Below are 72,089 nucleotides of genomic sequence, written 5' to 3' on the forward strand. Positions count from 1 at the left end.
GCTGGCACTGCCACTCTCTTTGGGCCAGTGACACCTCCCCGGCTGAGACTTACTACTGCCATGGGATGATTGGTTTGTATTCCATCAATGTTTGTTACCTGGTATGTGGCACCAGGTAAAAGTTGCTTAGAGGGGACTATACAGTCAGCCACCATGGTGATGCTAGCCCCTGTGTCTCTAAAGGCTTCAACTTTCAAACCATTGATGAGGGATTCTTGTCTATATTTGCTCAAGGTATTTGGGCAATCAGAGAAATTGGCAAACCCCATGCCAGTCTCATAAACAATATCATTTGGGGATGGGGACCTGGATAGGCCAGGGTCCGCCTGTGCTCCAAAAGTAAACCCACCCAGATTCCTGGGTGTGCTCCCACTTCCTGGGGGATTACTGCTGACAGTAACAGGAGGTGTTGGAGCTGGCTTTGGAGGTATATTTTCTTTATTGCCATTCTTTGGACAACAGCTGTCTGATTTCCAATGGCCAGTCTGTTTACAGACATGACAGTATGGCTTTTTCTGGGTAGATGAAGTGTCTTGGGACCCACCCCCATCTTTGGAGTTTTGGGGCCCTGGGGAAGTCTTTTCTTTACTTTTACCGCCACCTTTATCTTGAGGCTTGGTAGACTCCTTCTTCTGGTCATTGCCCCGATTCTTAGGCCGAATCCTGGTTCTGACCCATTTATCTGCCCTCTTTCCCAATTCTTGGGGAGAGGTCAAATCTGAGACCACCAGGTGCTGGTGTAAGAGCTGGTTCTGACAATTACTTAGGATCTGCTCCCTCATAATCAAATTATACAATCCTGTAAAGTCATGTACTTTGCTGCCATGTAGCCAACCCTCCAGAGCCTTAGTAGCACAATTTACAAAAGCAGTCCAGTCCTGAGTCTGTGTCTTCTGGGTGTCTCTGAACCTTAACCTGTATTGTTCAGTGGTTAAGCCAAACCCATCTATTAGAGCACTCTTCGGACTTTGTAGTTTTTAGCATCCTCATGTCTGACAGGGAGCTTATCTCTCCCTTTCTCAGAAAAGGAGTACCATAAGATTGCTGCCCACTGTTCTTCAGGAACCTGCTGTACCATGCAGGCTCTCTCAAGAGCAGTTATCCACTTGTGGATGTCATCCCCTTCCTTGTAGGGGGGCACAATCTTTTTCAGGTTTCTACTATCATGGGACCTGTCTTTCTCTCTAGGAATATTGCTGCCACCAGTGGCATCTAAGCCACACAATTTTTGTTCTCTTGCTAAAGCAAGTTTAGCTTGAGCCAAGGCTACCTCTTCCCTCTCTATCTGGAGTTGGACAGCCCTCATTCTGGCCCTATGCTCTTTTCTCTGGGGGGAAGTCATTCCCCTTTGAGATTCCCTTGAGGCACTAGAAATATGGGAGTCCCTTGAGGGAGATCTCAACCTTCTATTACCTGAGGGAACTATGTTATAGGATCTGGGGAGGTGCTGGCCCTCTCCATTCCCATGTAGGTCCAAGTTGGCTCGGCTAAGCCTCCCCACTGGTACCTGGTTACCCCTCTGATTCTGATAAGACTCATCTACTTCTGAGCCTTCCTCCTCTTCTTCTTCTTCCTCATCCACCACTGGGGTGTCCTCATTCTCAGGGGGGGTTACTCCATTTCCTGCATCTAAGGGAACTGCATTCTCCTTATCTAAGTCATCCTTTTCCAGGATGGCTATCAGGGAAGGAATGGTGGGGTTGTGACCCCTTTTTAGCCCTCTTGCAATGCATAAGGAACTCAAGTCTTTATGGCTAAGTTTGTCATAGCTGGAAGTTGCCTTGGTAAGGTCAACTGTCACAGGTGCAGAGCCTGAAGCTCCTCCTGTGCCAGACATGACTGCTAGTGAGGTGCAAGAGGTGCACTTACCTACACTAAGTGTTTTCCTACTGTACCTTGCTAGTGAGTTGTAGGCAGGGTGTGCTAATCCCTTTGATCTACAACTACTAAGTTCAGTAGAACTTAAATATGCTAAGCTTTTGTTTATATGTACCTAAGGTACTTGATGTGATCTTTCAATTTGATAAAAAGATTGCAATGGTAAAACAACAGCAAGCTCAAATCCGCACCGCTGCACACCAATGTGAGAAGTTGGCCTGATATATGCTGTTTCCAATTCTGGAACCACCTTGTATCAGTCCAAACAATCCCTTATGGTGTCTGGTTGTACGTCAACCTTATTAGACAAGTATCCTAATGGTAGCATGGACTAAGCAGCCTTAAAGGCTTAACTCAGGAGGTCGTGTTAAGCGAGCTGTTTTACCAATCACAATCCTGTAATATCAAATGGAAGGACACCACACAAGTATATATTATAAAAATATATGTATTTATTACTAGAATAATCCCCAGTACTCTTTATGAGCAAAGGGGCACAAGCGTTTAAACAAAAGCACAGTATAACATATGAAAGTTGCACAATTATGGATGAGGGCGGGTGGCCACTCAAACCATATATTAAGAAAGTGGTATAAGAGATACCAATCGAACAGTAGTTGGGCCTAGGGCCTAGGGAATCGCTGGGAGCAGTCGGGACTAGCAATGCTGAAGTCGGGAAAAGCCCGCGGGATTCGGGTGCAGCGCTTAAAGCACACGCATGCACCAATGCAAAGTCAATGGTGCGTAAAAGTTACAAAGTTATAGTTTAAGGATACTTCCGCTCAACCTAGAAGGATACAACTTTAGACACAGACCCTAGAGGTATGTAGCAGTGTGGGAACACCGGCATTGCTGAGTTACCTCACCCACAGGAAGTGGGTGCATAGGGTCGAAGTAGTGTCGGGTTTCGTCACGCAGGTTGATGGTGCTTGAAGCTGAAGAGGCTGCAGGCGCTGTGAAGGAGAAGTGTCCGGTATGATCCAAGGGTGGATCGGAGTTGTAGAGTACCTGAAAGCAGAGGGGACAGAATCTGGGTCCCTCAGCAGTGACCAGGGTGGAACCAGGACGGAACCAGGCAATGTCGGGCGCAATCAGGTGGTTGTTGAAGAGCTTCTCTCCGCTGCCACGTGGGCTCTAGGGTATCTGCGATGTTCAGGAGTGGCTCACAAGCTGTCCCACTAAGGCTCTCGCCGTCGGCGCAGTCGGCTTCAGGATTGGAGCCAACAATACTTGGCAAGAGCAATCCAGGCAGGGCTGGAGGATTGCTTCTCACTCGGACCAGGAGGGTCAGAGCGGGTGCTTCTTTTTAGAGGAGCGGGTGCAAGTCTGAAGCAACCAGAATCACAAGTTAGATTTCGTAGTTCATCAGCACAGGGGCCACAAGCCAACGGGCAAGTGACCGGGCCAACGCGTTGAGCCAAAAGAAGCAGAAGGGCCCCACGCAGCACTCGGTGAGTGTAGAGAGGTGAGCTTCAATGAAAAAGTGGCTCAGGGCTGGGGCTTCTCAAAACCCCGATGTACAGCTTCGAGGGTCACTTGTGGGCTGCACGGTCAGCGTCTCGTGGTCTTTCCAAGATGGTGGGCCCCACGCTTCCGGTCGCCTCCACGGGTCTCAGCTATGCAGAGACTGTGGATCGGGCTGTTAGAAGGCAGGCAAGCTTGATCTTGTTGAACTCTGTTGCTCGAGTTCCGGCAGGAACTGCAACAAAGCAAATGTCGAGGTGCTGTATGGTGCCTGTTTGCACAGGGTGGTCACTCCTTGACCACAAGGGAGATTCTTCAGTCTTCTACGTCAAGTAGGATGTCAAAGGGTCCAGAGTTTTGTTTCTTATGTTTCATCAGGATAATCTGAGTGTTTTGGCACTGCTCCCATTCTTATACCAATCTAGGGGGCTGGATTACCTGCTAGGTCCCCTCCTATGGGTAGGACCCAGGAAGGGGGTGGATACACCCCTTTCCCTTTGTCCAGGGTTGCGCTGGAGCTGGGGCTGGTGTGCCCCAGAACCGGTTTGACCGGATTATGCAAGAGGAAGCCTTGTGCTCCCCAGGCAGTGTCTGGTTTCTTTCAAACCTCCCTGCTACAATCCACTATCTCCTGTCTGGGGTGGTGTGACACCTCCCTGCGACAGGAAAGCCTTTGTCCAGGCCTCCTCTGCTGAGTTTTGGTCAGCAGCAGGAGGTCAGACTCGTGTCTGTGGCAGAAGCATCCATTTTGTGGATCTGAGGCTCTTTTAAAATCAACCGCATTTTAGCAAAGTAGCATGTCGTCTCCCTCTAGAGGGGTGGAATGCTATCCCCGTCGACAGGACTGTCGAGGGAATAGTATTCCAAATCGTATGACACCTTACACGACATGTTTTGATAAAGCCAAACCAAAGTTAACATATAACCGCGAGGATTATAATGCACTTAATAGTATATAGTATGGCATTATCCCGGAACAGCTTAGGGAATTGATCCCGACAGCTGCAGACAGGCTCAGCTCATGCTAGGGCACCATCTCACATAAAACCAAGCACTCTGCCTCCAGGATTGTTAAGGCCTGCCATAGGAGTGGCTGATAGGTATATATGTGTCTAGATAGGTTTAGATTTAGGCATACTATATCTAAGCAAGGGGTGATTACACCACCTTGCCCCAGCTGAGTGATCAGCCAGTTGTGTCAATTTTAGATAGCCAGCCAGGGGTGGCAAAAGATATGCTGCAGCCCCTGGTAGGCCTTGGATGCACATATGCCCTGGGCACCTATAGTGCTCTGTACAGGGGCTGATAAGGTGACCCAAGCCAATCTAGTTATGCACCTAGGGTGCATGGAATCCATTTTACAGAGAGAGCAGATAGCCTGGGGCCCTGATTAGCAGGGGACCAGGCCAACTAAGTCGAAAACCAGCTAAACACAAGGCAAAAAATCTGGGGTAACCATAGTCAGGTATCCACCTTCCTACAATTATGTTCTATAAAATCTCAATTAAAAAAATGTAACAAAAAAAATGCTCAAACATTCCAATAACAGTCTTAGTCAATACATACAATTTAGTTTGAGAATCAAAATTTCAACTTCAGGGTCATCTCAGCAATCTACAAGGCCTACTGGGGAAAATATAAGCGTTATTCAATCTTCTTAACCTCCAACTATGAGCCAACCAGCAATTCTCGCTCAGTAAATGCACAATGCATCACCCGACAAAACTTGCAAGACAGCCAGAGCGGCAAAAACATGGAGGCAGATCTTTGGGAGCCAGGATCATAGGATGTGAATACTGGGAGAAGAATCAAACTACTTGCAGTTTAGAAAACCTTTAACCCCTTCCCTGCACATGACGGAACCATGCCATCATGAGCTACGGGCGACATGTGCTCATGACGGTGTGGTTTTGTCATGCGGCGGCCGCTCCGCCCACGCGGCACTGATTCCCCGCCTGTGCGGGCGAATTAGTGAGTTCGCAGAGTCGTGACGGAACCACGTCATCATGAGCACAGCTCGCTATGACTCATGATGGCATGGTTCTGTCACGAGCATGGCGACGCCGCACTCCCCCCCACCCCCTCAGCGCCGCGGCGGAATTAGCGCTGCGGCCAAGGGGTTAACAATTAAGGTTCTCATTTATGGGGAATCGGTGTTGGAGAGTGCCACAAATCTTCTTGCTGAGCAGCCCTACCCAATGTGAAAGGGCAGGAATGCACCGTGTTTATGAAATATAGTGCATCCCTGACCTTTCTCCCTGTGCTGGTGCATTATTTGCTGCTTAGCACCAACGCAGACATCCTTGCACCATCGTGCAAGGGTTCTTGCGTTACAGGCAGGATTGTTTTTGTGTAGGAAGGGGCACCTTCCTGAACAAAAACAATTCACAGAGGCGTTTTCCTCTTTCTGTGTGCTACGGAATGCAGCACACCTAGAAGAGGAAGAAATGAGGAGAAATAAACATATTTCCCTTTTTTTACGCCTGCTCTGGAGAGGCGTAAGGTTTTGGGACTGCCCCATGTTTAAGTTATTAAGTAAATCTGGTGCAGCGTCAAAATCTATGGGTGTTGTGTGGGAAAACCGACTGCAACGTCCATGGTACGCCTCCCTGGCACAGAGTTCGGCAATGCAGCGCCTTGAGCACCCTTGCCTTACTCCGTATGTCTGAGGCCATGCAAAGCCACACAAAGTAGCTTTGAGTGGCCCCATAGATATGGTTGACAGGTTTGCGCCGCCAGAGCATCAAAAAAAAAAATGACGCTCCAGCGACGAAAGCCTCTCATAAATAAGCCCCTAAGCCTTTCATACCTGCCTAAAACTGATCTCTACCCTTAAAACAGGTCACAACAGAGGAACGGCGCACAAGGTCGGTTGCATGTCACAGTATCGAATACCAAACTAGCGCCTTGCAATAGTATAGAATTGCACAATATCGACTGTCGCACTATCATCAAGGAAAACATACTTACCGAGGTAGAGATTTACTTTTATATCTCCACATCTACTTACCTTGAGGTACTGCGGTTGATAATTAAAAGTCGATATTGTGTTACCACACCACAAGGTTGTGCTTCTCCACTCGCAAGGCCACTCTTCCAAACAACCAAAGCAGAATTTCTTTTCAAGACTTCAGCCCTATGAAGTAATCAAAAAGAGACATGTAGCACTATAGCGAACACTACATGAACAAAGTAAATAAATAAATAAAAGGAATAAATAAAAATACATACATATACACATAAATGAATACATGAATCAATCGTTTGACTGTGCTGACACTAAAGGCGGGATAGTTAAACAGCTGAATGTGAACTGAGGAAAAAATACTTTTTGACGAAACTTGTACAGACACACTCACTCCTAGAATAATTAGTTTGTGTGGTTTGGTAACAAAAACAATAGCCATATGCGCATGCCCAAGTTAAAGGTTACAGAACATACTGGGAACAGAAAATGACAGTTCTCGGTTAGCTGAGGTTAAAAAATAAATAAACTGCCTTTGAAAGTGTGGCAGCCTGCCCTTATCTGAAGAAAATGCCCACAGGCCACACAACCAAACAGAGTCCATTCTGTTCACATGATGCATGAGCCCCAGCCATGTACGGCTGATTACATTACTTTGTACCAAACAATGGCCGCCTCTGCTTCTTGTCAACTTCAAACGACCTGAACAGCAATGGTTTGTTTCAGCGCCGAGGCCCAAATTCATCTTTATCACAACCTTGCTCCTATCTTTAGCAGAAAAGGGAACAGAGGTGTGTGGGCCGCTCTTTCTTCTGCTGTGTGCTTCACGGGTGATTAGATTTCAGTACACGCTAAAGTGACCACGGGTTTAGCATCGAAAAACACCCACATTTAGGACAACAATTTCTAAGCCAATTCTAGTTACTTTTTTTTCGAACCACAAACTCATCATGCAATGGGGCGTCCGTTGATGAATCATTACAGGGTGAAATATAGCCACGTGTTCATATTAGTGCATGGTCATGGGACGTGTGGTTAGAAGGGGGTAGGAAGGGGGGGAGCTAATGGCCTGATCTGGGGTACCACATTCGAGTCCCTAAACTACATGTGACTCGTGTAAAATAGTTTAATCTTCCTGTGCCTAAAAATGAATCTGACCTGGTGTAACATAATTTGGTTCTCTAGTATAGCGCTTCGGTTCGAGTTCGCGCTGTATAACAAACCGGCAAAGAATAATGGACTGTTTTTCCCCCATCTTTATCCAGTTTGATGTGGGCTACCTCGGCCCCCTTAGTTTTGTTTCTGCATTCCTGATAACAATTTTGAGTGAGTTTACAGGGAGACTGGCTGCTATAAGCAAGATGTCATCAGACAAGCAAACATTGAAGTTAGCCTAGCCTTGCGGCTGGTTAGATAATCCCAAGGTAGTTAAAACGAGGTCACTCTCCCTGTCGAACAACTGGCTTCTCTTAATTTCTTCGCAGATTCATTTGGCAATACTTTTTAATTACTAAACGAGTTTTTTAAACCCATGCTTATCTTAGTAACTCATGATCTAATAACGTTCTTCAACGTTTTGTGATTTTTTTTCTCGTGAATTTTCTCTCTCCTGTTCGGTACTATTAACACCTGCTTTATTCGATTTAGGTTCGAATTTTCCAGAGGGAGCTGGGCGGGTTCCGTGCACCACGTCTTGTCAGTACAACATGCAACTTTTACAGCCCTTTGCTACTGATCATGTTAAGAGCTGCAGACAAGTGGCAGCTCCTCTGCTAAGGCGGAGGAGCGTCGCCTCACTACTTTTCAGCAGGCGAAAGAAGGAAAAATAAATGAAAACAACACGATGTTATAATTTTATTTTTCTGTGCTGAGTCTTTTCTTTTACCTCCTGTCCCCCAGCAGGATTGTCACAGAGATCACTTTTACTGAGTCCTCTGACTTTGCAGGCAGAGAAATGAATGTGCACAGCAGCTCCCAAGAAGCATCAATGTTTCAGACGTCATAGCCTGACATGTGACCTTTGTCTCTGAGCAGGCAGCAAATGTAACAAGAAGTTAAACACAAAATGTAAAGGCATCTTCATTGCTCATTCACCTTCTGAACTCCAGCATGACTGTTTCTGGGGGTGCTGCAGCACCCCCCTCCTGCACCCTGCTTCCAGTGCTATTGTCTCTGGCTGTGCTACCAGCAGCGGCCGGTGTAGGTAAGCGCGGTGGGGAGGGGCGTTGCGGGAGTATGGGGTATGTTGACAGACGCTGGATAGGAGTTATTTATTTATCTAATTTGCCCTATTCCATTGACTGTCGACATCCCCCTCGCCCTGCCCCAGCCGCGGCCGGCAGTAGGAGTACCTGCAGGGCTGTGACGTGGGGAGGGGGAGGGGCAGGGTGGGGGGTAGTAATGTATGGATTACAGAGCTTCCCAGGTAAGTAAACATTATATAAATAAAACAAATTTCGTTGAGTGCACTGCATCACCAAATGCGATGCAGTGCGCGCAACGAAAATTCGTTACCTGTAAAACTCCGTAATTCATACATTACTACCCCCCACCCTGCCCCTCCCCCTCCACACGTCACCGCCCTGCAGGTACTCCCACTGCCGGCCGCGGCTGCTCTGCCCCACCGCGCTTACCTGCACTGGCTGCTGCTGTGTGCTACAGTGTTTGTGGGCGAGCTTCTGAGCCTATAAGGGAGCCATGCATGAGGTGAATGTGTGGCATTGGACTGCAGCATGCACTTTACTACTGCGCACAGTAGCCCAAGCGCAGGCTGTTTCTGCTCCGTTCTTCCTGACGGAGCTGTTGCTGTTTAGCGGGAGCTGTAGTTTGAGGTGTGTGATGGCGCCAGGGCCGGCTTTAGGGCAGTGCGACTGGTGCGGCCGCACTGGGGGGTGACCTGTGGAGGGGAGGTGCTGACCTCAGGGAGTCTGCTGTGTTTAGCAATAACTTATGATCCGAGAGATCAGGGGCACTTTTTGTCAGTGGTAGTGAGAGAATCTGAGGAGGTGGTCATGGGGGTGGGGGTGCCAAAAAGGATTGTCGCACTGGGTGCCACCAACGCTAAAGCCGGCCCTGGAAGGCGCAATGTGCGCAGTGATGCCACCACTTGGGGCGTCTCATGAGGGGCTGCGCTTGCTCAGTGCAGAGCTGAGCACCGGTTTTCTGTGCCTGTAGTGCGTAAAGACAATTTAGTTAACCCATTATTTCTCTGAGTTAGTGCATTATTTGGACAGAGCTTGGAAACTAAAACAATTCAGAAAAGGGGGTGGTGATGGACAGAGTATCTGAATTAAGCAGAACACTCCTACCCAGTCAACAGATCAGGGCTTGATCCATCACCGTTTTTTAGCTCACTGCACCATCCCAGCTCAGAACCTGGCTACATGCAAATTAGTCTGTCCCTGGCCCAGTGCATCGTGGGAACAGGGCAGACCAAACTACCAAGCCAATTCTTTTACTGGAAAGGAAAAAAGCTTCAGGGGACCGGTTTCTGGCATTACAGCCGTCTTCGGCCCGGCTTGCTTGAATCCTGATGGTGCAGTGAGCAAGGGATTCATGTCTGAGCATACCCTTCCACGCTTATGGTGGACAAAACGATTCAGAAAAGGGGGTGGTGATGGACAGAGTATCTGAATTAAGCAGAGCACTCCTACCCAGTCAACAGATCAGGGCTTGATCCATCACTGTTTTTTAGCTCACTGCACCATCCCAGCTCAAAACCTGGCTACATGCAAATTAGTCTGTCCCTGGCTCAGTGCATCATGGGAACAGGGCAGACCAAACTACCAAGCCAATTCTTTTACTGGAAAGGAAACAAGCTTCCGGGGACCGGTTTCTGGCATTACAGCCGTCTTCGGCCCGGCTTGCTTGAATCCTGATGGTGCAGTGAGCAAGGGACTCATGTCTGAGCATGCCCTTCCACGCTTATGGTGGACAAAACGATTCAGAAAAGGGGGTGGTAATGGACAGAGTATCTGAATTAAGCAGAACACTCCTACTCAGTCAACAGATCAGGGCTTGATCCATCACCGTTTTTTAGCTCACTGCACCATCCCAGCTCAGAACCTGGCTACATGCAAATTAGTCTGTCCCTGGCCCAGTGCATCGTGGGAACAGGGCAGACCAAACTACCAAGCCAATTCTTTTACTGGAAAGGAAAAAAGCTTCAGGGGACCGGTTTCTGGCATTACAGCCGTCTTCGGCCCGGCTTGCTTGAATCCTGATGGTGCAGTGAGCAAGGGATTCATGTCTGAGCATACCCTTCCACGCTTATGGTGGACAAAACGATTCAGAAAAGGGGGTGGTGATGGACAGAGTATCTGAATTAAGCAGAGCACTCCTACCCAGTCAACAGATCAGGGCTTGATCCATCACTGTTTTTTAGCTCACTGCACCATCCCAGCTCAAAACCTGGCTACATGCAAATTAGTCTGTCCCTGGCTCAGTGCATCATGGGAACAGGGCAGACCAAACTACCAAGCCAATTCTTTTACTGGAAAGGAAACAAGCTTCCGGGGACCGGTTTCTGGCATTACAGCCGTCTTCGGCCCGGCTTGCTTGAATCCTGATGGTGCAGTGAGCAAGGGACTCATGTCTGAGCATGCCCTTCCACGCTTATGGTGGACAAAACGATTCAGAAAAGGGGGTGGTAATGGACAGAGTATCTGAATTAAGCAGAACACTCCTACCCAGTCAACAGATCAGGGCTTGATCCATCACCGTTTTTTAGCTCACTGCACCATCCCAGCTCAGAACCTGGCTACATGCAAATTAGTCTGTCCCTGGCCCAGTGCATCATGGGAACAGGGCAGACCAAACTACCAAGCCAATTCTTTTACTGGAAAGGAAACAAGCTTCCGGGGACCGGTTTCTGGCATTACAGCCGTCTTCGGCCCGGCTTGCTTGAATCCTGATGGTGCAGTGAGCAAGGGACTCATGTCTGAGCATACCCTTCCACGCATATGGTGGACAAAACGTTTCAGAAAAGGGGGTGGTGATGGACAGAGTATCTGAATTAAGCAGAACTCTCCTACCCAGTCAACAGATCAGGGATTGATCCATCACCGTTTTTTAGCTCACTGCACCATCCCAGCTCAGAACCTGGCTACATGCAAATTAGTCTGTCCCTGGCCCAGTGCATCATGGGAACAGGGCAGACCAAACTACCAAGCCAATTCTTTTACTGGAAAGGAAACAAGCTTCCGGGGACCGGTTTCTGGCATTACAGCCGTCTTCGGCCCGGCTTGCTTGAATCCTGATGGTGCAGTGAGCAAGGGACTCATGTCTGAGCATACCCTTCCACGCATATGGTGGACAAAACGTTTCAGAAAAGGGGGTGGTGATGGACAGAGTATCTGAATTAAGCAGAACTCTCCTACCCAGTCAACAGATCAGGGCTTGATCCATCACCGTTTTTTAGCTCACTGCACCATCCCAGCTCAGAACCTGGCTACATGCAAATTAGTCTGTCCCTGGCCCAGTGCATCATGGGAACAGGGCAGACCAAACTACCAAGCCAATTCTTTTACTGGAAAGGAAACAAGCTTCCGGGGACCGGTTTCTGGCATTACAGCCGTCTTCGGCCCGGCTTGCTTGAATCCTGTACATTTACTCGGAATGTCAGATTTGACGCGGCCATTACAATCCCTGAGGCCATGGGTAAGGGTTAGTGTATTTATCTGCACGGCTAATGGTGTCCATGCTCTCGGAGGGGGGGCCTCTGAGGGAGGAACCTGCCAGCTTGAATCCTCCTCTAAGGAGGGACCATCAAGTAGGCCCGGTAGTGGCTCGAAATGCGAATTAAAATCCCCCCCACTACATATGGCGTACCTCCAGGACTGGCCTCCAGGAAAGACAACAGTTCTTCTATGGTTTTTGAGACGCTGGATGTAGGGAGTGGTCTGGAGTAGACATTTATTATAAGTAGTTTGAGCGATCTGGACCATTCCAAGAGGACGGCCAGTATGTCTTCTGAATCCACATCTTGGCGTGTGGCCAGACAACCCAAATGGGATGCCACCCAGATTGCAAGTCCTCCCGATGGACGTCCCCTCCCTCCCCATTTTGCCGGTATCGTAAATATCTCAAAGCCCCGAAAAGTGTGCTCCTCCCTTGCCCAGGTCTCTTGAAAAAGGCATACACTTTTGGAATCGATTAGGTCAGCCCACAATTGGGAGTCTATTTTATTGGCCAGTCCGGCTACATTCCATGACAGCAGCTTTAGAGTGTGGTACTCTCTTGTTTGGGTGGCCTGCTGGCTGCACTCCAGTGTACCTGGGTTTAGCAATAAGTTGTTATGGTATTTTGGGGATGCCCCCCGTATGGGCCCTTGTCCCCCATGGTCATCCACTGGTTCGGATGCCATTTCTGCTCTCTGTTGGGGATCTCCTAGGTTTGTGCGGGCGGCCTGCTCTTCCCCTTGGTTAGTGTTGTATAAAACAGCAGGCAGCTTGTCCCCGCCGCCCCCTGTAGTATTAGGTGTAGCTTGCCCATAGAAGTGTGCCCTACCTTTCGACTCGAACTGTCAGTCCTCCATTTCAAGGCAATCAAACCGATTGAAAATTGGGAGATAAGGGGGCTGGTAGTATCTAGGGGGCCAGGGTGCTCCTCGCTCTTGTCCACCCCTTCCCAGCCCTCTCCTGGTGACAGTTTCCCAGCCCTCAGCCTCATCGTGTATCATAGCATGCCCCGATGCCATTCGCCTGTGGGAGTATGTGTCCCTCCTCCCTCCTGATTGTACTCCCAGTTCCCCAATGGATCCTGGGGGCATCCCCATCTCTGTTCATTAGCTATATGGGTGTTTGATGGATAAAAGAATGAGAGAGGGAGCGACTGGATATTATTCCCCTCATCGTCACGAAAGCAACCACAAATATAGGAGACTGTTCCTGGTTCTTTAAAACTGACCAGTATGCAGTCGCCGCTGATTGTTTTTGGCCTCTTCCCCACCCATGATACTCTTCTCACCATACGAATATCGCTAGTCATGCCTCTAGGGAGCGGCCTAAATGTAGATAGCCAATTTATGACCTTATTTTTTAGCGAGGCCCCTGTTTCAATGGCTGTTGGTTTTAGTTCCGGTACCCCAGCCAAAATTACAGTGTATGTAGCTACCTCTGGCGGAAGATTTACTGTTACTGTTTTTTGTGTCTTCTGTAATGTAGTATTTAGGTGTTGAGAATTATTTTGTGAAAGGTTGGGAAGTGGAGTAACTGTTGTCTGTGAATGTACTGCATTGGTGGATGTTGCTAATGGCTGTGGGCATGGGGGAGGATTACTAGTTTTTGCACTAGCTGCCTGCTGGGTAGTGGATTTTTGCTTGGGGTTTGGGTTCAGGAATTTGGAGGTTTCTGTCCCCTTTTTCTTAATCAGGTTCTGAGACTCCAAACCCTTCTTGGATTTTGGATCTAAGCTTACTGTGGGGCGGTTGTTCTCGGCTTTCCAACTATCCACAAACTGAGTGGTAGATTTCTCAAGGTTGGTCAGCCTTGCTTCTATCCTGATCAGGCGAGTTTCTATGGGGCTAAGCAGCGACCTGAGCAGGTTGCCTATATCTGCGAGTGTGATATCCTCTCCAACTGCCTCCAAGGTGTCATCCGTTGTGAGAGGTGGAGGTTCGGTGGAAGCATTAACTAATGAAGGAGGTTCTGTTCTGTCTAATATAGAGGTCTCCACTCTAGTATTATCGGGGCTACCCTTATCTTGTGTGGTGGCTAATCTCGGTATTTTGGCCTTCCTCTCTTTATTGCATGGTCCCCCCATCTTCCTTTTTTGTATAGCCCCTTCCCTCGCTACCCTGGCTCTGCTTAGTGAATCTGCTGTGTCAAGGGTATGCATTGCCACTGGGACTTCCTCCCTGGGTAGGTTTAGGGGTTGTGGGGGGCTTCCTCCATAATAGAGTTTGAGGGTTGTGCTATTTGGGTCAGTGGGAGGTTCAGTAGGCTCATGTCTTCCAGGTCACTTAAGGTTTCCTCAGAGAGGTCCAAGTTGGCGAGTGGCTGCTCGCCCCCACACGCCCCGGCCAGTAATCCATTTGCATCCAACCTTCCCGCAGGGGTCTTGGCTAACGCTAATATACCCTACCACATCATTAAACTCGACAGGTCCGGCAAGACGGGCGGAGGAATCGCATGCATTTTTAGGAGCAACCTTTCCGTTGCTCAAGGCACCTCCCCTTCCCTCACCTCCTGTGAACTCATCTGCCTCAACATCAACAGTGAGGGCAAACCTGTATGCTCTCTACATGTCTTTTACCACCCGCCCGGGGACAACCTCACCTTCACCCAACATCTTATGGACACGATCACGGCCAATTCCGGACGACAGAACACACAAATCTACCTGGGTGACTTCAATCTCCACTGGAACGACGAGAAAGACGCAGTGGTGAATAGTCTTAAAACTTTCCTTAATGCACTTGACCTCACTCAAATCTGCAACAGCCGACACATGACAAAGGCTCTATCCTTGACCTTATCATCGCCAAAGAGGACTCTACCCAACTGGGGTCAATCCAACCCTGCGATTGGTCAGACCACCACATTATCACATTCTACATCAATGAAAAAGTCAAACTTAACCCGGCTCAACCTATCAAATCCAAGATCTGGAAAAGGGACCTTAAGAAACTCATCCCCAACTCCTTGCCTTCACACAGCTGCAGTCTCCTCCTTCCCCCCACCGGCGCATCAGAGGTCCAATCTCTGACCGACCTCTACCTCAACTCTATGACTTCAATAATCAACGAAGTTTCCCCCCTGCAGCTGAAGAGAGTCTCCACCAAAAACTCAAACCCATGGTATGATGGCAGACTCAATGAAGACAGGCGTGCCATGCGAATGGCTGCGCGCACCTGGAGATCTGACCCATCAGCATTGCACCTTAAAACTCTTAAGATGAAGAGAAATGCCTATTTTAGGAAAATCAAACACTCAAAATCAGCCTTCTTCAGCCGCCAGCTCGATCAGGCAAAAAATAGACCAAGAAAATTGTTTGAACTTGTCCAACTCAAACCAAGGAACAACCTTTACATTCAAACATCACCTCAAGTGATATACCAACCTGTGAAGAATTCTCTGCTTTCTTTAAGACAAAGACCGATACTATAAGAAGCGATCTCCTCAATGATGTTTGCATTTACTCCAACCCCATCGGCATAACTTCTACTCAACCTAAAAACAATGCGACATGGTCATCCTTCGACACCTACTCAGAAGAATCAATTGACAAACTGCTGGGCACCTTGAAACCCTCTAATCACCTCACTGACCCCTTACCTGCGAATGCTGTAAAAGACCTCACCCCCCTGCTCCTCCCACTCTGGACTAAAATCATTAACTGTTCCCTTCAACAAGGTCTCATCCCTGACTCCCTCAAGGTGGGGCAAGTCACGCCTATACTCAAGAAACCTACAGCTGACCCTGCTGACCTTAGCAATTACCGCCCTATCACCAATATCCCCACCCTGGCCAAACTGCTGGAAAAATGCGTACAACTCCAACTGACTAAACACATCGATCAGTTTGACCTCCTCAACCCACATCAATCAGGTTTCCGAGCAAGACACAGTACGGAAACGGCCATGACACACATAATTGATGACGCTCTCCAAATCCTAGACCGCAATGACTCCTGCCTCCTCATCCTACTTGATCTCTCCTCAGCATTTGACACCGTCAAACATGAGAACCTACTTGAGCTGCTAAACACCAGAATGGGTCTATCGGGTACTGTCCACAAATGGTTCACTTCCTTCCTACATCACCGGTCTCAGAAGTTCAAGGTCAACAACGTGCTATCCCCAGCTGTGCCTGTCTCTTTAGGCGTGCCTCAAGGATCTTCACTATCCCCCACTTTGTTCAATCTAGTCATGGAACCACTCACCACCTTGCTCCAAGCATCTAATGTACACTTTCATATGTACGCCGATGACACTCAACTCTACCTCAAACTACAATCCCCGGAAGACATCAAACTTCTGAACTCTACGCTCAAAAACCCCCAATCATGGTTGGCCAATAATCAACTCAAACTAAATGCTCTGAAAACTGAGTTCCTTCTAATCTCACCTCCGGCGAAAATCTCCACCACTCAAACCTGGCTTAAGCACCTAACTGCATTCAATGTCCAACCCACCATCGTGGACTCCGTGAAATCATTAGGCATCACTCTTGACGCCAACCTCAACATGCAGAAGCATATCAACAAAGCAACTAGGGGAGCTAACTTCCAAATCAACACTCTGAGGAAACTTAAACCCTTCCTCCCAGCTAAGGACTTCCAAACTGCAGTTCAAGCCCTAGTCATTCCACGCATAGACTACGGAATCGTGGCTCTCAGCGGACTCCCGCTATCAACAACAGCACCCCTAAGAGCCTCCTTGAACGCTGCAGCAAGACTTATCACTGGTTCTAGGAAACACTCGCATATTTCCCCTGACTTAAAATCCCTGAACTGGCTCCCTTTTGAAGCCAGAATACAGCTGAAAATTGCCTGTATGACACACATGGCTATACACCACAAGTCTCCCAGCTACCTCACTCAAAAGCTGACTTTGTCAGGAGGCTCGAGAAATAACAGAAGCACAAAGAATCTCCTCCTGAAACCTCGAAGATTTCGGAAGGAAAAAACTTACAAGCGCTCCTTCTCAGGAATGGCACCCAGGATTTGGAATGCCCTCCCTCCCGAAACCAGGCTTATCTCCTCCACTGCACTCTTTAAGAAAGAAGCAAAAGCCATCCTTATGGCTAGTCGCACTTGAACACTTTTTTATTATTGCTTATTCTGATTGTCTATTGTACGAAATTGTTTATCAGATTTTGACTCTAGTTTGTTAGACACCTAATACCCACTACTATCCTGTACCCAAAAGTTTGCTTTTGCCGGTCTATCTTATTGTCTATTCGCTCACAAGTTGTTTATCTGGTCACCATCCTAGTTTGCTACCCACCCACTACCCATTACTATCTTGTACCCACAAGTGTGCTTAATTCTCCCGCTTGTTTCCCTTACCCCGTGTTTACTGTAAAGCGCTCTGATATCTGCAAAGATCTTGTCCGCGCTATATAAAACTTTGAAAATAAATAAAATAAATAAATAAATTCACAAAGAAGGCTACAGGAAAATTGCTGGTGGCCAGCCATGAAAAGGATGTTGAGTTGGCTGTGATGCTGTGTACTGTGCACCTGGTATCTCACACACAGCTACAATCTCATACATCACAGATGTCTCTGGTTCCTTTACTGAAGTTTCATCGCGGACCCCAATGATTAATTTTGAAAGTGGTAGAGTACAATTGTCATGACACACCCAGGGGCATATTTACAAGGGCATTGTTCCGCCGGATCGACCCTTTTTGCGATGTTCTTGGACACTGTGCCCCAATCCATATTGACAAGTCGGCGCTAAGCTACTTTGCGTTGCTTAACGCCGCCTTGTAAATATCGTCCTCCTCGACACCGTTTTCTGCAGTAAAGGTGTCCGCAATGGGTGTTGCTGTGGGCGTTCCCACTCAGCACCTATTGGTTTTTGACACTGCTCCAGATTAACAAGGATCTGTAAATCTGAGGCAGCGCCAAGGGAAGTGTAAGAATGGCTCAACGAAAATAAATTATTTTATTTCTCCTTGTTTTTTGCTTTTTCTATGTGCGCTGCATCTGCAGCACACATAGAAATAGCAAAACGACATTAATGATTGTTTTTGTGCAGGACAGTGTTCCTTCCTGCACAACAATAATCATCCCTGCAACGCAGGCACCCTTGCACCATTGTGCAAGGGTGCCTGCATTGGCGTTAGACTGCTTTTTTTGCACCTGCGCAGGGGTGAATACAGGAATGCGTCGTATTGTTGTAAATACGGCGCATTCCTGCTCTTAGAAAATGACGCAGCTCGGGTCAGCAAAAATGTGTGTGGCACCAAGCTGTGCAATTCTTTTGTAAATATGCCCCCCAGTTTCTTCAACATTGGTTGGATTCTTTACTGAGGTATTTTAAGAGTGGGTTTCTCTCTTTAGTGAGTTTTATTAAGTGAGTGATGTGTAGTAAGTGATACTGGTATGCAATTTCCTTTGTCTGAGATGCAGCATTTCTTGGCTCATTGTGGGGTTCAGTATTTAATTACTGCTATTCATTACCCACAGACAAATAACTTGACTTTTAGGATGAATATTTTCTCTTAAAAGTTGTGTCCAATGGCCGTTTGCTCTGGCTTACCCATTGATCATTGCATTATGGGCCTTGTTTTGGTTGCATCACGTCTATGACATTTTGAGGGAAACAAAGCGTCTATTTTGGGTCAAATAGACCAAGAACAAGGACACGTTTCACCATAAGATGGTGGCTATATATGAAATCGCCAACGTGGGTGATTCCATTTTTGTGTGCAGGTTGGGCAAATTGTGTGTGTTGGGCTAATTATTTTTCCTAATTACCAAGATGATAAGTTTCAGGGGTGAAGACCATCTAGGTTAAGATCCCCACCTAACTCCATGTCACCAGGGACAATGCTTCCAGTTCTCCAAATCACTGGTGAAGAGGTAGTCTAATTAAATCAACAAAAGCAAACCAGAACTAAATCACCCAGAAAGCATAGTGCTGCCACCAACAAACTCAGCACCGGAAACTGTGTCCATAATAACCTGGCGAGAGGTGGTCACCCTTAGCTGGGTGTCAGATGGAAGGCGAGGGAATATGGAAAGTGTTTCTGAATTTAGGTTGAGTACGGTCAGATAAGATTGTTTGCAGGTGTGGAAGGAGGAAGTGGCAGTGGAGACGGTTTGCATGTTGTTGACGAAACCCAGGTGTGAGGTGTGTTTTTGAATGAGTTGCATTCAAGGTCTAAAAATATTGTGGAGCATAGGGAAAGGGAAGCGCCAAATGGGCACTGAGTGTGTGTGGCGTGTGACAGACAGAGGGAAGTGCCTTCATTTGCCACAGCTACACAATTGCTCAATTGCAATATTGTTTTTGATTGTTTATATCAGGGTCAATCAAAATAAAGTTTAATGTACAATTGTAAATCATTACAATTCGGTAATCCATTAAAATACAATTATACAGTAATAACAGTTTCCTAAAAGCCAATATTGTTTCTAATTGAGGATAGGATGTTTCTAAGTGGATATCTTCGCTGAGAGCGTGTGCAACTGCTGCATTTGTGTGCATCAGTTTGGTATTGTTTCTTGTCCATGTTCTGTGTATATTCTTTTTTCTCACTTGATGGGGGGCGCACATTGTTTTATTCATTCTCTGCGTGGATATGCAAACGACGTGCTGATGTCACTGCTGTGGAGTAAGTGAACCGTCTCGTGTCTGCGTTTCATGGCGAATAAGTTCTTAGAGTTTATCATTCAACCTGTAATAGTAATATCTGGTTTCTAATATAAGCAAAGAAACTGTACGGTTAAAACAGCTGCAATTGAAGGGACGGGATCATAGACCTTTGAACCTTGGTGCCACTGCACGTGTTGTACTGTTGGTAAATACCCGGTGGGGGATACCACCCTGCCAAATTCTGGGTTTTCCATACTCCACCTCATCTCCCCCTATGTTTCGGCATAGATCAGACCTGCGGGAAGAGGCCTGCACATGTAGTAGAGGGCGGGAACTTTCTGGTCCAGTATGTTAGTTTCCCCTTACAGGACTGCAAAGTTGTAACTGCACTGTGCAAGGGTAGAATTACTGTCTGATATTGGCATTTTCCGCCAAGGTAATCCCAGCACCCCTGCCCTGTGCAACTTTTAATTGGAGCCATAAAGAGACCAACCTGTGAATGATGTTCCAATAGGTCTCAAAACCCAGATGACATCATGAAACAGTCTATGATGCCTATTGGTGGTGGTTGTTAGAAATGCTGGACTGGGCAAGATAACTGTTGTTTTTCTGGATGGCCTCTTTAACTCTTCCAACCCCAAAGACTGAAATACTTATTGGCATGGAACTAACCCAGAAGCCAGTGCCACTTTTATTCAGTTCCCTGCCAGGCCAATTCGAGAGTGCTGGCAAGCCCCATTATGTTGTAGTCGCCTGCTCAATTGCCTACACCGCTTGAAACAAATTAAGCGACGGCCATAATGCTACCCTGCTCTCCAGAGAACTATCGTTTCGGTATGCATGCGGAGTTTTGTTTGAACTGTTGTCATGCGGGACCTTTAAATAGCTTTCTAAATTGCTGTAATGTGTTTGAGATGCCAGAATGAACATCTGTTCCAGCTACACATGCATAATGAAGATCGATGAAACCTGCCTTTTATTTTGGGCGGGAATTGCAGGTTTTTAGAGCAACACAGCAACAAGCTGAGCTCAGTTATTTCTGCTCTTGTTGGAACCCGGGGGCACTTTTATCGCTAGGACTAGTATGCCATAACTCACGTTAAGAAATGCTAATTGTACTATAAAGCCTACATAAACAAGCATTGACAAAAGCAATAAGCCTGACCGTTTGTGTGTGGATGGGTGAGTATGTGAATGGGAGAATGAGTCAATGGTATATTACAGGATGGTTGGGTGAGTGAGTACATAAATGGGTGAAGGAAAGGGTGCATGGATTGATGGCTAGATGAATGGACAAGAGATGGATGGATCAAACCAATGCGTGAGTGCAAAAGTGTCTGCATCTATATAGGGGTACTTGCGTAGCACAAATCTAGCACAATTCTAACTAGGAAATAGATAGGCAAGAACCAAAGGTACATTTTATTTAAACAGCAGAGCAGAAAGAGGGAGAAGGGTTAACAAGTGAAGTGTAAATTTTCATCGGAAGAGGTGTGTCTTTACTTTGTTCCTGAATTGGAGGAAGTAGGGAGTGGTACGGATGTTGGCTGGTATATTGTTTTCGGTCCTGGGTGTGTAGATTGACATTGCTTGTCTTCTGGTCTTTTACCTTCTTGCACATTCTTATTTCTGATCTGCGGCTGCCTTTTTCTTCAAATGTAGCAAACATGAGGGAACGATGGACGGAGCACTGAAAATTTTCAGACACTCACCCCCAGCCACTATTGGATCTGGGTTGAATTCATCATCGTTCTTTAGCTCACTTCACCACCCCAGTTAAGACACCGCTATATGCAAATCAGTCTTGACCCTGTTCCTCATGGGAACAGTCCAGCCCAAACTGCCAAGTCAGGTCTTCCCTGGAATGGAAACAAGCATCCTGGGACCGGTTTCGGGGTAACAACCCTCATTCACCAGGGTAGCCTGAATCCAGTGACAAAGTGAGCAAGGGACCCTCGTCTGGGCATACCCTGCCAACTTAGAGTAAACAAAGCTAACACAAGGAGACAATGGATGGAGCACTGAAACTTTTTAGAGACTCATCCTTAGTGACTACTAGATCTGGATTGAATCCATCATTGTTCTTTAGCTTGCTTCGCCACTCCAGTTCAGACACAGCCATGTGCAAATCAGTCTTGAACCTGTTCCTCATGGGAACAGTCCAGTCCGAACTGACTATCCAGGTCTTACCTGGACCGGATACAAGCATCCTGGTACCAGTTTCGGAGTCACACCCCTCATCAGCCAGGCTAGCTTGAATCCAGTGGCAAAGTGACCTTGTCTGGGTATACCCTGCAAACTTAGGGCAAACAAAGCAAGCCCAAGGAGACAATGGATGGAGAGCTGAAACTCTTCAGACACCCACCCCCTGTCTCTATTAGATCTGGGTTGAATCTATCATCATTCTTGCCCCGAACCCGGTCCCAGGATGCTTGTTTATGGTCCAGGGTGGACCTGGCTTGGCAGTTCGGGCTGGACTGTTACCATGAGGAATAGGGCCAAGCCCGATTTGCATATGGCTGAGTCCAAACTGGGGTGGCATGGTGGGCAAAAAAACGATAGATTAAACCCAGATCTGTTTACTGAAGTGAATGTTTGCAATGTTCAGCAATCCGTTCATCATTTATTCCTTTTTGATATTGCTTCTTCAATTAAGCAGGTTTTTCTTTTTTTAATGCAACCCTTTCTCCTTAAAGAAAAATGGGAGGCATTTAATAAAGAAAATGAAATGTTTCTGTTTCATTTTTTAAGCGTAGGCAGTGGTCAGTGGGAGCACTGCCTGCTCTTAAAAAATATTTTTGCATTCATTCACAAAAGGGAAGGGGTTCTGTGGAGACCCCTTCCTGTTGTGAGTGGCCTACCACCTACTTGAGGTAGGTGGTAAACTGTGAGGGCTTTGCGACCGCATATGCAGTCGCAAAACAATGGTACATAACATTCTGTCTCGCTATTAGGAAGGGACGCCCTTGGAATGCCCCTTCCTAATAGCAACTCGCAAGCACTATTTTGCAAGTCGCCGACTTGCAAAATAATGTTTGCACATACCGCTGTGAAAAGTTAGCCTGGCATATGATGTCCACTAGTTCTAGTGGGCACCTTGTACCAGTCTAATCAACCTTATTGATGGTGGTTGTAAAGTCAACCTTATAGAAAGCTATCCTAGTGGTAGCATGGACCAGCAGTCATCAGGCTAAGACTTCAGAGAGCATGTGAAGCAAGTTGTTTTACCATATATAATCCCTTGAATACCACATGAAAGGACACCACACAAGGTATATATCAAATATATATGTATTTATTCTAAACACAACCCCTCTGGACTCTTTATGAGGTCAGAGGCAAAGTACATTACAAGTTACTTAATTGGCATACGATATGTTGCACAAATACAGTTTTGCCCTAGGGGCCTCAAAAACCATATACTAAAATAGTGGTATAAGAACCACGACAGAAATAGAAAGTAGGCCCAGGGCCTAGGGAATCTCTGGGGCTACACTAAACAACCAAAGGTTAGGTAGTAGGAGGCCCACGGGAGACGAGTGCAGTGTCTAAACACAGTCGCGAGTTACCGTTGACTTATAATGGGGAACGAAGAAGTTACAAAGTTACTGTTTAAGGGCACTTCTGGATGGACTGTGACAAAACCCCTTTAGACTAGGATACTTCGAGAGTCAAGACCCACGGGAGCACTGGAGTACTCGTGTTACCTCACCCAGGGAAGCCAGGTGCATAGGTGCCTTTTGGTGTCGGGTTTCGTCGATGTTTTCAATGGAGATCTGCAAAGAAGTGCTGGAAGCGACCAGAGGAAAAGTGTCCAGGTGGATCCAAGGGTGGATCGAAAATCTGAAGAACCTAAAAGCAGAAGGGACAGAGTCTGGGTCACTAGCCAGGAACCAGGAAGGAACCAGGCGATGTCGCGATGAGCTCAGGTGCACAGGTGAAGCTTGTCTCTGCAGCCACGAGGACCAGGAGGCATCAATGACAACCAGGAGCTGGATTCAAGCTGTTCCACAAAGGATCTAGTTGACTGCAGTGTTGGTATCTGGATTGGACCCAACAAGCCTTAGCAACCGCAACCCACGCAAGAATGAAGATTGGCTTTGGTGCAGACCAGCAAGGTCTGAGGAACTTCTCCTTTGGGGAGAAGTTTGGGCAAGCCTGGAGCAACCAGGAAAACAGTTTAGTTTCAAAAGGAAGTCTTCAGGGGGCTCACTAGCCAACAGGCAAGGAACTGGGAAGACGCATCAAGCTGAAATGCAAGAGCAGGCCCATGCAGCACTCGTGGAGTGTGGAGAGCTGAGCTTCAGTGCAAATGGTGCTCAGGTCTGGGGCTTCTCATATCCCAATGCACAACAGCGAGTTACCTCAGGAGTTGATGCAGTTAGCAAAATGCAGGATGTCCAGAAGTTCCGGTCCCACATCTCTCGTGTCCGCCACGGGTCTCAGCTTTGCTGGGATCGTTGAGCAGTGTCAGAGATGCCTGGAAGTCCATGTCTTGTGTTGCAGAGTCTTTGAGTTCCGGTGGGAGTCTTGACAATACAGACCGGCAAGTTACTGGTGGTGCCTGTTTGCACAGGGTAGTCACTCCTTGACCACAAGGGAGATGTCTTCCCTCTACCAGTCGATATGGAACGTCGAAGGTCCTGGATATATGTTTCAAAGTTTCGTCCAGGCAAATCTAAAGTCCTTGGGACTCAGCTCCTATACTTATACTAAGTTAAGGGGTTGGATTACCTGCTAGGCCCCTCCTGTGGGTGGACCTGAGAAGGGGGTAGTTACACCCCTTTCCCTTTGTCCAGTTTCGCACCAGAGCGGGGCTGGAGGGCCCCAGAAACTGGTTTGAACCGGGCTATGCATGAAGCACCTTGTGTGCCCCAGGCAGTGTCTAGAAAAGCATCTGCTAATGAAGCCCTCCCTGCCCCAATACACAAAACCCTGTCTGGGGAGGTGCTTGAACCTCCCTGGACAGGAAACCTATTGTCCAGTAAACTGGAAAAAGAGAGAGTTTTCTCTGATGAACCCAGAAAGGACTGGGAAATAATATAACAAAAAGAAGGTTCCTTTCTGTGGTTTTTAAATAAAGTTTTTTTTAAATGTAACTTGTTACCTGTGCGCCGAGCCTTGCCTGCCTGTATGTAGGTAATTTTGAAAAACATCACATATACAATGAATTGAGTCTATTCTATGAAAATATTAAACATTGGTCTAGATTTATAGACAATGTTTTCTTTGTGTGGGAAGGGAGTGAGACCGACCTCACAACATTCATAGAGTGGCTAAACTGTGGGGATGGTAACCTCAAATTCACAGTGAACAAGAGTCAAGTGGCAGTTGACTTCTTGGATATTAAGATCAAGGCAGAGCAAGGGAAGTTGTGTGTTGAGCTTTTTGTTAAACCATCTGATCAAAACACCCTGCTCCACCATAACAGTTACCATCCCAAAAGTCAAAAAGAAGGGATCCCCTACAGTCAATTCATAAGAATAAGACGGAATTGCACTGATAAAGACACCTTTGAAAAGCATGCTGAAAATCTAAAAACTAAACTGCTCCAATGGGGATACCCCAAGAGATTAATAAGAGTTAGCTACAAAAGAGCCAAATATCAGAACAGAGAATCCCTCTTTGAACCAAATAGGAAACAACAAGAACCTGAAAATAACATCGTAATGGTTTCAAATTATAATGGTTTAAGTTGGAAAATTAAAAATCTGATTAATAAAAACTGGTCTATCTTAAATAAACAAGGTAAAACCCCACTCCCGAAACCTATTTTTTCCTATAGGAGAAATAGGACTATTCGTAATTGCCTGGCCCATACCTACAGGGAACCCAAGAAGGGCAGGCAATTAAGTATTGACCAAGGAAAGCCCATTAGAGGTAACCAACCATGTGGATCATGCTCCCACTGTAAATCAATTGTCCAATCTGACAAAATAGAACTTAACGGTATATCACATTGGATGAATGATCATGTCAACTGCCGAACATCCAAAGTGGTATACCTTATAATTTGCCCTTGTCAGAAGGGCTACATTGGCGAAACTGGTCGTGAAGTGAGACTGCGCTTGTCTGAACATAGATCTGCCCTTAAGAATCATAAGAAAAATGCCCCACTGGTTGACCATTGGACCGCAGAAAAACACAAAGAGGATGAACTCAAATGGTTCATAGTAGAAAAAATAAAGACAACCACAAGAGGAGGGGATACAGACATAAAACGTAAACAGAGGGAACAGTTTTTTATGTCCAAGTTTCGAACATATAATTATGGCCTTAACAGTAGAGAAGAGTGGGAAAGATTAGTCAGGTAATATCACAGCACTGTGGATGAGATCCTGTTAGCACACTGAAATTTTATGCTGTGTTACTCGAATTAGAATTTTGTTTTTGTAATGAACACATGTATGTATGTACACTGTTCCACCTCAACATAGTGGATAAACATGAATGTTAATCTGCCTAGAAAAAAATGGATATGTATGCAGAACATATGTACTATACATAAGTAATCATACTGCAAATTGTTCCTTGACTGTACTTTTGTGTTACACGTGATGTTTAAATTACAGCATTTTACGAATGTTAAAAATGATATCTAATGTTATACATGTAACAGTTACATTGTTACTGGTGTGGATACGGGTTGAATCAGTGTAAAAGGACGCTCTGTTGTAACAGCTATATGTATGTAGTGAACACACATGTTCTAGCATCTTTCAGTTATGGGAATGAGCCCTTTAAATAATTATGGAATTGGATCCCCTCACACAAATTGCCAAATATAAATCTTGGTACTAGCCCTTTACATTCGGAAAGCTATACAACACGAGCGTCCTTCCCATCCATATAATTGTGCATCTAATTTTCATAAAATCATGTACCAAAAAGTAAGTTATCGGTGGACCCTTAGCCCGCAATCTAACATCGGAAATGTCACACCATTCATTAAAACTACCAAAATGGCTGACGCTATTCTACAATTAATATACTAAATATACTTGTACGATAGATCCTATACCCACTAGGTCTAAATACCTTGAACTAATGAAGCTAACCATAAATAAGGGATTAGTACCCTGTGTACAATATACGACTCTAATAGTCAAAATTGAAACGCGAGTAAGGTCAATGGGTCTGTATCGCCGGACACTCGTCACCATCCTAAATCATCGAGTGTTTATACCCCCTTCATTATTTCCAGAAATGGGGCTTTTTCAAATAAATTAGTATTTATATATACACTCTAATTCGGCATAAATGTTCCGTAAAAATGAGTCCGTTTTCTTATGTGTACAAAACACTAACTAGCGTGGCACTAAAAACTACCAAAATGGCGCTCCTTTTTACGTAGCCTAGCGTAAATATGATCTAGGTGTAGGCAATTATCTAATTAAAAGTAATTGCTACACATATAAATAGAACCGCCACCCCGCAGTCTTCATACCAACTCTGGAGACCGGGGAGACCAGGCGGACGGTTCGTGCTAACGCAGAATAAGGTAAGAGACGCGTACGAACAGTAGACTCAGGGGGTTAAGGTGTGGGTTTGAGTTTCTGCCCGAGTTAGTGGCTGTACACTCAAGCTAAATCGAGTAATAAATACGATCTCACATGAGCATCGATTCACATCTACCTGTGATCTAATTTATACTCGTAGATATACATGCAAGAGAGAACAGTATGCCATAGTACTCTCGCCCGTCTAAATATCAAAAATAATAATACCCCAAAAATTTTTTTAAACATCTTTCCGTATATCCGTGTATAATTTAAAAAGAAAGTGTAACTCTCTCTATGCTTATAAATGACCATAACTAAGCATATCTTAAATACTTGAAATTCCCTTGATTGTCTACTTAGGTGTAAAGTTCGCCTTTAAGTTTAACAGGAAGTGACGACCTCTGCAAATTCCTAAAGATACTAAGGAATGGAAAGGACGACATAAAACCGACATAATCCGTTTTATACAAAGCACCTTGAAGTGTGTCTCCTAAAATTACAAAGACTCCACGAACTATCATAAAGTAAGCCAAAGACCTTGATAGTCGCAATGTACAGATTATGCATTATAGTGGTAGCTGGACTACAAACTCAATGTGATTATTATTTTATATATAGATCCTTTGACGACAAAGCTGAGGCGTATAACACTATAAAAGGCTACCCCCCTCCAGGATCAAGACTGGTACTGCAAATTGAAAAATGCTATAAATGTAAGACCTAATGATCACTTGTAGCTTTGACCCTGTATGATCCTAGAAAAAACTCTTTTTGTAAAAAGACTTAACAAATCCTCATATACTGTATACTAATTAATGTTCCATATACCTTTTTAGATTGAAGAAGTTTTTAATCATAGTCCTGAGGAAGGTGTTCCATCCTACTAAGCACTGAAACGCGTCGACAATACTGGCTTTTTAAATTGTTTTCTACATGTTGATACATTGAATTTTCGTGTATGATCTATAATGAAATATGTATGTAATTTTATGTGCAAGAAATTTTTTATGTCAAATTATTTGATGCAAGAAACCTTTTCTTTTTTAATAAATATGTTTTTTTATACAATTTATGGTATGTTTTACTTGGTATATGTGTAATTGAGGATATAAGAGTTTTCTAGATAGGTGTCTAGCTTTACAAGTTACATTAAAAAAAACCTTTATTTAAAAACCACAGAAAGGAACCTTCTTTTTGTTATATTAACCTATTGTCCAGGCCTCCCCTGCCGGAGTTTCGTCCAGCAGCAGGAGGTCAGACTCGTGTCTGTGGCAGCAGCATCCATTTTGTGATGCTGAGGCTCTGTTTAACTTTAACCGGGTAAAGCAGTAACTACATGTCTTCTCCCTATAGAAGGGTGGAATGCTTCCCCCGCCACCAGGACTGGCAGGGGGGTAGTATTCCAAAGTGTTTGACACCTTACGCAACATGTTTCGATAAAGCCAAACCAAAGATAGCAATAACTGCGAGGATTATAACGCACTTAAGAGTATATGGTATGGCTATATCATAGAACAGCTATAAGGAGATGGTTCCGAAAGCTGCAGAGGGGCTCAGCTCATGATAGGGAACCCTCTCACATAAAACCAAGCACTGCCTTCAGGATTGTTAAGGCCTGCCATAGGAGTGACTTATAAGCTACTATGTGTCTATATATAAGGTAGATATAGGTATACTATATCTAAGTAAGGGGTGATTACACCACCTTACCCAAGCTGTGTGAACAGACCTGTGGTGTCAGTTTAGAGGCCCAACCAGGGGTGGCATAATACATGCTGCAGTCCCTGTTAGGCCTCAGATGCACCTATGCCCTGGGTACCTAAGTACACTATACAGGGACTCAAAAGGGTGACCCAGTAACCAATCTGGTATGTACCTAAAGTACATGGTATCAATTTAGAGGGAGAACAGCTAGGCTGTGTTCCTGATTAGCAGGGCCACAGCCAGTCTAAAGTCGAAAAACCAGAAAATCACAGCAAAAAGTGGGGGTGACCATAGGAAGCAGACCCTACTCTCCTACAACCGCCATCTTTTTTTGCGGTTGCAAACGGGCCGATTTTCCATTTGGAACTGCAAAACACAGTCATACATCAGGCCTTGAGTGTCTTGTAGGTGATGTAGATGGTCTTGCATGTCTGAAGGGGGGACCATTGAAGTTCATTCAGTGTTGGGGTGATGTGGTCAAATTTCTTCTGGCTCTTGATAGCTCAAGCTGCAATGTGTAAGATATGTTTTAGGGCTGCCAGTCTAGTACCAAGGCAGCTGTTGGGAAGAACGTTGCTCCATCCATGTGGGAAAGGACAAGTGCTAGTAACCCTCATGAGGTTGGTTTAACTACAAGCGCATAATATCTACTTCACACGTCTGCGGGTTGAGAAATGGATCCTCCTGTTTTTGGAACATAGTTGAAACAACAGGATCCCAATTTAGTAGTATTGTGGAATGATGAAGCCCTTAACTTTGATGAGGAAAAAGTACAGTAGTTATTGAATAACTGAATGAATGAAGGTAGGGCACTGAGGAAATCAAATGTGTACTGACTATCAAGGAAAAGTGAATGAGGAAGGGTTCTGACCACAGAAAATGTGTTACAGTCAGAGCTTATTATGTTGTCAGATAAATAACAGTTCACTGAAGGCCTCAGTGGTGCGAAACATAAAAATAATATGTCTTATAAAGAGACCTAATGAATTATAGCTATTTATAGCTATTATATGGTAGTGCATTGACAGTGAAGTGACTATGTACCGACAGTGGTACAGGTCACCGCAGATGATGACGATAAGGTTACGCCCAAATCTGGCTCATAGTATCGTTAGAAGATAGGAATTTGTCTATGCTTGTTCAAAGTATAAAGAGATTGAACAATATTTTAGAAATGATACAGAAATCTGTGGGATTCACAGCATGATGACTGATTAACATCTTTCCTATGCCAGGAGGTGGGTTAAATTAAGTCTTTAAACTAGAAATAGTGTTCTCAACAAGTGTAGTCTGAATGTGTGTTCATTTACCAGTATAAACCTCTCAGAGTGTTGTAACTGATTGCTGTAGACTCCTATATTCCAACTTTTGTCCTACCATTGCTCATGGAGCAGAAATTGTTATATTCCTTGATTCCGTAAACATCTGTAAAAAAGAATAATTTTTTTTTTGCAAAATACCTTTTCATGTGGCTCAAAATATAATTTTTCTGACGATTCTAAGACCCGTGATTTAAAGATATCACAATTAACCAATTTCTGGTATACAATTTATTCAACTAGGAAGAACAGAAGGCAGTCTGCCTTACCAAGTTTCAAGCCCAGGACCTCCAAATTACCGCAGTTTGGCAGCTGCAAGTATTGAGTTAACTGAGCCGTCCTCCTAGCTTCGTAATGATCAATAAAAGTGGAGTGACAATATAAATGTAACATTTGTTAAAGAAATTAGGAATGCATTAAAACCTCAGGAGGCACGTAGGCACACAGCTTTATCTAAAATGTACTTAATAGCTCAGCTTTACCCTTACCGACGAGACGTTGGCAGGAGGAGTTCTGCTTTTACAGATCCTCCGTGGTCCTGGACGCACCCGCCCGGCAGACCACATCCTTCACCCAGTCATCCACATAGATTTTACCAGTTTCCGGGTTGGAATTATCACCGGACCTCCGATACCAGTATGACGCCCTATAAGCCCTGAAGAGTCATAGGCATTGACCTTTGACGAAACACGTGTCGGCTGGCATTTGTCCATGTTAAGATCATCCATACGTATATAAAATCTGCAAGATTTACATCCGGTGTCGACTACATTTACTTCTAACTTTATGTACTGTCAATAATCATATGTGTGCCCAGGTTTTGTTTCTCTAAAATGTACTTAATGATGGGAGAACAAGGTTAAATGCCAACACGGACACGTGCTTTCTAATTTGAACAATGGAAAGCCTGGGTCTAACCCAAAGAGTGATGGGCCCGACCCATCGGCGGGCCACACCCTTGACTTAATTTTCACTAGCTCTTCTGAACGTAGTACGGAAGACCCTCTTCCTATGATCTGGACTGACCATTATCTTTTAAAGTTCAGTCTTCTTAGCCAGACTCTCACTAAGCCTACAAGTGGTAAAAGAGTGCTGATTCGCCTGTGGCGTAAACTCACTTCATAAGCCTTTGTGGCCCTCTTTAAACCTGTTAACAGTCCGGCTCTACCTCTGGAACGAAGGGTAGCCAAATTGGAGCTTTCTATCTTACAAACTCTAGACCGAATCATCCCTGAAACCACCGTTAAAGCTAAATCGGTGGCCTCCCCATGGTTCACGACCGATTTAAAAAAAGACAAACAAGCCAGCAGAGTAGTGGAGCGAAACTGGCGGAAAACAAAAACGAATGAGGACAGAGCCGAGTATAAATTACTACACTCGCGTTATGTAAAAAACATTAAATTAGCCAAGAAGGCATACCTGACTCAGCGTATAAACACCTCTGCTAGTTCCAGTAAAGAATTATATAAAATATTGAGAGAATTTACGTCCCCCGGTACCGAACAGTCTCTGTTTAGTCCCTCTCAAAAATGGGTTGAATCAATGTCTGAGTTCTTTGATAACAAAATTAAATGAATCTATTCCTCCTTCCCTAGCGCAGAATTTTATCAGTCCCGTCCAGAAAGTAGTCTGAGGCCCTCGCCATTGTTGGAGGACCGCAGCGAACCCTCGTATTTGATGGAATTTGCCCCGATCACTGTTTCGAAAACTCTGGAAGGCTTAAGTGAAATAAAATCTGGATCCCCTTGGACCCATTCCCGCCACGCCTTTGCACCGTAATTATGCGTCTGCTAGCTGACCCTCTAACGGCCATATTCAACGCTTCACTTGAGCAAGCTATTGTTCTCTTGAAGTGGAAGCACGCCCACGTGAAGCCAATCCTGAAGAAACCTTCTGATGACCCCACTCTGCCATCCCATTCCTGGCCTATGTCTTTGTTACCTTTCTTTGGGAAAGTGCTGGAACATCTTGTAAATACCCGGCTGACGGCCTACGTAGAAGCACGAGAAGTTCTCGACCCTTCCCAATCCGGCTTCCGGGCCGCCCACAGTACAGAAACGGCTGTTGTTGAGATTGTAGACAACATAAGACTCGCGGTGGATAGGGGCGAATCAGCCATTCTCATCCTCCTGGACCTCTCCGCTGCATTTGACACCATCTCCCACTGTATTTTGAAACATCGTCTGTGGGAGATAGGTGTCAGAGGAGGGGCACTGGGTTGGATTGAAGATTATCTCACCGGCCGCCTCACCACCGTTCGAGTCGACACCTTGGTCTCCAGCAGTCACCCTGTAACAGTGGGGGTGCCTCAAGGGTCGATTCTGAGCCCACTGCTCTTCAACCTGCACCTGACTCCCTTGGCCAAAATCATTAATTCCTATAGTTTTGAGACTGTGTCGTATGCCGATGATACCCAGCTGCTGATCACGCGCGGCGTGGATCCCGTCGGCACTCGCACACGCTTTAAAAACTGTATGGTTGAGATCAGCAGCTGGATGAGGAACAACAAACTCCAACTGAATGCGGGCAAGACAGAAATTATCTTGTTTGGTAGGGCAGAAAGACACTGGACGCAAGATTGGTGGCCCACGGAATTTGGAGTATGTCCTTCTCCCAAATCTGTGATTCGCAACTTAGGTATTATAATTGACAGCACCTTGTCAATGAAAAATCACGTTGCCAAAGTGACAGGTACCTGTTATGGTATAACGCGCAGCCTCAGGAAGATATTTAGATGGCTTCCCATTGAAGCCAGAAAACCTCTGGTCCAGGGCCTCATCGTTAGCCATCTTGATTATGGTAATGCCATGTACTTTGGCCTAAACGAGGATCTACTGGTAAAGCTGCAAACCCTGCAGAACGCAGCGGCCAGACTAGTTTTGGATTTTCCCCCTAGAACTGCGTCATCGCCGTGTCTGAAAAAGCTGCATTGGCTTCCCATTTGTCAGAGAAGCCATCTTAAGATCCTGTATTTAACTCACAACTTACTGTATAACAAAGGGCCTCAATATCTTCAGAAAAATCTTAATTGGTATGCCCCTAAGAGGTCTCTAAGGTCCAGTAATAAGTCTCTACTGACACAACCCCGCACACGTACCTCCAGGTACGGTCAGCTCTCCTTTTCCTACCTGGCTCCCTCTCTCTGGACAAACTGCCCTCCCATCTTCTTTCCATCGCTGAGCATAAACAATTTCGCAAAGCCCTGAAAACCTGGCTCTTTCCCAAGTAACTGTTCCTCTGTTGTTTAGCTGCTAACAGCCCTCTTTTTTGGATATTGCCTCTCTTTTTCCATCTGGTTTTTATGCTGCAAGCGCCTTGAGACCTTGCGGTGATAAGATGCGCTATATAAAAACTTTTGACATGACATGACATGACATGGAAGTGTTTGGACATCAACAAGGTTCTGGCATGTTTGGCCAAGTTCAATGCCTGCTATAAATTGTGGGGTGCAGCTGACTGTGTAATAAGAAAACCACAGCATTGTTAAAGAAACCGAGGCTAGTATTTGTCTTCCCCTAACCTTAAGATGAATGTAGAAATACTTCTCCTGCTTGGGCATGTGAAAAGAGAAAACTATACAAAATATTCACGTAAATTGTATATTGTACTAGCTTACCCGTCGCGCGTTGCTGCGATCTCAGAAGAAAGGAAATTCAAGGAAACTCGTTATGATAACATTAAATTTACATTGTGTCATTGTTATTGAAACGTATTCATTTTATTTTTGAAAACATTTCTAAGTGTGGCTTGAGCAGTGCGTCCTCGATTGGCTTTCAATCTTGAATCTGGTTGCTCTCCTGTTTCATTCGAGCGGGCGTAATCGATCTGTTTCCAATCTTGATTCTCGCTGCTTGTTCGTTTGAGAAGAACGGGCTTGAGCAGTGCGTACTCGATCGGCTTCCAATCTTGATTCTCTTTGCTCATTCGTTTGAGAATTACGGGCTTGAGCAGTTTGTATTCGAACAGCATTACGGGCTTGAGCAGTTTGTATTCGAACAACTTCTTATCTTGCTTCCGGTTGCTCGTCTGTTTCTGAAGCTCGTAATGCCTTTTTCTTTTGTGCTTCTGATGTAGATTGACCAATCGATTTCCGTTTGGGGGTCATAACTGTCGACGATGCTCGCAAATTCGCTGTCTATTTCAGTATTGGAAAGATTATGAGGGCCCTGGGGGCCGATTTAAAAAAAAAATGTTTTACAGAAACCTTCGAGGGAGTGTACTCAAAACTTCCCAAAGTTTCATGGCGATCGGATGAATGGTGTAGTAATGCATAGAGGACAAACAGACAGACAGACATACTTTCGTTTTTATATATATAGATTGAGGGGAATATCTACAAGCCCCTATCACAACAGGAACTTAATTTTTAAAGACGTTCCTGTGGCAATAGGGGTTTCACCTTATTTACAAGGTGGCATTAAGCCACTTAACATGGCTGACCGCCGCCTTGTAAATAAGGCACCCTTTCACATTATACTTAGCATGAAAGGGGTGGTCAATGGGTGTTGTGGTGGGCGTTCCGCCGCAACACCCATTGATTTTGACCCTGCCCCATATTTACAAGGGTGGAGTAAATATGGGGCAGCGCCAAAATTAAGACCAGGGAAAACCTGGTCTTTACATGGCGAAACGAGGAGAAATGTTTAATTGCTACTCGTGTTTTCTGTTTCTATGTGTACTGCATTTTGCAGCACACATAGAAACAGCAAAATGCTATGAATGATTTTTTATGGTGCAGGAAGGTGTCTCTTCCTGCACATAAACAATCACAAAAAAATGACGATTTGCAACTTCTATGTGTGCTGTACAATGCAGCACACAGAGGAGTTTTAAATCACCATTCTAGATTGTTTATGTGAAGGAAGGCACACCTTTCTGCACATAAACAATCATTCCCTCAAAGCAGGCACCCTTGCGCTAAGGTGCAAGGTTGCCTGTGTTGGCAGTAGGCAGCTGAATGTAGCCACCAGCGCAGGGACAAACGCAGGGGTGAGCCACATTATTGTAAATACGGCACATCCCTTCGTTTCTAAAGTGATGGAGCGGGCGTTAGCTATTTTAGTGCTAACCCGCGATACGCCACTTTTGTTGTTAATATTCCCCCGAGTGTATTGTCTTGGATTTAGAAATATGTTAAAGTATTAGGACCTGTGCACTTTGAGTTTCAGTTTGGTGATGTCTAGCTATGATTCCTCCTCTTCCTGTTTTTGGTGTAGTTTGCACCCTTATTCCTCAATGGTCAGTTGCTGGCCTGTGCATTACTCCATACGCGTTTTCCGTCGTCTGGTTGCGTGGAGAACAACTTGGCTGTTCTCCGCAGCACTGAAGCCTGGATCTACGTGTTCATTGCATCTTCTGTTCTAAATGTTGTTAACATGTTCTGTATTACTTTGTTGAACAGTGCAGTGGCTGGCAATTGAAGGAAATAGCATACAATCTACTCTCCATTTCCTTAATAACATCTCCATTTCCTTGCTATGTAGAGAGTTAGTCATTATCTTCTGTTAATAGAGTTTAACAAGTCACTAATTTAAAAAAGGCAATTTTATCTGATTAAGCTAATGGTGCGGTTCCACAAAACCTTTCAGATTATTGTGTTTCCTACAACCTGTCCAATCGAAATAAAGTGATGTCACTTTGTTCATGCTGGAAGATTTGCACATAATTATATATTTTTCCCAACTGTTTACTATGATCTCATTCTCACTCTGTGTTTTTATAGGTCTGTCTTGAAAGAGCATCTGTCTGTCCATCCTATTAGAACTAGTTCTTTCAGAGACAGGGCTTTGGTTTCGCCCAGGGGAGTATTTTTATTTCACATCATTCTATTGACTGTTTGGCTTAGCATTCCATCTCTTATGGAGTTCGTTTATCAACATACATAAGGGACTATTTTACAGCTCAAAAGTAGACAGACATCCCACGTTAAACTTTTTTTGGTTTTCTTTACTGCACCTGGCTTTTTTAATGTTTTAGGATAGATTTACATTTTGCCTGAAAGGTCATCCCATACATACTGATAAGCAAACTATGGAAAAGGAAATGGGTTTGGCTTAAATGTGTCAACAAAGGCATGCACAATGCTGCTTGCATTCCTTCACACATTAAAGCCAGGCCTACTCTCTTTACCAATGATTGTGACATTCTGCTGTTTACTGTATAATCTCCCTAAATGTGTTCTCCTCTTCTAACCATAATTAGAATTTATAATGAAAAGATGTTCATGTATTTGCAATTCACACCTTTATCATATTTCTTAATTACCGTAAATAGTGGCCCAGATTATGCAAAACTTTACTTTAAGGTGGCCATTAATTTTTACAGAGGGGCAGTAAGGTCTGCACAAATGCCACTATAGAAGGAAATTCCTCTTTAGTGTGCAGGCAAAGAAAAGCAACGCAGTTTGTTTTACCCAGCCATGCAAACGGCTGCAGTGCTGAAAACTCTCTGAAGGTTTGAGTGGAATGAGTGGTGTTTCCCTTGTTGCATGTCTCCTCCCCACTGGTGCATAATTTATTCCTAGGACCTTCCCATAGATACACCTTCCAAGCCCACTCTTCACACACCCTTTATTTGAGATGAACTAAATAATTTTATGCTGGTGTGGTTTCTTAAAGTGGCATTTTCAAACATAATTTAAAAAAGACCTTCACCAAAAGGTGCGTTAATACATTTTGAGTTCAGAGAGCCTTAACTCCAATTTTCTATCTTGTTCTTATGGAAAGTTTTACTTGTAAATTGTTACAAAGCAACTCCCATGTTAGCCTATGGGACAGATAGCCGTTCAATAGTGAAAAACTAAATACACAGTATTTCACTATCAGGACATGCCACGTACACCAGTACATGTCCTACCCTTCACATTCACTGCACCCTGCCCATGGGGATACCTTGGGCCTACCTTAGGGGTGACTTACATGTAAGGAAAGGAAAGGTTTGGGTGCACTTGCCAGTTCAACTTGGCAGTTTACAACTGTGTGCGCAGACACTGCAGCAACAGGTCTGAGATACATTTACAGGGGCACTCATGTGGGTGGTACAACCAATGCTGCAAGCCCACTAGTAGCATTTGAACAGGCCCTGGCACACAGTGTGGACATCACTAGGGACTCACCAGTAAATCAAATATGCCAATCATGGATAACCAAGCATATCATAATTTATACAGAGAGCATATGCGCTTTAGCAGTATCAGAAGTGGTAAAGTGTCCAGAATCCTATAGCCAGTGAAAACAGGGTCCAAACAATAGGAGGCAAAAGGCAAAAAGTCTGGGGATACACCTGCAAAAATGGCCATGTCTAACAGGAATACTAAAGTGGTAGTGCATCATTTATTTAGATTCATTTCCTAGTTGTAAATTGAGTACATAAAAAACTATTCTTGCAATCTATGAAAACATTTTCACAATAAAAAGTACTTGTGTCTTATTATCAAATAAACAGATCAATCCATTGAGCCAAAATTCAGGTTGGAGGCACAAGAAAGTCTTTTGAGCAGTCGATTTATAATGTCATATTACACTACTCGAAGTCCTAGTAAGTAAGTAAGTAAGTAATCTTTATTGTAGTGATTATTTAAAATCTTACAATATTACACATCTAAAATGAGAAAACAGTAAAAGCTATGTTCAAATATAAAAACACTTAAAATACCATTACATCGAATAAATTCATTTGGTTTCGTAGTAATTTACATATTAAAAGTAATTATTCTCCTAATTTCTTTTTAACTGTCAATAAGAACTTTACAAAGGTAGCATTCAAAATTATATCTCTCGATTGTAGGCACCTAATCAGGGCCTGCCTGCATATCCTTATGCTGCGTTCATTAAAAGGTAGCTTAAGCAATTCTCTTCTCTCCTGTAAGAGCTCCGGGCAAGTACATAATAGATGGAGGATATTCTCTTCACCGTTGTTACACAATCTACATATCGTTTGGGGTTCCACTTTCTCCCACGGTGGAAGATGACACAGGCCAGGCAATATTCCAAATCTTGCTTTAAGGAGCACCTGTTTATTTCTTTCCGTCCAGGGTGTTTCCAAATATTGCTGTATTTCCTTTTTCTTGTACCCATCTATTATTGACCAGGCATGTTTTCTCTTTGTAAGGACCGCTTTATAATTTACAATGGATAGTTGGTTTGCAGTTTTATTAATTATTTTCTTAAACGATGCCTTGGTTATATTATTTTCCCAAATAGGTGAGACTGCAAACTCCCTTTTTGCTTCCTTAAGATAGTGCCATGCGGTAGAGTTTGCATTTTTATTTATCTCCCTCCATATTAGCTGTGATATTTCATTGTCTAGATCATTTTTTATTCGATTACAGATTTTTATAAAGTGACCCTTCCTTACATAGTGCTGATTTGTTAGTCCAAACTCCAATCTTATTTGTACAGGTGACGCATTTGCTGGGAGATGAAAAAGGGCCCGATATGCTCTTGTTATAGCTTTGTTCAGGGTTTCAGTATCCTTGCCCATTGCTGCTTCACTACCATATGTGATGGTTGGTAGGAGTCTTGCTCCTATGATACTCAGGAGAGGGCCATAAGTTAGGCTGGGAAGTGACTTCTGTACAATTCTGAATGCTGCAGTCAGTGCATTAGTCTTCCTTTGAATGTCCTTTTTTTGTAGCTGGTAATTACCCTTCTCATCGAATAGCACACCCAAGTATTTGTATGCCTCTACTTGTTCTAGTTGCGTTTCCTCCATGAACCATTTACTTTTGTATCTTGTCTTGATATTTTTATTTTTTGTAACTACCATGATCTTAGATTTTGTCTCGTTTATCACCAGCCGGTTATTGTTTGCGTACATGTGAGTCCGAGTGATTAAGCGCTGTAGTCCAACTTTAGTGTGGTTTAACAGTATGACATCATCCGCATACAACAAGTTAGTGAGACGCTTATCAGCTAATTTCGGGGGGTGAGCATTTACATCGTCCAGTATTCTGGTTAGGTCTGCCAAAAACAGATTAAAGAGGAAGGGGCTAAAACACATCCTTGTTTTAAGCCTTTGTTAGACACGGCCTCGTGGCGTGGTCCCACTCCTCCCGCATGGCGAGCCCCGGACGACATCATCCCCTGTCCTCCGGCCTGAAGCTACCCCCACCAACCTTCACGAGAGCCGCCACCCCTGGCAAATACCGGCTCTCCCCCTCCAGAACATGGCGACCCCTACTCGCCCCATGCTACGGGTCCGACCCTCGTCCCGGACCACCCTCTGCGGCCCCGACTCCATCTTGGGCCTTCCATTTCCAGGCCCCGTGGCCTCAGCCCGACCTCAGCCGCGGCCCCAGCCAAGCCCCGACATCGAGGCACCAAGATCCGACCAGGTGGTAAAGTGGCCACTTGTCCGATCAAGGAAGAAGGGATTTCGATGGCCCTCCAGCCGTCCTCGAACGCCTAGTTTCGATGGCCCTCCGGCCTCCCTGGGCGCTGGCTCCACCCCCCTGCTGGGTGTCTGGACCCTCTTATCCCGTCCCCTCTGACCCCCAGGCGTGAGGGTCCGAACATCAAAGGACTCCAGAACTATAACTGGGGCAGCTCTGGAATGGGACAGTAGTTATATCCTGGAGTCGAGAGATCCTGAGACGAACTCACCTACTTCGATCGCTGAAACCATCTTCGGAGCCCTGCTGGCGCTGCCGCGGCCCGACCTCGCTGAAACCATCTTCGGAGCCCTGCTGGCGCTGCCGCGGCTCGACCTCGCTGAAACCATCTTCGGAGCCCTGCTGGCGCTGCCGCGGCCCGACCTCGCTGAAACCATCTTCGGAGCCCTGCTGGCGCTGCCGCGGCTCGACCTCGCTGAAACCATCTTCGGAGCCCTGCTGGCGCTGCCACGGCTCGACCTCGCTGACACCATCTTCGGAGCCCTGCTGGCGCTGCCGCGGACCGACCTCGCTGAGACCACCTAAGAAGCCTGCTGGCGCTGCCGCGGCCCAACTCCGAGGAACCCCCCAGCTCGAGGATTGAGAGCTGAGCGCAGGGTATCCCTGTACCAGGCTGGTACCAAGACTGTCCCGCTACCCCCTTCCCTCCGTTACTAAGACTTTAAGGATCCCTCGATCCCTCTTGTACATATTCTACCGAGATACTTGCTTGATTACTGATAAAAACGTTAAGAATCTATCCTTGTGTGGTGTCCCTCTGTAGTAGTGTGATTACTCGCCTGTACAATCTTAGGAGAGGAACCTCGCCCGGAGGTCTCTCGGCAGAGCTCGGCCAGTCTCATAGGAGAGGTGGGTCTCATGGTGGTCGGCCAGCTAGACTCTGCCTCCCCCCCTGAGATCACCTTTCTAACAGCCTTCATTTGCTGGAATCTCCTTAGATAGTGTTTGTCCATCCCCCATCCCCCATCCTCACCCTTACCCAAGTCTTGGTATATAAGAGGCGAATCAGCTTCAAAAGGGCTGCCGGAATTTTCATTTCCTCGAGTTTTTTCCATAGTACATTTCTATTGACACAGTCAAATGCAGATTTAAAATCAATAAAACATAGGTAGAGGGGTTGCTTAGCTCTGACTGATTTATCCATAAGCAGAGCTAGAACCATTATATTTGTTGTTGTCCTCAAGCCTTGTATAAAGCCTGTTTGGTTCATAGGCAGTAGCTTGCTTTCTCTGACCCATTCGGAGAGATTAGTCAACAAAATCCTGGCAAACAACTTGGCATCCTTGTCTTGCAGAGTAATCAACCTGTAATTTTCTGCAAGCGCCCAGTTTCCTTTTTTAAAGATTGGGGTGATTAAGGATCCTTGCCATGACTTGGGTACAACTCCTTTTTGAATGACTTCTCTATATAGTTTCTCTAAGTAAGTAGCCCATAGTTCCGGATTTACTTTGTAAAGTGCGAACGGTATCCCATTTGGTCCGGGAGCACCGTCCTTCTGTTTTTTTATTAGCTTTATTATCTCCTCTTTTTCTATTTGTATGGGTGTGTCCGTATCGTTGTCATGAGAAGAGGTTTCCTTGTCCGTATCGTGTTTGCACCTGGGTTGCGTTTCCACTTGCCGTAACTGTGTATTATCCTGGTTTAGATGCTTCCTCAAAAACGTCTCCCATTCCTGCTCGGTTAATGGTGATGAGACCACATGCTTATTTGGTCTTGCAAGTCCGTTGATAATTTTCCAGAATTCCCTTGGATTCTTTTGCTTGCTAGCGTGGAATAGTTTTGCCCAAATTGCCTGTTTTGCTTGGTTTTTCTCGCTCCATATGAGTTTCTTCAGATTTTGATTTAGTAATTTTAGCTTTCCCAGGGTTTCTACTTTTATCCCAGGTTTCTTTGTTAGCCTAATAGTCCTATTTCGCTCTTTTTTCACTACTCTAAGCACTAAGGTTCTAAAACTGCCAGCATCGATTGTCAGAGTGTTTTGGCCTTTTGGAATGATTGAAAAGGCCGCCTCAGGACAATCCGCAAGGACCTGTAATCCCTAGAGTACAATGGTATCTGTGGTAGGCCACCTGTACACGGTGGATATGTCAGAAGTACTAAAAACTATGGGTGTGTATATCAGTCATTTAAAAAGACTTCTGAAAACCGAGGAAACTGGGATGTCCCTTTACACCCTGAAGGTATATTTTCTCAGCCAAGTGGCTGATCCTTGGTTGGTGCATGTTGATTCAAATGTAACTACCTATAGGTTTTAATGCAAATCTCTAGGTACAAACATTGGTAGAGAGGAATCTACACCACAAAATTAGGACTGCTCAAGTAGGGCATAACGAGGAGAAATGTTTACATTTCTCCTTTTTTTAAACTTTTCATGTGGGCTGCATTGTACAGCACACATACAAAGTGGGAAAAGCCTTAAATATAGTTTTGTACTGGAATATACCACTTCCAGTACAAAACCTGTGTTTCAGAGCACAGCCATTATGGTGCAAGGGTGTGTGCATTGGCGCATGCCTGTCAAAGTGCACAAGGAGACAAACAATGCACCATATTGATTTATTTAGGGCATGTACAAGCTATTGCATGGCTGTTGTTAGGTCCTCACTTTGCAGAAAAGATTGATTTAAAGAGTTTCCAACTGAAAAAACACAACTTTTGCAGTGCCTTTTATGCGGGATTAGGATGGACTTGTCCAAACTGAAGCTTAAGGATTTGGCCATGTCTTCAGTTAATTTTAACCAGCTTTATTGAAAGTGGTTTAGTGACCAAGGTCTTGGCTAATGGAAATGCGGGATGGAGCAAATGTTGTGAATGCTGATGAGATGGAAGGTGGCAGTCGTGTCTACTATGGATGAAGGACGTGGGTTGCATTTTGCTCTAGAAACATGCTCTTAGGTTATGAGTGGCGTGGAAGAGATGATGCTGCTGAGGGGAGGGAGCAGAATAAAATGGAAGAAAGAGGTGGTGTGTCAGAAGAGTTCCTTATGGCAAATATTTGATCTTGATTTTTTCTGGCTTCAGCATGATACAGGGATTAGTCATGCTGAAATCTAGCATAGCTCCATCCAAGCAATAGGGGAGAAGCAGATCCCTCAGATTCGGCACCGTATAGGAGGTTGAGCACAATTAGCTATCTTCACAAGTGGATTTGTAATGGGGAATTCCAGCTTTAACCCTTTAAGTGCTGTCGTCGGCCAACGGTCGTCACGAGCACTACCTTGCCAGTGCTGCGCACGACCGTTGGCCGACGGGTCAGCATTCGTTATTCGAACGTTCAGCACTGGCCGCTGAACGTTCGACGCTCAGAAGGTGTTAAGAGAGATGAGCAGGAATTGTTGGAGGTGCATTTTCTGCCCTTCTTCCCTAGAACAGGCATCACCAGAATAGCTTATCTTAGTAGCGTATAAGGAGGCTCTTCCTCTAACATGACTGTGCCGGCTATCAGTTATGACCCGGCACTAAAAACAAACAAGAAAGGATGGAGCAGGTAGTAACATTATCAGCAGTTCACAGTATTACGACACCCACATCACCACAATGGCAAATAGCTATAAGTAACATTGTGACTGTTTATGTTTCTGGAACCTTACTCAAGCAGCAGAAACCAGTCAACATCTGTATAACTTACGGGTCATGGCTATATTTTAAGGCCATTTCCTAGTATTATCACAGCACCATGTGGTAATGCCCAAAGATGATTGTATTTATGTGTGGCAGTGTATAGATTGCTTGGCAGACTGATTACTGGGAATTTGTTTCTGTATATGGACAAGTAGTTCATAGGTGGTAAAGGAATGCAGTGGTAAAGACGGACTGTTGTGCAAAAACGTGTTATAAAAGTAGTGCTTGGTTTAGACTTTGTGGTAAATTATGTTTGCCTTCCGTGGCTGCTGTGTTATCCACAAAATAATAGATGTATCACATTTGCCACATAATCAATTATCTATTACATAATTTGTAGACTAAAAACGTGCCGAAACATGTTGTGGCATAGTGAAAGGCCAGTTGCAAATGTTGACCGGTAACTTTCCAGTTGCTTACAGCCTGATTCATGAAGTAAAATTGCGCCCGCAATCGCTGCGAAAATGCAAATGCGGGCGCAATTTCCGTAATCGGCATTCATCATCAAAATAGCGAATTCGCAAACACATATTTGCGAATTCACTAATATATTCGCAGAATCCCGGCAGGTGAGCATTAGCGAATCGGAAATAGCGACACACCACGGATTCTGCGAAAATAATAGCGAATTCGCAATATAATCGCTATCGGTATTCAAGAAAAATCGCTATTAGCGAAAAACCCAAAAATCGCTATTTGCACCGCGCAAAATAAGGACAACTCAAAGCAGGTGGTAACCATGAAAGCCATGCAAATAAAACATTTAAAAAAACGTTGTCCTATCACCAACAGGTACTGGCCTGACCAATCACACATAAGGACCATCATCATGAGCAGCATTAGGAGTCCCACAATGCCAGGAATGTACATGGTGGTGAGGCGTCGCAGGCTAGAGCGATTAGCACGGAGGAGACGCAGGATCCAGGACAGGATATTCTGCCAGCAGGTCACCTTGCTGGGCCAAACCAGAGAGCAGATATATGCTAAATACAGGCTGAATGGGGAAATGATAATGCAGCTAATACAGGACCTTGACCCCCTGATGCAGCACCCAACAAGCCGTACCAATGCTGTGCCTACACATGAGCAGGTATTGTGTAGCCTGCACCTCCTGGCCTCCGGGAGTTTCCAGGGGATAGTAGCGGCTGCTGGGGGGATATCCCAGCCCACCATGTCACGCTGCCTCCACACTTTTGTTGACGCCATGCTCACCCAGCTACACCGTCACATCAAATTCCCTGCCAGCCAACAGGAATTGGACATGACCAAGCTACAATTCTACAATGTAGCCCATTTTCCACATGTGCTCGGATGCATAGACTGTACCCACGTCGCCATCTGCCCACCAGCTGGCATGGAGTATATGTTCCGCAATAGAAAGTCCTACCACTCCCTCAACATCCAGATGGTCTGCAATGCTAAGACATACATCACTGACATTGTCGCACAGTACCCAGGGAGTACCCATGACTCCTTCATTTTCCGGCACAGCGGCCTCCACACACGACTGGTCAGGGGAGAGTTTGGGGAAGGACACCTACTTGGTAAGTACACTTTGTTGGATATGTCACATTGCTAAGATGTAACAGCGCAGCACAGGCAATCACCATCTGCTCCTCTCATTCAGGTGACAGTGGCTACGCCCTCCGTGAATACCTCCTGACCCCATACCTCAACCCTGCTACACCCCAGCAACGGCGCTACAATGTTGCACACATACGGACAAGGGATTGCATAGAAAGGACATTTGGCATGCTCAAGAGCAGGTTCCGCATACTGCACAAGACAGGTGGGGCCATGTATTACAGTCCTGAAAAGTGCTGCCGCATTGTGGCTGTCTGCGCAATACTACATAACATTGCAACCAAGCGCCGGATACCTGTTGACATCTCTGGCAGTGAATCTGAGGGGGACAACCGGCCACCTGCACATGCGCGCCATGCACATGGGGAGAACCCAGCAGAAGGGCACAGACGTCGCAACCACATCACAGTGAACAGTTTCTAGTACAACCACTTCCATCACCCCACAAATCAACAATGCATGCAAAATGTAATGATGACACAACGCTAATGTGTGTAGCAAAATAAATGTATTTGTTCAATTCACAAAAATAAATATAAGGTTCCAGTCCAAATAACTACAACAAACAGTATTACGCCATACTGCTGTGCATCACTACATGGCAGGCTTAACCTCAGCCTGTGCCATTGATTTACTGCAGTTCTCAGGAGCGCCTAGTGCGCGTTGCGCCATAGCGCCTCTGAGGGGCATCCTCCTCCGGGGCTTCAGGCAATGGGGTGGGCCTGGTGCTGCGGGTGTGTGGTGGGACCTGTGAGCCAGATTGAGAGCTGACGCTGGACGCCCCCTCACTCGCATCATCACCCCCCACAACAGATGGAATAGCTGGAGGGTGAAGAGCAATGACGGCCGTGGTGAGGGTCTCCAGCACCCTTGTCATGTCCTCGCTGCACTGTATTATTTGGTGCTGCTGGGTCAGGGAGCGCCGCGCCAAAAGAGAAGTAGCATTTGCTGCTACGTAACTTGCCCTGCTGTAAGTGGACAGCCGGGTCATTAGTTGGCGGTGGCGCCGGCGTGCTCCACTGCGCTGTCTCGACATGGCAGCGGTGTTGGCCTCCATGGCTGCAGCCATGCGGGCCATTCCCTCACCCACACCGGCCATGACTGCAGTCATGTTGTCCAATCTTTCTCCCACACCTGCCATGGCTGCCCTCATGCCGTCCATGTGGCCTGCAACAGTGGCCACATTGCGCCCTATCATATGCAGCTGGAGCTGTATAGCTCCTTGCTGCTGTGCCTGGCGCTGGTGAATCCGAAGCATGCGTCTCTCGACGCTGAGCCGCGCCAGTCCCTGACTGTGGGTGCTGCACCAGTCGCAGGGGGGACACTGCAGGTGGTTCTTGCTGCTGGTGTTGATGCAGCGGCAGGGGCTGGTGCCTGTGTTGGTGGTGGCACCTCCTCCTCCTGGACCCCCTCATCGATTTGCAGCCTTTCGCTGTCGCTGCTATTGCCACCTGTGGGGGTAAGTGGTGGATCATTAGTTGCATGTATCTGGCAGACGTGCAGTTGCTACATGCATGCTGGGTGACATTCCCTGAATGACAGTGGCTTTGTGTGCTTTGGGACCTGTCTGGCTGCATTGTGGTACTACAACATTGTGGCCAGACTACATCTCCCACAATGCTTCAGGACATTCCTTGATGTGCAACTATGGCATGCCTATGGGACATTGGGGGAGCCTATTTGGTCATGGACATCCATAGGGGGCAGGGTCGCAGTCGCATGCCACTTACCTTGGGTGCCTTAGGTGGTGCGGGATGAGTCCAGTCTTGTAAATCCAACACAGGACTCCTTCTCCAGGGTGTCCTCAACCTGGTCCTCCATGGCAGTATTGGGTGGTACAGTTGGTCCTCCTCCTCCAGTGCCCGAGGACTCCCCAAGGCGCGCTGCCACCTTCTCCTTGGCACGGCCTCGGAGGTCGTACCACCGCTTCTTTAATTCATCGAGGGACCTGTCCGCCACTCCCGCGGAGTTCACTGTCGCGGCTATCCCCTGCCATATCGGCGCTTCTCCTGTTCAGGGACCCTCCTAGAATCTGGGCCAAACAGTCTGTCATGATTTGCCACCACCCCCTCTATGAGGTGTTCAAGCTCCTGCTCCGAGAATTTCAATTTTCTTTTGCGCCCAGACAAGCTGCTGGTGCCAGGTGCAGGTTCCTCAGCCATTGTACCAGGGTTGTGGTTCTGTGGTATTTTTCCTGATTAGCTGCAGCTCTCCAAAATGCTCCCTCTCTCTCAGCCTCACTGTGGAGAATGGTGGTGGGAACCGGCAGCTTCCTGGTTGTGATGTCATCGCTGGGCTTGAAATGCGACTTCCCGTTTTCCCGATCTCGCGAGTTTGCGATCTCGCAAATAACGATATCGCAAATAGCGATATCGCTATTTGCGAGCTCGCAGTCCAGGCGCGGGTAGCCGGAAATAGCGATTATTCTGCGATTATCGGTCATCGCTAACGGAATTTGCGATCGCGTGCGAATCGCTTTTTTTATCGCAATTCTTCATGAATTCGGATTTGCGATTTCTGAATAGCGATTCGCTTTTTTTCGCTATTATAGAATCGCAAATGCCGATTTTCATGAATATGGCGGTTGTTGCTTTATTTGGACATTAAACTGGTATTCAGGAGGTGAACTCTTTGCCCAGACAGTGTTAACGTGCAAAAATTCCAAAACAATGAAGTAATACTTTAACAAAAAGTGCTGCAATATGCTGCATCATTTGCCTTTTCTTGTTCCATAATGTAGTGAACTTTGCCGCCGAATGTGGTCCTTCCCTGCTGCATAATTCCAGAGGTCTTCCTAAAGCTCATGAAATATAGCAAGCAGTGCTTAATTTGGAGCAGTGGTTGTTGGTAATAAACCCCAGCATATATATATTTTTAGGAACTGCCACTTATTTTTCAGCATCAGACTTTGACCAAGAGCTACAGAGAAAAGGCAGAAAGGGGAGGAAGAAGGGAAAGTTAGAGAAACAACGAAAAGGGGAGGAAACATTTGTGAAAAAGAGCTTGCAAGAAGGACAGAAAGAGAGGGTAAGTAAGTGTAGGGTGGTGGAAGAAAGAGGCAGGAGATGAAAGCATGACGAGACAGCCTTGGTATTCGACAACACAGGCTTTCGGCAGCGATGGCCAAGGAGTCCTAAAAAAACTTTGGCCTCGTGCACTTAGGTACTGATAGCAAGACTTACTAGTTGTCTGATGACAAGCTGGCCTCTGGAAAGTGCACGTAAGCATCGGTGTGCTGTTCACACATATTCATCGGACAGGGTGCTAACAGATTTCTGACAGAGTCGTGCCTAGCTGCCAGTGGCTCGGTACGAAGCTGCTAGGCGTCTAGTCTGGTATCGCCTTGAGATATGAGTCTGGTGAGCATTCAGGTGACGTCAGGATCCGGGTATTCTAAGGAAAGCATGAATCGTCCCGACTCAGCCCTTAAAGCTGCTGACGGCGCAGAAATGAGTGACAGCGGTTCGGTCCTCCGGGACGCCCTCATGAAGACAGAGAGGAAAACAAAATGTGGAATTTTCGGTCTGACAACTGAACGCTGACAGGGACCCGGTGAACGCGCGTCTCTCCTCGCCCATGCTGGTTGGCTGACTGACGAGCAGCAAGAGGGAGAAAAGAAGCTAAACCTTGGTTTGTCCTCTTAAAGAACTCGGCAGGGTCTAGCTTCTCTTAAATTCCATCTCTCATGATCTACTTATGGACCCCCTAGCTTCTGACTGGCCAACTCATAGAAGCAAATTCAAAATATTTAAAAACCGCTTTTGTGTCGGCGGTATTTACATTTGTCAGACTAAAAGCTACTTCTGGTATTCAAAGGGATTGCGCAAATTATTATTTGTTTAAATTACGCGGTAGGTCATAAAAGTACCGTACAGGCAGCACTTCTGGAACAATGCAAGTCTGCAGCCGAGGCGTTTACCACATAATTATGGATTTACAGGTGCATTAAAGCCTATGGCTAATGCTCTCTGCTTCCCCTTAGTTAATAAGGCCCTTGGTGCCATACAGGAATCACCTTTCAGGTGACCATTGATGTATTGCGAAATAATACTTGTTGCATTTTGTTGTAGAATCAGAATAATCTTTAATCGGCTGCAAGCAGCCATAAAAGCGCACAGAACATGTGCAAACATATCAAAAGAATACATTTAGCAAAACGAGGTTTAAAAAAACACAAATAAAATACATAAAATCATCAGATTGAGATAAAACAAGATAAAACAACAATCTGGATAAAACAAGTTGAATAAACAACCGTCGAAATGAGCCAAAGGCCAAGTGCTAATTAATCAATCTGCTGGAGCAACAAATAAATTAATCTAAACGCGTCGACCTCCTAGAGAGGACTGCGGCTTGATGAAATGAGGTCACATATCCGCAGTCGCGGCCCATGCAGGTAAGAGCGGTCGGGTGGTGGGGCCCCGTTGGGGTGGGGTGGGGGGATTTCGATGGATGATGACGAAGGAAATTGATTATTTATTTAATTTTCCCTCGTCATCGTCCATCGAAATCCCTCCCACCGGGCCCTCCGCTCTTACCTGCGCGGGCCGCGGCTGCATATCCACATGTTTCATCATCTGGCAGTGCTAATAAGAAATGATGAGCCAGTAAGCAGAGGCGTAAATTCCTAAGCCTCAAAACAGGTACAAGGAATTTTTTAGTGTACAACTAATAGTATTCACACAAAAAAGAGAACATTTATCCTGGTTCTTTGTACAAATTACTACATGGGCATACTCTAGAATCAAGCTTGGGCTGATATCCCGCTGCAAAGCATTGGGAGTATTTCACTGGACCGGCCCGAAAGATGATCAGTAAAAATCTTTCCCATCTCTTGTTAGTGTTCAGCAAATAATTAGTAGAAATGTCTCCTGGGTTAAGATATAAATAATACCTAACATGTGGTTTTTGACCTTCAACCCTCAACTTCTCCTCTTTAGCTTGTTCTAGCAGTAGAGCTTGCACTTGATAGAGCAGTAGAGCTTTTCTAGATAGAGTGCCGCAGGCAGCCACTGGCGGAAAGCCAGTGGCTGCCTGCGGCATTCTATCTAGAAAAAAATTAGCGAAACCAATTGCTTCATACACTATTCGGGGAATGAGAAAACCATTATCACATGCCAAAGAATCTAAAATTGTGTCTCTTGTTAGTTTTGCTTCTTCAGAGCTCCAGATGGACAGCCACAAAAGAACCAGCCGCCTAGGCAACGGAAGAAAGTCTAAGCTTAGGTAATGGTGACAATTAAAAGTAGAGGTTTATACAGGGGCTGACAGTGCTCTCTGGCAAAAGCAATTCTAGTCCATTTGGAGCATAATCTGGTCACCCAAGCCCCATATTCCTGCTCCATAAGGGTACAGAACGGGAATATCGCTGCAAAAATATCTACAGGAAGAAATATCGATGACAAAAATATAGTCTGACCAGAATATCGACAGACAGGTAAGTAATATCGATAACATTAATATAGTTGTAATAAATATCGTTTACAAAAACATAGTTTACAAAAATATCGTTTTTTAAATAATTATAAGTAATGTCGGGTTTTTAATGATTATTTGTAGTCAAAGTAGTATTTTTTGTAGTATTTTATTAGTTAATAATGTATTTTATGTTGAATTTAGTATTAATAGTTCCGTTGTGGGTTTATAGGGGAGTAGGGTGGGAAGTAATTTAAATATAATAAAATATTAGATTAATTAATGTTTTAAATGAATATAAATAGTGTAATAAATAATAGTTAATTATTTTAAATTAGTTAATTGATTAATAATTATGTAAATAATTGTTAATTTTTTTTAATTAATTTTAGGTGTGTGTACTGGAATTTTTTAGTGAAAATGTAGTAAATTAATTACATTTTAATTGATTAAATATTTAATTAATGATTGAATAAATAAAAATAAATATTTGTTATTTTATATATGACTAAATACATTTAGTAATTTTTACCCCTACGCTATCCAACGCTTTCCCTACTGTTGCACCCCCTGGAGTGGGAATAGTAATTTTTACCCCGACGCTATCCAACGCTTTCCCTACTGTTGCACCCTCTGGAGTGGGAATAGTAATTTTTACTCCTATGCTATCCAACGCTTTCCCTACTGTTGCACCCCCTGGAGTGGGAATAGTAATTTTTACCCCTACGCTATCCAACGCTTTCCTACTGTTGGACCCTCTGGAGTGGGAATAGTAATTTTTACCCCTACGCTATCCAACGCTTTCCCTACTGTTGCACCCTCTGGAGTGGGAATAGTAATTTTTACCCCTACGCTATCCAACGCTTTCCCTACTGTTGCACCCTCTGGAGTGGGAATAGTAATTTTTACTCCTACTCTATCCAACGCTTTCCCTACTGTTGCACCCCCTGGAGTGGGAATAGTAATTTTTACCCCTACGCTATCCAATGCTTTCCCTACTGTTGCACCCTCTGGAGTGGGAATAGTAATTTTTACCCCTACGCTATCCAACGCTTTCCCTACTGTTGCACCCTCTGGAGTGGGAATAGTAATTTTTACTCCTACGCTATCCAACGCTTTCCCTACTGTTGCACCCCCTGGAGTGGGAATAGTAATTTTTACCCCTACGCTATCCAACGCTTTCCTACTGTTGGACCCTCTGGAGTGGGAATAGTAATTTTTACCCCTACGCTATCCAACGCTTTCCCTACTGTTGCACCCTCTGGAGTGGGAATAGTAATTTTTACCCCTACGCTATCCAACGCTTTCCCTACTGTTGCACCCTCTGGAGTGGGAATAGTAATTTTTACTCCTACTCTATCCAACGCTTTCCCTACTGTTGCACCTCCTGGAGTGGGAATAGTAATTTTTATTCCTACGCTATCCAACGCTTTCCCTACTGTTGCACCCTCTGGAGTGGGAATAGTAATTTTTACCCCTACGCTATCCAACGCTTTCCCTACTGTTGCACCCTCTGGAGTGGGAATAGTAATTTTTATTCCTACGCTATCCAATGCTTTCCCTACTGTTGCACCCCCTGGAGTGGGAATAGTAATTTTTTACCCCTACGCTATCCAACGCTTTCCCTACTGTTGCACCCTCTGGAGTGGTAATAGTAATTTTTACCCCTACGTTATCCAACGCTTTCCCTACTGTTGCACCCTCTGGAGTGGGAATAGTAATTTTTACACCTACGCTTTCAAATGTTTTAACTAATAATATATTGTATATTTTAATTATATGTATGTATTATTGTTGTTATATAAAGTAATGTGTTAAATATATGTATATGTACACATTTGTTAAGTTTATAATGAAAAAGTGTAGTTAATTTGTTTTAAATATTTAAAAAATAAAAGTAATGTAGTGTATTTTGTTAACAGTACTTATATTTATTTATTATTTAATGTAATTTTAATTAATTTAAAAAGTCGATATTTTTTACATCTATATTAATTACATCGATATTTTTGAGTAGATATGTATGTACTTACCTGTTTAAGTATAGGGTGTCGATATTTTTGTAAACAATATTTTTACAACTATATTTATGTCAGCTATATTTTTGTAATCGATATTTTACCACCCTACCCTGCATAAGTAGCTATTGGTACACAGTGGGTGGAGTATATTTGAAAGAGAGGTGCGAGAACTTTCTCTCCTTTGGGTGACGGGAGACTAAGCAGAAAACCAACAGCCCTTGAGAGCTTGATCCTGCTTTGTGCAATATGCTTGGCCATGACCCAGATGAACTAAAAGTAACCCCCAGATACGAGAAGGTGCTAGAGCTTAATAACACATTGGTGTCCACAGCAATAGATAGGGGTCATATATGCTTTGGGTCAAAGGTCATTGTGAAAGACATCAAAATTAGTTAGTAAATCGAACTTGGCCACGAAATTATGAAACGAGTACGCTAAATTACACAAGGCTTTTGGGTGGGAGCAATTAATACCGCTTCATCTGTGTAAAGTAAGCTTTGAGGGGGACGCCTTTTACCATGAACACATCTGAGGTGCACTTGCTAAGCTCCGTACTAAGGTAGTTAATATGCAGAATAAAAAAAGCAGAGCTAAAACCCACCACTGGCGAACCCCCTGGCCAGTGCTGGATTCATTGGTGACTTCTCCTTTGTTCCCGAACCTGACCCAAGCCTTAGTGCCTGTGTGCAGGGAAACCAGCAGGTGAACTAAAGATGGGTCTATTGGCAAATTAATAAGGCATTGCCACAACTTTGCCTGATTAACACAGCCAAAGGCCATTGCCAAATCCATAAAGGCTAGATACAGTGCAGACTGTTTTGCTTCCGTATATTTCCCAATATTCGGGTTCAAGTTGAGGCAGTGATCAATCGTCCTTATACCACTTAGAAAACCGTATTGACATTTAGTTAGCACATTACTTTCATTGACCCATTCTGCTATTCTGTTATTCAGAACTCTGCCCAGGATTTTAGCTGAGATGCCTATCAGGGAAATAGAGATATAGAATTTAGGCTCCACCCTATTGCCCTTTTTGAAGATCGGGACAATGACTGATGAGGCTCAGGAGTGGGGATCAACAAGTTGTTCATGCTGTTATAAACATTTGTGAGGAATGGGGCCCAAAGATTTATACTGCACTTGATAATTTCAATCGAGCTGCCATCAGGCCCAGGAACTTTCCCACCTGCAATCTCCTGGATGGCAGTCTTCACTTCCTGCAAAGAAATAGATGGGAAGGAAGGAGCGTCCCCGGGCCATAGCTGTAAACAGGTCAGATTGTCAGATTGCCATCAGAGTAGATTTTTTCAAAGTGTGCCACCCAGTACTTACCATTTACATGACAGATGATCGTTGAGCCGCCTTGGTCTAAAGAACGCATACATGAGACAGCCTTCCAAAATGGCTTACTATCATCTGTACCGGCAGTATCAGTTGATGAGGACCACTGCTAGGTAATAACTGCTTTCCTTCTCCTATTTAAGTCTAATTTATAGATTTTGTGTTGGGACGTCACTAAAATACGATCCTGAGGCCATGTGTTTAAAGCCATATGTAGAAGTCAGTTTCCCCGTGAACAGTCATGGTCAAACCATCAAGGGTACCCAGACTCAAGTTTAATGGGCTTAGAGAGAGAAAGTCTGATCTTCTTGCAAAGAACACAAAAGAGGGAACAACCATTACACCAGTATCCTTCTCTTGTAAACAATCGAAAACCATTTGCCAATTTACGGCTACTATCTCATTAAGAAACTTAGGTGGATTGGGTAGTTTCCGACATAACCTAAGATTATTAGTAGTTGCTGACAAATTTCCAAGACTTGGCACCTCTTGATGAGTCTCTCTATGTTGTACCTTTGGAGTTATTTCAATCGAGTTATGACCCCCATAATCAGTTGTAACAATTGTACCATGCAACAGCATTTTCCTCAGATTATCATAGATGAACATTTAATCTATATTATACAACTGCTGCCCCGGCTGGGATTTGTCCTCCACTAAGGTACAGATGTTTGAAAATAGTCCATGAAATTTTTGATTGGGAACAGTCACAAAGTTGTTGTTATAAAAATGTATAAGAAATAGGGTCAAAGTCCCCTTATATATGACAGCTTAAAAGTCAGAGTTAGGGACACTCACAGACTCTCCATGGCCACCAATCAAAAGATTAATCCAAATGGATAATCCACCAGAAGCTATGTCAGAGTGGGATGGTGTAGCGGGAAGGCTAAAACACATATAACCATCGAAATCTATGAAATTAGTTTTCCAGATCACCTGCAATAAGACAATATCATACAGTTTTACAAACTTTTGACAGTCAGGCATTAGTAACTTAGGGCTAGATGTAGGTGATGAAAATTTACCGTTTCTAAAATACCAAATTTTACTGATTCGGTATTTTAGAATCAGTAAATGCAATGTAGATAAAAATTCGGTAAGTATTACTGAATCGGTACAATTATGTATTTACCGATTCGGTAATTCTCATTCATTCCTATGGGTCTGGAGGCCCATAGGAATGAATGTGAATTACCGAATCGGTACATACTGATTCAGTAAAATAGGGAAACATTCAAGGGTGGCAGGGTGTCACATTGACACCGTGTTGCACCCCTGAAAAGGGCTTGTGTGCACATGTGGCACACATACATGCCCTAAGGGCATGTACCGTATTTTCCGGCGTATAAGACGACCCGGCGTATAAGACGACCCCCCACTTTGCTTGATCAAATTTAGGTTTTGTGCTATACTCGCCGTATAAGACTACCCCAAGAATACCCCCACTTCCAGCACAGTCCAACGCTCTACTTGTACCTTGTACGCTTTTATAACCTGCACACTTATCACTTTTTTCTCTTGTAATGTACCGATTGCTCATGTATTTTGGTTGCTCGCTATTGTCACTTTTGAACCATGTAACTTAGGCGGGAAATGTTTCTTCCACCTTGCTTGTATGCTGGGAATATTGCAAGCCTACCGTAATCTCTCCACCCGCTAGTCCTCCGAGTACGCTCAGCTTACCGCAGTGAAGCAGCTCCAGTGCCCGGCGGCGTCCTCCGACTCCGTGGATGCTATCGCGGATCCTCAGCGTTGTCCACCGATGCAATGCTCCGGCGGGAATCCTCCGGCATTATGGCTGCCAATTTCTGCGGGAGGCCTCGGGGTTACCCACCAGGCAGTAGGGGCGAAGTTGGAGCGAAGTTGCGGCTTGAAAGCCAATTGTGCGCGGGAGCCCCCAGGATGCAATGCTCTTCAACTCTTCACCTCTGTGGCTGGCGGGCGGATTAGAGCCACCCTCCCCCACCTCCGGCTGGATTAGAGCCACCCTCCCCCACCTCCGGCTGGGCCGGAAGCACGAGAACCTTCAGGAGTAGTCCGCGCTGTTGAAAAAAACCACGAAAACAAACAGTCTAATTTTGTATCCGGCGTATAAGACGACCCCCAACTTTTCAGAAAATTTTAAGGGGTTAAAAGGTCGTCTTATACGCCGGAAAATACGGTATGTCTGCCACATGGCACTGTTGAAAATGCACAGATTTGCATTTTCAAAGGTATTCGTTATTTACCACCAACTAATAGTTGGTGGTAAATAACGAATCCTTAAATGTAAAAAGCACTCACTTGAGTGCTCTCTACATTAAGGATTCGGTAATTTACCGAATCGGTATGTTAAGAATTCAGTAATTTACCGATTCCTTAAATTACCGATTCGGTAAATTACTGAATCCTACTATTTGGCCACATACATCTGAAAAGCCTTATTCCGGTCGGTAATGGGCGAAATTCGGTAATTTCGGCCGTTACCGACCGGAATTAGGCTTACTACATCTTAGTTCGGAGACCTGCAATGTTCCAGGTTATTATTTTTAGCTGAAAATTCTTAACAAGCGAGGTTGGGGCTGCAGGGGTTGAGGCAGAACATTCAAGCACTTGACTGGGGGAGCTAGGCAAAGCATTGTCTGGGCAGTGTGTTTCATTATGGGTACCAATGCCATTGGAATCATCAACAATTCTGGTTATTATTGCCCCTGCTGTCCCTGGCAAATCGTGGTTCCACGATCTGCATGTTATAAGGCTTTCCCCCAGTACCGACAACAAGCATACTCCAGAGTACCTGGTGGCCAGTCAATCCACGGCGTTCCAATCCAGTAGGGGTGCATAACTGTTTTGACACATCAGGCCCCATCCTGGCTGCTGAAGATAGCTATCTGCAAAATAATGAGGTACTTGTGTGATCGACTTGTCGAGATTACCAATGAATTAACACTCAATAAGTTCCTCCCACTAACCCGGTGCATGAAGTTCCTCACTCTAACCCGGTGTATGAAGTTAACTACAACACAGTCCTCATCTATATTTTTCCTCGATGACCCAACGCAACCCACTCTTCGCACCATTAGGATATCGCATCTTTAGGTATTAAAGTACTTCTGGGTACTAAGCCAATTAGTGACCTTGCTTTCAAGTATCCCCCATGACTCCATCTGATTTACTTGCAGTGGAGGGCCCCCCACAATTATCAAAACATAAGGGTGTGACTCAGGCAGTAGATTTAAGTTCACGGTGCTGGGAGCTTTTTCATATCCGTGCCTTCTCCCTTGTAAAGCTGGGGGTATCTGAAGGCCTGGTGTTCCCTGTGAGATGTTCACAGTGGTGCCACCCATGCCATAATGAGAAATACCCAGTGAGTTCTTGGCAGCACAATTTCTGGGCCTGAGACTACAGGTGGGGGTGGGGAGGATGAGGTTCCGGAATCTGTGAGATGTCGCCCCCCCTGGGAGGCCGTGCCACAAGCACGTTGTGAAGGCCTGCCACAGGATGTAGATTCAGGTGTATTTACAGTGGGAGTAACACCAGCAGATGTTGTGGCACATGATTGGTCAATGAGGTACAAGCTCTCGGTATTGCGACTAGATGAGACTCAATTATCTCAAGGGTCTCCCTTGTGGGTTTCAAATGAGTTTCCAGAATTAAAATAAAAGTTCTTACGCAAGTCCTCAATAAAGGTGTTATCCAGAAACTAAATCATAGTGCTGGGCCCTCATTTTACCAGTCTTGGCCCTTTGAATTTTGACTGTGATTCCCTTGTGTTTGACTTCTTACATTTAGGTACAGGATTAGCACTGTAGAGGGAATTGTCCTGCCTCAAATCATATATCAAGGAGTCATGGTTTATTACAGTAATACTGCCTCTTTGTAGGTCCATGGGCTGAAAAAGAGTCACGGTTCTGTCAGTATCACTAATAATGACTTCCTCCGCAGGGCAACTAGTAGTGTTAGACGGGGCAACACCGAGACCGATCGTAGCATTTCCTGTTCCTCCCTCTTGACCCAGAGACATCCGCTGTTCAGTCAGGGCGATTTCATTAGACACCACTGCTACTGTGCACTCCAGCATGGTATCAATGCTGGAAGGTTTATATAGAGCAAGCTTTCTGCAGGGGGCCAGGGCCTGGACAACCAACCCTCTTGCGCTTTACCATGTTCAGTAAATATTCAAGTAACCACACGGAAAATGTCTCACCTTGTTGCCCACAGATTCAAATACCAACCTCAAGGGGGTGGCCCAGACCAACCTTGTCTGGATGCGGAAGGGCGCAGACGGCCTGTTTTTGTCCAAGTCTTCACCTGGGACGCCTCCAACAGTTTTATGGTGCTCTGGCGCCTAGCAGCCCCACGTGTTGGCCAGGAAAGCTGGAGGATGTGGTCCCACCCTTGCGAGTACAACCAAAGTTTGGATGACAGCAGGGCAGGTCAGTGCCGGTAAGCCGGACTGCTGTATAATTGCAGATTATGGTACAATATCGTACTAACATCAAGAGCTCTACTGCTGCCAAATTAAAATTCCACCACCATCGGCAAAATCAAATACGGTTGACAAATTTCGGTTTACATGCTGCGGACGTTACCCCTGATAAATGCAAGCAAAAAAAGGACACAAAACTGGTTTCATGATCAGACCCATGACCTACACTGAAAATACAGCTCCTTTTGGCTTAGGTATGGCCTGGTTGCAGAGTATTGTTGCTGCTGCAAAGGTATTTGCTAAAGGAGACTCATAATTCCTGATATTGTGGGTGACCATGTTACTAGCCACATGTAAAGCTAATGGAAATTATGAGGTCCATGCTCTTTGGTATCCCATGTTTTGCCTTGATAGCTCCCGAAATCTCTAGGGGAAACTGCATGTGAATCCGAGGGCTCAACCTTATTAGAACATTGAAAAGTTGAGAGCTCCTCGGAAAACAATGCAGTGGCTCAGGGCTAATAATGGCTGTTAGAGGCCTTCTGCCCTGACATTCCAATGTTTGTCTTTGCGTTTCTCCTTTTTAAATTTGGAACATTCTACTGTCAGTGGGTGAAATGTTCTAAAAGCCTTTAAAAAAGTGTACTTCGGTCTATACCAGTTGTTAAAGTCCTTCTCTTTTACTAGGCCCATGCCTGCGGCTTGGGCCTGTAACTCTTTTTAAAAGTTCCAGCACTCTGTCCTCAAAAAGTCTTTGTTCTTTTACTAACAGCCATTGTCTACTCTCAACCAATTAGACTGCACTCTGGTTTAGGTCTTTAACAACCACTATAGCCTTTGGCAACAGGCTGAATAAACCTGATCCCAGTAAATCATACCACTGCGCCCAAAGTTAACAGGACCCAAAAAGTGTTAATTTTGCACTGCTCCATTTTTGTTATTTTGATAATTTATTTACTGGAACTTCATTTGTGGTGTAAATTTATTTGGGAACTCAAGAAAGGCTAGCCTACTTGGTCACATTGAATAGGGCAGTTTAAAGTTGACTTTGCATTAAAGAAATAAAAAAGTGGCAAGGGAAGGACACGATTAAGCTCATATAAAACATATGAACCCTTCCCACTCAACCCAAACCCAATATATATGAAGTAGATATTGTGGTGTCATCTGAAAAGATGGGTAAATCCTACTTTCTTTCATGCAGGACAGAGGAAAATATCAGCCCTACAGAGGCCATTAGCATGCTTAGTCTCAAGTGCATCTTGAACTTGGTGACCAAACTAGGCATATTACAAAATCTATGTGAATATCTTATAAAGCAAGATTTAATAGTCTATGGACGTAGGTTGAAAACATGTTTAACCTATATGCAGAACAACAGCATTAGTGAAAAGTTACACATGTAGCTTCAAATTATTGACCAGCCAAATCCTAGTATAATGTTTGTGCTGGATGCCTTAGAAGCAATATATCTTATGATTAGCCATTAACTCTGTACGTTAAAGACCGTTCCAATATTCTGAACTCCCTCAAAGCCACCTCATAAAAAGATGAAGTGCTTCAGTGTCTAGTTTCTGCAAGGAAATGCCATCACACCCCTTCTCTATATTGTCAACACCTCACTAACACAGTGCACCTTCCTAGGTAGCTAAAAGGTGGACAGAGCCACACTAGATCCATCTGACCAAGGTGGACAAATCCTACACTAGATCCATCTGACCAAGCCAATTTACATCTTATAACACATCTCCCATTTGTTGGAAAATCATCAAGACTGTCACCATTCAGCTACTGGCTTACATCAACAACAATAACCTAATTCAAGACTATTAACTTGGGTTCGGACCACGCTGCAGTATTGAGAGAGCCATACTCCAAGTAGGTGATGGCGCATTTTTCCTCAACTATAAAAATGACATTTGATTCCTGCTCGACCTATCTGCAACTTTCGACACCGTCGACCATCCAGCATTCATCTCCAGTAAGTAACTGGTTCACATGCTCCCTCACCAAACAACAGCAACTCTTTCAGATAGGAAGTACTACATCCTGAACACTCTCCGTCACCTGTGCAGCCCCTCATGGCTCCATTCTGGCACCTGTCCCTTTCAACCTTTAAATGGAATTCGTTGGAGCCATCCTTGCAGATAACAGCATCAAGAATCACCATTATGCTGAACGACACCCAACTATATCTCACAATCTTCTCAACCAGTGACATATAGAGACTTAAAGCCTCCCTTGACTGCATCAATACCAGAATGTCAAGAAACTACCTGATGCTAAGCCCCACTAAGAGTGATTTTTTCCTGTTTGTCAACAATGCCAGACATTCCCTGATTGAGTCTTGGCTCTCTGAGTTACTCCTAGAGGACTTCCCATCCCAGCTGTCTAAACAGGCCAAATCCCCCAGATTCACCCGAACCTTTCAGTAAAAACACACATTTCCAAGAAAACCAAAACAGCCCAGTTCCAGTCTCTCTCCTGGAAAAAGTGAAAACTTTTCTCAGAGGAGAAGGCTTCAGAGCAACAGTTCAAGCCCTAGTCTTCCTTCACTTAGATGGTGGCAATGCCATGCTTAACAGCATCCCAGTGTCCAACCTTGTTCCCTTGAAAGGAATCTACAGAGGATCTCTCTGCAAGGCCGGATTGTGTTCAAGATCATGTGGATCACTTGCAATGCCTTAGACACCAAGATCCCTGTTTATCTACCAAACAAACGAACACTATCTGGAGGTCAACCCAGGTGTAGAGCTCCGACAGCGCCTGTCTAAACACCGAGGGTAGAGAAAAGCCTTCTCAGCCTTTGGCCCAGGATCTAAAGCAACATTCTCTCATGCTCTGTTACATAAAAATGCAAACACAAGGAGATGATGGACGGAGTATTGAAACTTTTCAGACACTCACCCGCAGTCACAGATTTGAGTTGATTCTATCATCCTTCTTTAGCTCACTTGGCCACCCCAGTTTAGACCCAGCCATATGCAAATCAGTCTTGACCCTGTGCCTCATGGGAACAGTCCGGCCTGAACTGCCAAGGCATGTGTTCCCTGGACCGGAAACAAGCATCCTGGGACCAGTTTCAGGGTAACTCCCTCATCAGCAAGGCTAGCTTGAATCCAGTGGCAAAGTGAACAAGAGACCCACGTCCGGACATACCCTGCCAACTTAGGGCGAACAAAGCAAGCAAGACTGATTTGCAGATGTCTGGGTCTGAACTGGGGTGGCGAAGTGAGCTAAAGAACGATGATGAATTAAACCCAGATCTGTGACTGGAGGTGAGTGACTGAAAAGTTTCAGCGTTTCATCCATCAACTCCTTGTGTTTGCTTTTTTGCCCTAAGTTAGCAGGGTATGCCCAGACGATGATGGATTCAACCCAGATCTGTGACTGGGGGTGAGTGTCTGAAAAGTTTCAGCACTCTGTCCATCATCCTCCTGTGTTTGCTCTGTTAAATTAAAACAGCACCAACCCTCCTGGGATTTAGAAAGAAACTGAAAACTCACCTCTTCAAGAAAGACTGTTTCAGATAGGTTGCCTTCTCATTCCTTCCACAAGCTCTGTATCTTTTCCCTGTCTTCTCATTCTATGGGTTCTAAATGGAGCCTGTGCCCTTTACAGTGCCCCATTGCTAGCCAGCTATGCTCACAGTTGAGAAACACCAAAACAAACACATATACATACACACATGCATTCATATAGTAGAAACAAGTGTTGTGCTTCACAGGTAAGACCCTGAAGTCCATGCCTTTTGTGCAGCTTAGACAATTATGAACATAAATTTCAGCAAGAGCGCCATAAATTACTTAATTCGTTGGCAACTAGTGAAATTATGTATGAGTAAACATGATAATGAAATGAGTTGATAAGCAAGTGCAAACATTAGTTGAGTTTGTACTGGCATGTCATACTGTGTGTTATTATAAGTGGGCGTATTTACTGAAAGTTATTTTTTAGTTATGTTATTGAGTAGCTATATAGTGTTAGGTAGTAAGTGTGTAGTATTTTTCTTATGGCACATGAAAGGGGCCTAGGCTTTCTAGGCAAAGAGGGACAGTGTAACTTGGTAAGTGTGGGTGTATGATATAATATACTATAAGTGTAACAGATCTTCAGCATCAAAGAGTGAATGTACGTATGCCATAGAATTTGGATTGTTGCTCCGACATATCCTTACATTCTACTTTTATTGTGCAGAGGCTATTTCTTCAGAGTGAAAATAAAACTGAGTGAAGCAAGGGGCACCGTACAAAACACAAACGATTTAGTGGTCTTATTGTATCATGTATTTCACTTTCTTCCATTTAAGGAAGTCACTATCCCTAATTCACCATCACCATTTCACAGTTCTCACCATCCATTTGTCACACTTCCTGGATAGATCAGTAGGATCATCAAATAGTATTGGCTAAGTTACTCCTTCTGGATTCCATTTTAATTTATAAGTGACGATGTTTACTCCTTTGAAGCCCGTTCTATGCAGATCTTTAGAAGAGTAGTCCTCAAGAGCTTGGCAGGCAGCTGGGTTCTCAAGCCACACCTAAGAGTGAGCAGTACCAATTTCAATTCATAATCTTTATTCGGGTTCTTAAAAAGACACCATAAAAGCACATATACAAAGTACACACACATAAGAATTTTTAAAAATAATTTCATAAAAGTTAAAATGTTTCAATATTTCTAACACCATGGTTCATTAAGCTAGGGGAGCAGGATTCAATTATCCAAAGGGTCAGGTGATGTTATGAGCAGTACCACAAGCTTCCATTACAACAGGTTGCTACAAGTTGTCTTAACAGTGGGCAACATAACCAGTGACTTTGAAAGAGTGTAGCAAAGTCAAATGCAGCCATCAGCATAGGAGAAAGACCATAATGTCACATACAATCTTTGTGGAGGTGCATACTCACAAAGAAAGGAACTGGGCAATCCACAGGCTGTTACTCGGTGTCCCAACACTAAAAATAAGCAGCTGCAATTAATTACAACAGCACTGTTTTATAAGTTCAAAGACATTTAATAAATGAAGCAGTACTTATATTAGCAAAACTGGATTCATTGATTTTATACAAGTACTATATTTCAAAAGGACTACAGTGGTACATACAACCAGCAACATACAAGAAGAATTGCAGCGCCCTACAGAACCAGTGACATAGGTGAAAGACCACAGCAGCACATGCCACCAGTGACATAAAAGGGGGACCACAATTGCAGATAAAATCTATGTGAGGGTGACAATTACAATGAAAATAGACAGGACAATTCACACTCTGTTACTATGTGCCCCCAAATTAGAAAGAGCAGCTGCAATTTATTGCCATGGTGCAGCCAAGAAATTGCACCATAATTGTGAAAATACTGAATGAATGAAGTTGTTTTTAGGTCTCACTAGAGTCAGCGCATGCGCTGCTCTTGCAGGAAATTTAGCAAGCAGGTTTTCAAAGTGCTACCAAAGGCAGTCACCAGCTTGCTATTACGCGCACAAGCACGTGCGATGTGCACAGCACTTTTTCCCGTCGCGCACATGGGTGCGCACAACTCGCGGTTTTTAATTTTTTTTATTTCATATAGCGGCCGCATGACGTTACTTTTACAGCCGCGCAGTCAATGCTTGTTCAGTATAGCTTGTAATGTTTACTTTTTAAAGTCTAAGGGGGAGCTACGTCTTCCAAAAGTGAAGGATCTTGACAATTATTGTGTTTCATATATGTGTACTTGGCTTTTAAATGGCCGAAGTGACACTAGTATGTCTGTAGGTCCGGCAGACATTTACTAAGAGACATTTTACAGTACCCAGTGCACACTGCGCCCATGGACTTTAAACCATATAGTAAGGTGGTTTTAGGCTTATTGGCCAATATGGATGAGCAATCGTGATTGGAATGAAATCATGACCTGTCCATGTGGCTAGAGTGATAAAACTGATGGCTACTGATAGTCGTTTAGCAAACATTAGGCGTAGAGTGTGATCTTTTTCAAGTACAGTAAAGCCTTGCTGAACCTTCTGGGTAAAAGCCTACTGATCCTTCAATTACAGCACATTTTGTTTTTGTCTCAGAGCTCCCATAATGCAAAAGTGGATGCCGTCCTTCACATACCGCTTCCCCTCTGTAAATTGATACCACAGCCCCTCTTTGAGGTGTCTGCATCCCTCTGTGGTTTCTGACATCAACAGTGGAGTAAACCATTGACACGCATTTTTGAGAGTCATAGGGTCACCCCTGCGAAATGGAACATCTATGTGCGACTCGCAGTTTATCGGTACCACATGCCCCACAATGTTTGCAGCTGCAACCCCTTGACGTCACCAGGCCTTATGAGACGAGAACTCTTCATTAGTAAGTTAGGAGGGTAGGGGTTGATGGAAGTTCTCATAGTGGCCAAGGGCACTACGCCGCCACGCACGTCCCCTCGAGCTCGGAGTGGAACGAGTGAGAATGCTGCGGCATTTGTAGTCAGTGCACGAAGACGGACGGCAGCAGACTGCAGTGTTTACCTGGTTTTCTTTCCGTGGCCCATGCGGCTAGAAGCAGTAAAAGAAAGTGCTAATGCTGGAACGCAACCTGCAGTATAAACGTATTGTAGACCGGCTCCTTGCCAAGAAACGTGCTTTTCAGGCTTGCGCAGTCTCGCTGGCGAGATCTTATGTTTCCTAGTAGGGGGCTTGAACCCGCCCCTCTTCTCCATTGGCTGGCTTCCTAAACGGAGGCCAGCAATTGGAGAAGACGGGCGTCTGTCCATTTAAGCCTCGACTTTTTCGGATTGAGGGGCGTGTTTTTTTATGTGCTTTCTCTTCTCTTCCCATTGGCTGGAATTTTACATTCCAACCAATGGGAAGAGGAGAGAAAGAAAAACACGCCCCCCAATCGGAAAATGACGGCGCTTTTCTCCGAGGCATTTCTGCTTGACCTCGGAGAAACATGGTGGTGTCAGGCACACTCCATCTATTTTTAACACCACAAAAGGCGGAGATTAAGGTCCTATCGCCTTCACAGTGCCTGACTTTAACGTGTCATTCTCATCCCTTGTAACGGACCGCCCATCGTAGTCAGCAGAATAACCAGATGACTCATGGGAGTGACGTAGCACCCGGATGTGTTGGCGTTTATTAAAAGGCAGTATTAACCCCACGCCTGGGAATGCAAGCTTTGTCATCTGGCTTGAGTTGGGTGAGGCCTGCCCCTCACCTGGGCACCCTCTTTACCCACTACCCCGACGCCGTGCTGGACGTTTGCAATATGCTGCCGAGGACCATGAGGTTAGTAGCCTGCCCGCGGCCCAAACCCCCCCAACCATCGGGGTCCCACTGCAGGGACCGTGACTCTCCCTCCCCCGGTTCGGCCCTGGTGTGGTCGCCTTTGTGACTGGGGGTTGTTTGTTGCACCGGGGATGGAGGGTGGGGTCTGTGCCTTAGGGGGTCCCGAAGCCAGACACGGCAAATACAGTCCGGGGCAAGTTCTCGATGCCTGTGTGTGTGTTTCGCTGCTCTGTGTGTGTGTGGGTGCAAATACAACAGGTCTCGGTGGTTTCTCCTCCTCCTCCTCCTGCTCCATTGCTTGCCGGGCGTCCCTTGCGCCCTCCTCCTCGTGTGTGGTTCACGTACTCAGCGGGTGCTCATGGGGCGTGTTAGCTTCGGCTGCCTCCTGTGGGCTCTGGGGTTGCCAGTTTGCCAGTGGTGTGCTATGTGGTATTCCCCACACGCTCCCGCGCATGTGTTGTGGCTGGTGTTCCCTGGTGGTGTTTTGCTGTTCCTCGCTGAAATGGCATGGTGTGCATATGTGTATGGTGGATTTGGACCCAGTCCTCTTGTCCTGGGTTGTAAGCATGTCGTTGTTCTGCTTTCTGTCTATCTTATGTGCTCTCCTTGGCTCTGGTTCCGGGCATTCCTGGCTGATGGGTCTGATTCCTTGCTGCTGAGCGGTTCTCTGCGGGGGCCTCAGGCTGTGTGCCTGGCTCCTCCTTGGGATCTTCCCTTGGTCCTGCGGGCTCTGCGGGGTCCTCTCTTTGGGCCTCTTCAGTTTCTGGATCAGTCATTCCTCACCTTCAAGGTGGTTTTCTTGGTCGCCATGGTCTCGGATGGCCACATGGGCGAGCTGGGGTCCTTCCTTCGGTCTCCTCCCTTCTTGAGGTTGATCTCCTGCCTTGGGTGGCTGTCCCCCTTCATCTGGTTTTGGGTGGCCCCTGGCTATTCTTGCCTCGGTTGTCCACGATATTTTTATTACCCCTCGGGCGTTCGGTTTACGCTGTGCTTGTGATTGTCCAGGGCTGCTGGTTTTCCCAGTTCTCTTCCCCGGTCGGGCCCAACGCTCCGTGTGCTGTTTGGTTCCCGTTCTTCTTTTCCCTGGGACCAAGGTGCTATGGCTCAACTGTAAGTCTTGTACCTTTGGTGGTGCCCGCCCTCACAGGCCAGGGTTCAAATCCTGGCAATGCTGTAAAAGTATCCCCAGGTGGTAGATTTTATGGGGGTACTGGGTCCTTCCGTCTCGGATTTTCTCCCTGGAGGTGTTGACTTTCTCAGGCTTGTTCCGCCCGTTTTTTTCTGTCTTTCTCACTTTTGGTGGGATGCTGCCTGTGGCCTTGCCCCTATGTACCCTCTGATTCCTGTCGGATTGCCGTTTTCGGCTGGGTCGGTCCTGGGTGTGGTTTTGTGTCACTATGGCCTGTTGTTTGGGTTGGCGGGCTCTTCCGCCTGCGGTCTTGGGTTCTTGTCCCGAGGTTTGCTGGTTTTTGCTTCCTGGGTGCTAGTCTCGGCGGCTCCTTTGTTGCATGTGGAATGTTGCGGGCGGTTTTGCTTGTTCTGCACTGGGCTGTCTCGCTCGTTCGTTCTGCATTCCCCTTCCTTCCGGGTTCATTATGTTTTCTTGTGCATGGGTCCCCTGGTGGATGTTCGCCTTCCTGTTTTGGGGACTTGGTCCTCTTCGGTGCCCTTGCTGTCGGTTGTTGTGGTTTTCTGCGACCTCCGGGGTCTGTTTTGCTTTGCACCTGCCTGGGCTCTCTCATTGCTGTCTGGCTCCCGTCCTGGGATCCTTTGGGCGGCTGTGTTCCGTGTCTCGCCTACCTCTCCTTGCTGGTGGGGCTTGGGTGCTATTTTTTTGTTGTTCGGGTGGGGTGCTGGTTTCTGCACCTCCGTCCGTTCTTGCGGCTCCTGCCGGTCTGGGTTCCCTCTGGTTCCTTTTGCTTCTACCCCTGTTTGCCGCAGGATCTGGTGGTTTTGTTTTCTTCTCCCCTCCGGTTTTTGGTTTGGGGGTAGTTCGTCTCTCTCGCTGTTGCGGGTCGCCCGTGAGTGTGGATGTGGGCTTCGGTTTCCCTGTGTCTCTTGCTGCTGTGGCCTTTTTGTTGGGTCGCTGTGGTGGGGTTGCCCTCTGTTTCTTCGGTTCCTGTGGTGCCCCGGTGGCTCTTGGTCTGTTTGGGTTTTTGTGCCCCTCTCGCTTTCGGCTGTCCTTTGGGCGGTCTTGGCGTGTTTGGTCCTGTTGGCTGCTTCTGTTCGTGGGCCTGTTCGCAGGTTGCTTTTTGGCTCCGTGTGGGGTTTTCCTGCTCGTGGTTGCCTCTCTCTGGGATGGTTTTTCCACTCGCTGACCTGTTGGTTTTTGCCCTCTCCATGGGGGTCTCGTCCTAGTCCGTTGGTCTCTTGTGAGTTTCCATGAAGCCGCTTGGCTTTGGTATGTGCTCACTTTGTTAGTCATGTGGCGAGGAAGATTAACGAGGAGGTAATGCCCCGGTTACTTACTGGTAATCTTCATTACTCCGAGTATAGTCTTCCTTGCCACATGAGTTCCCATCCCTCCCTCCCTGTCTTGCTATCGGCTTCATGTTTGTGCTTGGTAGTTTCAGGCTGATGGGTTGGGCCGGCCCGCCTCTTATAGAGGTCAGGTGGTAATGTGTCGGCCATCTTGGGTAGGGATGGGAGGCATGGGAGGCTGACTTTTTGCTTTGGAGGGTTCTGGTGTGGAGCTGAAGCTCACTTTGTTAGTCATGTGGCGAGGCAGACTATACTCGGAGTAATGAAAATTACCAATAAGTAACCGGGGCATCTACTTACAATACTCTGGTCAGACCGCAGGTATTACCATGTGGTGGGCACTGTACATCCAATGCACACAAAGGATAATATAATATGAACATCGCTTACAAATATATCATACCAGTCCATCCCACTGGTGGAAGAAATACCTTAAGTGTAGGAGTTTAACCATAGCACAATACAATACATAACAAAGAGTTAGCATCGGCTAGCAGATCACTATATGCGCACAAATTGAATATGGCAAACGTAATCTAAAGCACAGTGAGGGGGTTGGCCCTCCCAAAGGTAGGGCCCTACCTGTAGGCGTAAGGACCTATATTCTAAGGTTCAGTGGAAGTTAATGACACCAAATTGCCATCTTTAGGCTCAGTAGGTGTCTGGCTATGCACATATTCCTTCAGTGGGGCCCTCATGTCTCGCAGTTGTGACTGCACTGGCATGAGTTTCCAATAAACTGTAAGCTGTTCCTGGCAATAGGCAACATCCTTAAGCCAGTCCGTCACCCGGGACAGGGTTTCCACACCTCATGGCCACCCTACGTTTAGCTAGCAGCAGCATGAGCGCAGCCAGTTTGCGCCTAGTCGGAGGCACCGCTTTCACAAATCCCATTAGTGCTTCTAGGGGAGAACACTCGAGCGGGAGCCTAATATGTCACCCAATCTAGCAAAAATGTCCTCCCAATATGTGGTGATACCTGGGCATGTCAAGTTAATTTGCCGAAAATCTGCGTCAGGAGTGGAGCACCTGCCACATCTATAGTCTCCTCCCAGCCCTCTTTTGTACAACCCCACCGGAGTGTGATACATACAATGCAGAAATTTAAAGTGTTTGAGTTGAAGTCGGCAGTTTGGGGATAATGAACGGGACTGTGAGCAGCAGTACTGCCATTGAGCATCTGTTAACAGAGACGTAAGATCTGCATTCCACGCTGCCTTACTGTTAGGTATGCACAGGAACTGCCCATAGCGGCCAAAGCGGGCACCGGGCGTTTCCCCGGTAGGCCGCTAGGGTGGGGGCCGGTTTTGGGCCCCTTGGGCCGTTGTTTTTACTAGGGGTCGGCAATATCAGCCCCCTGTAACAGAATCGGCCGGAATCGGCCCACACAAACTGCTCACCTTCACTCCCCCTCACCCCAGGGAACGGGGGCGGCTGAGCAGTTTGCCAGGGCCAGTTTCTGTTCCCAGTTCGGCCCTGGGTATGCACACTGGTGCAATGCGTTGCATTTCAGCGTACAGTCTTGTGATAAGTCTACGGGGCGAGGGGGTAGTGAGGTACGTTTTCTAATACATGAAATGTCGGGCGTTCGGTAACTCTGCAAATAATGCACGAATAGCTGTGCGCACTTGAAAATATGTTAGTACCAAGAAAAGTAGCAGTGCTGGCCGGGAGGGGGTCCTGTGCTGAGATGAAAGTATAGTTGTGGAATAGTGCCCCCATCGACATAAGACCAAGTTTGCACAGTCTGACACAAGTACTAGGGGCGGATGTAAGTGGCAGTGAGGGGTGTGCAATGATGGGCACCAAAGAGGGCCCAATCTAGCAATACGACGTAACGCATCCCACTCTCACACCATGCATACCACTGTGTCCACGTGTTTGTGTGGGTGCACCGGGGTCTTAAATATGCCCATGTGCAATGGGCAGGTCGCCGCCCAATCGCACTCTGGGACTGTATGTGCCATGAATTTGGTCATAAATAGCCAATGATGTGCAAATTGGGGGCTTATTGTTTAGTTACATTCGTATTTAACAAAAAAGGAGCATGAAATCTCATCATCATTTTATTGTGAAGAAGAAGATAGTGAAAAATGTAGAAATAATGTCAATAATTTCATACAGTCATCTGAATAACAAGCTCTCTCTTCTTCAATGAAAAATAAAGCAAGAAATATTGAGGCAATAATTGAAAATATAATGAATAAAAAGGGTATGGTCCATTCTGTGGGAGAAGGCAGAAAGTGCAAACTGCAGCAAGAAAAGAGGGCTGTTTGTAGTCAAGACAGGTAACATATGTGGTTTCTACGCTGATTGGTGTTTCTTTCTAGTACTACTCGTGTTTTCCCATTGGCTTGTTCTTGCTAAGCCTTATGGGAATTTAAGTTTTTTTTCTTCAGGACTGCTGCTGTTCAAAATAGCCAGAAGTATACAAAAAAGAGATGGACGGAATGCTTGAATTTAACTCAGCCACTGTTAATTACTCAGGGCCACATCCCAGTTCATTGTTATTTTGCACAGCATACAACCTCAGCTTGGACCCATCCATATGCAAATCAGTCTTCACCCTAGAAGACTGCACACACCTAAACTCTATGGCCCTTCTAGAAAACCTCAGAAACCTTGGCCGCACACAGACCTTTATTGAAGCCCCTCACACCGCCGGACACCTATTGGACTGATTTTCTCTTCAATTCACAAATCACATTTAACAAGCCAGCAACCGTGACCTGGATAGACCACAGCCTTGTCAGTTTCAGCATACCAATTCCACAGCATCACAGACCTACGACCATCTTAACCGCTCGTCTCAGCTGGAAAAGCATCACAGAAGAGGACTGGGCTTCTGTCCTCTCCATGCACTCTCCAGAGCACAGCAGCAACTTGCAATCAAGAACCTCAACAGCTGGATCACGGCATGCACTGACACAACCCAACAGTAAGAGACTGACCACAATCCATTTGGTACACTAAGGAACTCGGGCTGACTAGTGCCTGGTGTGTAAATGAGAGCAAGTCAAGATGCCACAGATAAAGACACTGTCCAATCAGCCCTAAGATGCTACCACCAGTAGATACTGAACACCAAAAGAACAGCTCTAGCAGATCACATTGATGCCGGCACTAACAGCAGCAATGAAATCTTTGCCATCATTAAAGATTTCACCGCACTTCTATTAGCATCACCATCTCACAAGACCTTTTCAACAAGCTCTTGGAATTCTTCTGCAATGAAATCTTCATATACAGCAACTTCAACCCTCAACCAGACCTTGTAACAATTGTAACTCAACTTCCCATTACGCTCAAAGAACGAGCCCTGACCTCCTGGCCCACTGTGACCACTGTCTAAATTGCTGCTTCCATGAAGACCATACACTTGGGGGCAAATCTGACCCTTGCACCCACCACGCCTTCACCAAAAGACTCCTACCAATCAGTAAAGCACTAATTCCCATTCTCAACAGCTCCATTTACTCAGCCACATTCCTGGACATCTGGAAACATATCACCATCATGCCCTTGCTCAATAAACCATCCCCTGACTCAGCCAAGCTTTCCAACTACAGACCCTGTTCTCACTTACCATACTCGTCAAAGGTCTTAGAGAAATGAATTTACTGATGCTTAACTGACCACATCAGCAAACCAGAAGCTCCTCAACGCTATACAGTCTGGATTCAGACCCAACCACTGTACAGAAACAGCACTCATCACCTCCACTGACGACATCCGCATGATGCTTGACAGAGGAGACATGTAGCCTTCATTCTATCAAACCTCTCTGCAGCATTTGACATGGTCTGACACCCCATCCTCATCAGGTGCCTGCACGAGATTGGCATCCATGGACCTGCTCTCTGCTGGATCTGCTCCTTATTAACAGATAGAACCAAAGCTGTCAGTCTGGCACCTTACTCCTTGAAAGTCTATATTATCTGCAGAGTGTGCAAGGTTAATTTCTCAGTCCCACCTGCTTCAACGCACACATGATCCCTCTTGCCAACATCATCTGCACACACAGCATCAACATCCTCTCCTAAGCTAATGACAAGAAACTCATACTCTCCTTCTGTGGGCGAGACCCCTCTTGCATAACTAAAGTTGCTAACTGAATAAAGGCCAGATGTCTCAAGCTCATTACCGAAAAGACGGAATTAGTGGTCTTCAGCAAGAACACATTGCCATGAGGCTCCAACGGTTGACCAGTTGAACTCAGGCCCACACTCAGCACCCACACCATGATTCTCTGAGGCATTAACAATAGCAAACTGGACATGACCGTACAGGTTAACGCCGTCACTGCATCCTACTTCCATACCTGAGGATGCTGTTTAAGATTTTTAATTGGCTCTTAGGCAACACCATAAAAACTGTCACTCAGCAAGCCTTACTCACCAGCTAGTTGGACTGTGGGAAAACACTCTATGTCGGGCTCAATAAGCAACTTACCAGAGGACTTCAA

The sequence above is a fragment of the Lissotriton vulgaris genome, chromosome 9 (assembly GCF_964263255.1).
Source record: "Lissotriton vulgaris chromosome 9, aLisVul1.2, whole genome shotgun sequence".
NCBI classification, from domain to species: Eukaryota; Metazoa; Chordata; class Amphibia; order Caudata; family Salamandridae; genus Lissotriton; species Lissotriton vulgaris.